General features: G+C 40.1%; 1 protein-coding gene and 2 long non-coding RNA genes across 3 annotated transcripts in view; 2 read left to right on the plus strand and 1 right to left on the minus strand.

Moving 5' to 3' along the window:
- Positions 1-4,482, plus strand: part of LOC124274528 — a 13,691-nt gene extending 9,209 nt beyond the window's left edge. The window contains exon 3 of the long non-coding RNA XR_006897970.1: positions 4,212-4,482. This is a non-coding gene — a long non-coding RNA (uncharacterized LOC124274528). The remainder of the gene's footprint in view (positions 1-4,211) is intronic.
- Positions 4,483-17,818: 13,336 nt separating this feature from the next.
- LOC124274526 lies at positions 17,819-25,066 on the minus strand. The gene is made up of 3 exons (XR_006897969.1): positions 24,760-25,066; positions 19,629-19,724; positions 17,819-17,947 (listed from the first exon to the last, which is right to left on the minus strand). It is a non-coding gene; the product is annotated as an uncharacterized LOC124274526 (long non-coding RNA).
- Positions 25,067-29,894: 4,828 nt separating this feature from the next.
- On the plus strand, positions 29,895-59,718 carry LOC124274529 (sacsin-like). Its single transcript, XM_046709892.1, has 6 exons — positions 29,895-29,982; positions 36,562-36,615; positions 42,084-42,190; positions 45,774-45,899; positions 47,288-47,435; positions 59,666-59,718. The coding sequence occupies exons 2-6, from the start codon at positions 36,606-36,608 to the stop codon at positions 59,716-59,718; spliced, it is 444 nt and encodes a 147-aa protein (XP_046565848.1). The 5' UTR covers positions 29,895-29,982; positions 36,562-36,605.
- Positions 59,719-72,089: the final 12,371 nt, after the last annotated feature.

Genomic DNA, 72,089 nt, shown 5'->3' on the forward strand with positions numbered 1-72,089 from the left:
AGGATGGTTCATTCTCGGCCAGGACATGCGGTAACACCTACCCAGTCGTCTTATTAGACATTCACAGAAGACACAGTTATATCAAGCTTTAATTACCCTTTAACATGTCATTAAAATTGCCTTACGCAGATAGACATTACCAGAGAGTAAATAGCCCTGCAATGTGTCGTGCTGTTCTTAGTGACTCGTAATATCAGTAAAGGTGCAACAACCTGGTTCCTTACCATTTGAACACTTAGGAACGCATTTATAGGCATCACAATGAAGGTCAAATCAACGTTCCGAACGAGTAGATTTGAATGATTACATTAGCTAACACATTCAGAATTGTATGTATCATATGATGTTCATTGCACTCAATAGTTCATGAAGGGTTTGATACAACCAGGGGTCGTATTTACAGACAAATGAAGTAATTAAAATAATCATCGTTTATTTGTGGTAAAACTTACAAGTCATATTTATCAATAGACTTTACTATTAAGACTGCCCTTGCCCGAGTTCATCAGCAAAAGAAACAAAATGGCTACCAGACGTAGTCCAAGAATATTTAATGAACAAAGAGACGTTTTACATCCATTGACAATGAACTTATACAGTGGTACAAATTTGACAGAAACAGTATTATCTATATATGTGACTTATAGCTAAATTTACTCGAGCAGGAACTAAGATGCACCTTGAGCTTCATTACCTAGGTGATTGTCTTTTTGGCCATTCACGATATACACACGAATACCTTGTATCAACCTTCAGTTATTGTTGATCTATGGACAGTTTTCATATTGCTTTGTCCTCAGTAGTAAATACATGTAGTTTCAGATTTACATGCCAGTTTTACATCTATATCTGTGACATTCTAGTCCTTTGTCGACTGGTTTTTATTATTATGTCATGACATGTTTAGTCACGATATGGCTTAAAGACTGCCGAGGTGACCAAAGATCTTCACTCATTCGCTCGCTGCTATGGGCATATCAGCATTTGCATTTACGTGTGTGTGTGTGCGTGTGCGTGTGCGCGTGCGTGCGTATGTATGTATGTATGCCAAGTTGAAGAATATTGACGTTTCACATTCATTTGATGACAATTAACTTAAACAGTGGTACAAATTTGACAGTATTTAGTGCAGGGGCTTATGTAGCACATATGCTTTCCGTGAAAAGTGCATGTTAAGTTTTTGGAACCACTGATAATTGTAATCAGTATTGCATATGGATTCAGAAAAAAACATGGTTCCATTTATATCGGATGATTATAAGTGTCATTCTTGGGTAATTGAACATCGGTACCCATAATCGAGCTGCAACACCAATGTGAGAAAAACATATTTTTATATACCTAGCACAACATAGGCATGTAGTTATCAAAATATACCATGTGATGGGTGTTTTACAACTACAATTATATATCATGAATCTCAATAATATATGTATGCATAATAATCACTATGATCATAATAGTTACCTCTGCCAAAACCGAAGGTTTGTAGCAAAGGGTATGTATTCATTGCTGTTTGTAAAGCAACTTTACTCAAAAACTACTCGATGGATTTCAATGAAACTTACTGGATCTCTTGGGTATGTCCCCAGGGCAAATCAGTTAGATGTTGAAGAAAGTAAACTCTTCAAAAAAGAAACGCAAAGGCAAAATATCATTGAAATATCATATTGAAATATCTTATTCAATTATATGTAAATCAACGAAAATAAACGGTACAGCATTGAAATTATGTAGAGCAATACATTGGTATCTCGTGCAAATTTCACAAGAATGACAGTCAACAGAGTCACTACTGCTGTCCACGAGGTGGCGTTGACATTACTGCCTTGTATGGCAACCTCTTACTGCTAGAACTGCATGGCACCCCCTTGACACAGATCGAATCAGTTGTGAATGTTTCGTTGTGGAATCATTCTCCATTCCTCCTGCAGCATGCTGAGCAACTGTTGAAGGGTCATTTGCGGATTACGACGTTGACGTACACGTTCATCGATCTGATCCCACAGATAATCAATTGGTTTCAGATCCGGGGATCTGGAGGGCCAGGGGAGAACACTTGTGTTGTTATTGGCCAGGTAGTTCACTGTAGCACGTGCTGTGTGATGTCTGGTGTTGTTCTGTTGGTACAGCTCCCTCTGGCGGTCGACAAGGCGATCCATGTGAGGACAGAGAATCTGGTCGATATATCGAGCGGTCGTTAGACTGCCTTGGACGAGCACCATTTCCGATCTGCAGGTGTATGAGATGGCTGCCCAAACCATGACACCATCTCCACCAAATCTGTCCACTTGCCTGATGCAGTTGGGTGCAAAACGTTCATTGCGTGCTCTGTAGACACATTGTCTTCCGCCACGTCGCTTGAGGGGATACCACTCTCTGAACCATATAATGTGCCTCAGTTTCCAAGGTTGCACAGTGTTACACCACCTGACTCGCGGACGTTGATGTCATCGTGTCAGAGTGGGTGCAACGTTTGGACGTCTGGCACCCAATACCTGCCTCTCGGAGACGGTTCCTGATTGTCTGGTTGGACATTCTCCGGGCTCCAAATCGTTCTTGTGCTGTGTTCCGGGCGGAACGATGGCAGTCACGTAGGTGGGTTACCCGAATGTAGCGATATTGGGCTAGTGTAGTGACTCGCAGTCTTCCTGGTCGTGGATGATCACTTGTCGAATTGGAATGCACAAAAAGATCCCACAAACGAGTTATTGTGCTGGGATGAACACTGAAGCTCTTCGCTACTCTTTGATTCGTCCAATGGCAATATTTCGGTCGGCACCATTGAGACGTCCCATTTTCTCATCCAGTGTTTGCAAGGGTCTTGGATGAATTTGCGAGATGCATTGTTTTTTTTATATAGTCATAGGTTGTACTCATGCTTTGCACGTGAAAAACAATAATTGCGGCTTTTGGTTATGTTCCATAACATTCAAGCTTATCATGACAATCATGACAGATAAAGCCATTCTAAATCGTTTATGGTTGCATTCGCTCACGCATGTTCTTTTAAACCATACCAACAATAATTTTCAACCCTAAAAACATACTTAATTTGACATATGCGTACAAACTTTCAATTATTTTCATATGTTATTTTGCGTTTCTTTTTCAAGAGTGTATGTTAAAGTACATTTACACAGAGGTACTTTGGAAATAATCGCAATGCTAGGTAAATGGGAAATATGAATAATATCTAAAAAAAAGTTATGGATGGACTTGAATGAATCTTGGTAGTTATGTTAGGTATGACAAAAGGGTTATTTGCGTATGTTGTGCCCTTAAACCTACAATGGTCTTAAGTGCACAGAAATTATAAATAAACATGAGTGGGCGGAGCTTATGTGACCACGTCATACGTGTTTCGTACGCACTATTTCTCTCTTGAACACGGAAGTGTCTTTACTTCTGCTGAGTCGTGTAAAGTTGAATTGCGTGTAATGAGAGTGCATTTTCCCATACAACAAAACAAAAACAGCATTTCCTTCCATACTACCATTTATAAATATTAAAGAAAATATAGCAATATTCAAATGTTTGTTAAAAGTTCGATCGAAAATTTGCAAGGGACCGTTCATAATGGATAGCTGGTCTGGGATCGAGTGATGATGATTTTTATGGAGAAGCACGTACAATGTGAATAACAGTCCCACCCCACCCCTCTTCCTTCATGAAAACACACCGTGAAGTGCATGTATACAAAATTGATGACACCTCTCTCTCTCTCTCCCTCCCTCCCTCTCTCTCTCTCTCTCCCCTCCCTCCCTCTCTCTCTCTCAGTTATGTATCATTGTCTTAAAGAGTTTGACAGAGGAAGGGATTGTTATGTGTCACCCACATTCTAGATGATTGTTGTTAATCTGTCAAGTCATAATTGCACTTTACTTTAATCAATCAATACATTCATAAACTGTAGAATAAATAAAATATAATACATCTTCGTGGTGACAGAGCCTGTTTTTTTACCACTATGCACACAGGGTGAGTGTGTAACTTTAGAAAATTTGAGAGAGTGTGAATTTTACTCTTTTAGGTAAAAGTGGTGTAAACCCATACTCAGTCTTTTAGCAGGGTGGAGGGTTGTCTGCAGGTCTTCCCTGTTGGAACTGAATTTGGTGTTTGGTAATCAATTCTTGGGTTATGTGCCATGTTCTTTATCAATAAGGCCAGACCAATGTATTTCTTGTTTTACATATTTTTGTCCTCAAAAGAATTTCTTGTAAGTTTCCATTTTTGACCAATAAAAACATAAGGATTTTGTTTTTTGAGCGGAGAAAATTCACTTTTATTTCTTTTCATATTCTTGAAAAAAATACAACCGGAGGATACGTAAAACAAGAAATAGAATTGGTCTGGTCTAAACTTGAAATATAGGTGTGCTTATACAGTATGCATGAGAAGCAATGTATACAGGACACCTTTAGCACAGTTTACTAAAGGTAAAACATGCAAATGTGTTATGTGATTTTTAAGATATCAGAAGTTTAAACATTTGGGACATCTTTGAAATAGTTTGAAATGACAAATAGTTGGTTATGATGCCTCTATCAGTATCATACCAGTCACATCCCAATCAAGGGCATCAACTTTATATATTTGCATTGGGGTAGGGAGTCAAACCAATGCCTGTGGCATCACATAAGTTTATGCAGCTGAACATAGGCAAGCATGTGCAAGGTGAACATGTCACAGTGGACATTTTCTGTCCATGTATAGACATCCATCAAATCCTGGTGTTAGTTGTTTGTGTATTCACAAATGTTGTAGAGCATCAGCTGACCAGATAAAACCTGACCATTGTCAGATTTCCCCATAAAATGACAAAAAGAAATGAGTTTTGTTAAAGATGTTTTATTACTAAAATACAGAGCAGCCTGTCTGAAACGGGACAGGCAAGAAGAATACTATGAAATGTAATTATATGTAGTAGCGAACTCATTAAGTTGGTTCACACACATATCTTTATGTCTGTTGAAAAGACTCTTACAAACAATTGAAGTAATGCCATTGGCTCACCAACTTGAAATGTGTCAATACGTGGAGGTTACATGTATATGGCATTGAACATTACACCCATCATATTTGTGAAAATATGAACTAGTAAACAAACCAAGGTAGCTATTTGAAAATATTTACATAAACAGAAGCATCCCCTACACCCCATTCCTTAAAGTATTTTCAAGTGTTACAAGAATAATTTAAAACCATACACCTGATTAAAATCCAACAATAACCAAGTCTATGATATAAATACAAGTATTACAGTCACATTTCACAATCATCTCGGGGGAGGGGGTGGTTTAGCCTATAGCTAGTGGTTAAAATGTTCGCTCATCACCCAGAAGACCCTGTTTTGATTCCCCACATGGGTACAGCCCATTTCTGGTGCTGGAATATTGCTAAAAGTGGTGTAAAACCATACAGTTTCAATGAGATAATAATAGCATTAGGAAGCTAATTTTCTTTTGGCAGTACAAACTTAAGTCCAACAAAAATCACAAGGGGGAGGGGGGAGAGGAGTTTGATGTTTTTTTATGGAGAAGCATGTACAATCTGAGTAACTTAAAATTTATGTACAAAGGAAGTGACCCCCCTCCCATGTACAAATACAATTATGCCCCCCCACTCCCCTCCCTCGCACTCACATTAATTTGTATATTTATAATTTAAATATAATTATGTACAAAATTGCTGCCCCGCCCGGGTACATGTGTACAAAATTCACGACTACCCCTACCTCCCAGAAGAAAGCGGGTGACCCCCCCTAAAATCATCACCACCCCCACCCCTCAAAAAGAGTGAAAAATCAATCAATCAATCAATCAATCAATCAATCAATCAATCAATCAAAATAAATAAATAAATAAATAAACAAACAAACATCTGTGCATAAAACAAGCACCACCCTCTATTTCTACCAATTAATTTTGTCTGAAATAACATTCTCAACTCTTTCCAAAAAATAACCTTTATGATTTGATAGAGCAAGCATTTAACATTTCAAAAACGAAAAATCATTGAATTTTGATTACGATAATTGCCAGTATTAAAAACAGGTTTTTTGAAAAGTGAAAGTAATAATTGATTGTTGTGTGGCCTATACATTCGTTATTTATTGTGAATGGATGAAAGTTTGTAAACTAAGATTTAGGAAAAGTTACAGTCAAACTAAAAAAAAGGCAAATTTTAAAATGCATTAAAAGTTGCTTTACAAACAAAACAAACAGATTTTAGCTGTAATTATCAGTATCGGGCAAGGGGAAGTGTTTATTCATTACAATAAACTCAAAATCATAAAACATTTATTCCAAAATCTTATTAATGGGGCCTTTTTCAGTTTTGTCAATTAGCAATCTGAATTGTTGGAAAAATGTCTGAATCTTTGACATTCGGGTTCTTCCTGATTATGCGTAATTAAAGCTTACTTGATGTGTAAATGTCATCTTGGTATATAACAGAATTGTTATTCTTAGTCAAAACGTAATTCAATTGTGTAGTTTGAGCAGGAGAGGAATAATTATTTTGGGTAAAATTTCAGTCCAATCACATTTTAATCAACATATTCTTTCATAAAGAATAGAAAAGGTTATGGTATCTGTAAAACTGTCAGTGGATAAAGCTTTATAAATAAATAAATAGATAGATAGATAGATAGATAGATAGATAGATAGATAGATAGATAGATAGATAGATAGATAGATAGATAGATAGATAGAGAGAGAGAGAGAGAGATAGATAGAGAGATAGATAGATAGATAGATAGATAGATAGATAGATAGATAGATAGATAGATAGATAGATAGATAGATAGATAGATAGATAGATAGATAAATAGATAAATAAAATGTAACAAAAGCCATAAATAATGAACGTTCCCTTAAACGGACATTATATTACCCTAATTTTTCTGAAGCATCACAATGAATAAAAATAAAAAATAAATAAAAATAAATAAAAAAATAAATAAATAATAAATAAAAAAATAAAATGTAACAAAAGCCATAAATAATGAGCGTTCCTTAAACGGACATTACATTACCCTAACTTTTCTGTGGCATCACAATGAATAAATAAATAAAAATGAATGAATGAATGAATGAATGAATGAATGAATGAATGAATGAATACACACACATACACACACACACACACACACACACACACACACACACACACACATAAATAAATAAATAAATAAATAAATAAATAAATAAATAAATAAATAAATAAATAAATAAATAAAAATAAAATTAAATAAAATAAATAAAAAAAACAATGTAACAAAAGCCATAAATAATGAACGTTCCCTTAAACGGACATTACATATCCACTTTTTTCTATTCTGCACCAAGATGTAACATGTTGCATCATTACACTGTTACAAAACAAAACATTAATGTTTCTTTTACAAATGTTTCAAGACTGATCTCATTTTGGTGGTTTTGAGACAGTGCAATAGATATGCAGTTACCTGCCCTTCTTGTTCAAAATTTCAAGATCACAAAATGAGGCCTATAGCTCCAGTTCTTTTACAATTTGTACCTTCTAGTATCCCCCCCACATACACATTTTCGTGAGTATCACAAATATTCTTCAATGTATGTACAAATGTAGCATTTATCAACTGAGACAATAAACCATTTCAGAAAAATGAATGACGTGAGAAAATGCCATATCTGAAGCCAAATGAGAAACTGACACAACCTCATACTTAGCATTTGCATACCAAATTATGATTCATCTTGAGTTTATTAGTCCCATATACTATACCCATCTTGGTGTCATCAGATCTACTCTTGTTTGGAGTCTGTTCTCCCCTTCCTGAAAAGTAAAACTATTTATCACCAAGTGGAAACATGTTCCTTTAGCATAAAGGAATGCTTACCATTATAATATTTGTTAAAAGTGTCTCAAATTGTAATAACCTTTTTGTCATGGGTTTCTCCTTCTTTTGCATCTGGCAATGAGTCTGTTAGGACAATACATGTGAAAAAATATGATATTTTGCCTACTTTGGTACAAATCCAGGCATCAGCAATGTTTTCATTTCAGGGTACATATAAGAGTGAGTAGGTGAGTTAAGTTTTACACCACACTCAGCACTATTCCAGCTATATGGCAGCGGTCTCTGAATAATCAAGTCTGTACAAGACAACCCAGTGATCAACAGCATGAGCATCGATCTACCCAATTGGGATAAGATGACGTGTCAACCAAGTCAGCAAACCTGACCACCTGATCCTGTTAGTCGCCTCTTACGACAAACATGGGTTACTGAAGATCAACTCTAACCCGTATCTTCATGGGTTCATATAAGAGTGGATCATTGTAAATGGTTAAAAATGTACTGTTTCTTTGTTGGTTCTAGAAATTGCTAAATATCAACAAATGCTTCATCACACACTCTAAACGAATTACCTCTTGCATTTAGGCACTATATACCATCCATACCTGTGCTGACCATGAACTTGTTTAAAAAGTGATGATTTTATTTATCACTAAGTTTACCATCAACCAATGTTCATCCAGTGACATAAAAATCAGTCGAGTGCAATTTTTTGTTATTAGAAATTTACCTAAGACTCTGACATAATTTTGTGGGTTTTTTGTGTGTGTGTGTGTGTGTGTGTGTGTGTGTGTGTGTGTGTGCGTGCGTGTGCGTGAGTGCGCGTGCGTGCGTGTGTATGTGTGAGTGTGAGTGAGATTCCTATTTGAAATCGATGGCAATAACACATTCTTTAAATAAAACAACTATTTGACACAATCCAGCTTGATCATATAACCTTGGGAACATTGATAAGAAAGGTTACTGTCATAAAAACATTAGCACTCTCAAAAGTAGTGCATATTTTAAGCTCATTGCCTAATCCTCCAGATGGCTTTAGCAAGTTTCTTGAAAAGATATTTTTCAAATTCATTTGGAATGGTAATAATGAAAAAATAAAATGAATCACAATGAAAAGATTAAAGGCTGAAGGGGGACTGGGTATGGTTGATATAAAAACATTTATTGAAGCTCTAAAATTATCCACTCTTAGACAATAATTACTGTAAAAAATCATCCGACAATAATCCTTTTAATATACCTTATAATGATATCTTCAAGTATGGAGCAAATATTCACAAAATACTTGACATTGAAAACCCTTATTGGAAAGATGTTTAAAAGCATGGAACAATTATTGCAAAAAGGTTAATGCTGATTCTGACAATACTGATCACATTCTTGCACAATCATAATCATAAAAACACTTATATTAGACACTGGGCGGATAAGGGTTTATTGACAGTAAAAGATGTATGTGATGAGCATGGATTTATGCCTTTTGATAAGTTAAAGATACAATACAAAATAAGAGGAACACTATTAGACTATAACTATCTACTTCAAATCTGACCTGATATTTGGAAAAATGTTATTAAAAATTCAGTTATCATTCCTTCCTACAATTCATACATCAATGTTTACCAAAGAATTGAAAATTATATAATAAATTGTATATTTATATACTTATCCTATCTCACGGTATGCACCATCTCTCTCTTCTACGACCATGTGTGGAAACATGCTGTCAGCTAAGTTGAGTCAAATCTAACTGGCCTCTGACCTGCCCTGACCTCTGCCTGCACCCCGACATCAATGCCTGTCAATCATCCATCAAAGCATGTGGCTCGCGTAAACGATCACATGACCACCTCTACTTGTCATTCTCGTCTTGGAGCTTCCAGTAATCTGTGCTGTGGGGCAGGTCGGGTGGGTCCTAACGCGTGAGATAAGACAAGTATATAAATATACAATTTATTATAAAATTTTCAAATTTTAAAACTTATCCTATCTCACGGTATGCATAATCCCACGGTTGGTAGGCAGGTCGCAGATTACCCGGTTACTACTACCACCGGGAAAATGCATAACTCAAGGAGGCCAGGAGAAAGCACCAACTCCCGATATACAAACTCCAAACTTGAGATGGTTTTTTTGTTGTTTTTTTATATAAAAATTTCAGGTAACCCTTTGGCTTACACAGCACAAAAACTCTAAGGATTGGGGGCTCCCGAGTTAATGTGGTTTTCAGCCACAACTTTTGACAAGCAAAAGGACGCCAGTTTGGCAAGTAGGCCCGCCCAGCGATTTATCAGGTGACCCCGGTGAATTAAAGTCGAGGACCTTAACCTTGACAGTCCCTGCTTCGAAACTATCCCCCACAGACATACGCTGGAAGGCGGTGAAAGAAGGAATAGCCCGGTTGCTCAACTAGTTTTAGTTCAGTACCAATCTCCCTAACTTACCAAAGGTGAGAAAGGACTTAGGAGCAGAATGCTTTGAAAACCATACAGGTAATCGGGATCAACACTTCACTGACGTGATTGCTCAAAGAGAAGAGGTCAGTAAGCGGAATGTCGACCTTCTCTACATGTAGTACAGGACTTGCCTCATACAGTACCAACACGTCCTAGTTCTCTAGGTGAGAAGGGTCTAGACCCAGGTCAAAAAGTACCAAGATAACGATAACATCGATATCTTTTATTATGTACAGATCAGAACCGACCGAAGAGGGATTGCTTTATCTGCGAGCGTGGGCCGAAGACAGTTGCTGTGCCAGAACCAAGGGGCCGAATTGATGTAGTCCTTCCACATCTGTCAGTGAGAGGTCCCGTAGGTAGTGTGAGGAGAACACAGTATCCGATCTCCAAAAACAGCCCTCCATGATGGACTGAAGGGAACAGTTCCTGTGAAGAGCCATGGTTGACGCAAGAGCTCGGGTCTCATGAGGCTTGGCCATTGCTGGCGGAGGTAGGTTAGCAAAGGTATAGGCACGCAGGATCGTAGTTCTCATCCAAAAAGCCAAGGTAGTGCGGAGACTTCGAAGTCGAGGCAGTAGATATAGGGATGAACAGTCTCTTACGTAGTCTTCGGCGATCCCGCGAGGCAGCTAGATAAATCCTCAATGCTCGAACTGGGCATAAGGAAAGATCTTCCGTGTCTTCTGGTCCCAAGATGGTAGACAATGGTGGGATCGTAAAGATGCGATCCAGTTGTCCTGGTAACTGATTCTTGGCCAGGAAATCCCACCGAAGACCAAGGAAAACTTTCGCATGTCTAGTCTTTTCAAATCGTACTCGAGACACATCCAGTGCATGCAACTCAGAGATACGGGCCGCTGTAGCCAAGGCCAAGAGAAAGAAGGTCTTGAAGGAGATATGTTCAAAGTCTTTATCCTTCAAAGGTTCATATTCAGCCGAACTGAGATGAGCAAGTACAACAGAGAGATCCCAAGCTGGAGGCTGGAACTTTCTGTGATTGATCAGCCAATTTGAAAGACCTTAGGAGAGACAGGAGTTCAGGAACAGTGGAAATCTTCACACCTGAGGCTGTAGCAATAACTGTGTTAAGAGCAGCCAGATAGGTAGATAAAGTTGATCCTTTAAGTTTCCGGAGGTCCGGAGACGTTGAAGATATTCTGCCACCATCTGCGGGGATGCCGTAGTAGGAGACAAGATGCCCTTCTTCCTGCAATAAGCTTCAAAACTTTTCCACTTGTCATCGTAGAGTGACCTGGTAGAAGAACGATGAGCTGTAGTGATGGCAGTGGCAACACGTAAAGAATAACCCTTAGCCGTTAATGATTGATGTAGATGCGTCAGTGGAGACCAATGGAGTTGATCTGAGTGTGGATGAACCAATAGATCGGGTCGATTGGGGAGCGGCACGGGATGTGGTTCGGCTAAGTCTCGAAGATTTACGAACCAACTTCTGGCCGGTCAGTAGGGCATGACCAAAAGCAGAGTTATCCTTTGAGTTGCACGCAATTTCACCAGAATGCGAGGAAGAAGGGCCAGATCTTCCCACGGAATGGCCAGAGCATCCAGGTCCCAAGCTAGAAGGTCCAGTATTGGTGACACAAACCGAGGTAACTGATGATTGAACCTCGTGGCGAAGAGATCTACTGTTGGAAACGTCATTGGAAGGCAAAGAGTCTGAAACACCTGGGGATGTCATTTCCATTCCGTTGGAGAGGGACGACTCGGTCGAGACAGAGCATCTGCGATGACATTCTTCACACCCGGAATGTGGTTGGCCCGCACCAAGAGTTTGAGAGAATCCACCAGGTTGAAGAATCGTTGTGTCCACTGTAGAAGCCATGGAGACCCAGTTGACCCCATTCTGTTGATATGCCACACCACCGCTGCGTTGTCTGATCTGACCATGAGAGAGGTTGATTGAAGAACATCCTGCCAGTGACTGATTGCTAGAATCACTGCCCTGAACTCCAGAATATTGATGTGAGAAGCGTGATCTTCGGAAAACCACAGCCCTGCCACTTGTAGATTGAGAAGGTGAGCTCCCCACCCGTGTTCCGACGCATCCACATACAGGTGGTGAGATGGAACAAACAGCTCTAAACAGACTCCGTTGCAGACATTCAATTCTATCATCCACCACTGTAGATAAGGATGAAGCTCCAGAGGTAGAGTGATCAAAGCACCGGGATTCCCCACTCTGATGTTAGGTGCTAGAAATAGCTGTAACGGACGAAGTTGTAGTTGACCCCTGAGGGTCAACGCCTGAGCCGACGTCAAGAGGTCTAGGAGTTCCTGCCTTTGACGGAGCGTCCTGGCTTGCGCTAGAGCTAGGGAGACCAACCGCTGTATCTGCAGAAACGATCCCTCGGGACAAACATTCTGTTGACCTGTGTGTCGAAAACAGCTCTGATGAATTGAAGTCGGAGCATTGGGACTAGTTCCGATTTCTGCAGATTGATTAACCATCCTAATTGGCGAAGAAGCTGTATCGCAAACTGCATTTGACGAACCAGAAGGGCATGATTGTTCTGTGCCTGAATGCAGTCGTCGATGTAGGCTTCGAACACTGTCCTCTTGCGATGAAAAAAATTTGGTGATAGGCTTCATTACCCGTGTAAACAGCCACGGGGCCGAAGAAATTCCAAACCGGAGAACACGCCATTGATAGTGGATGTCCTCCAAGATAAACCGAAGGAATTTGCAATGCGCCGGGAATATGTGGAGGTAGGCATCCTGAAGATCCAAACTGACCATGTAGTCTCCCGGCTTGATAATTGTCTTGAGGAGTGCCACCGATATCATGCGAAAATGAGGCGGGGGCTGCAGAAATTTCTCGTTGAAAGTCTTCATGTTGAAGATTAATCTCAGTTTGTCCAAATCCTTCTTGGGCACCAGAAAGATTGGAGAATAGATCCCTGGATTGGTCGGGGCCTGACCCAGGGATTCGATCGCAAGTTTCTTGAGTAAAGTGTCTATCATTGATCGCAGAACAGCCGATTGTTGTTTGGGATACGTTCTGCGATCCGGAAGTATTGTGAGCGGAGGTTTCCCGATGACTGGTAACTGGAATCCCTTGGTTAACATGGACAGGATGTAAGGGTCTCCCAAAATTGTCCAATTGGGAGCATAGGTCCCAAGTCGGCCTCCTACTGGGGAAATCTGAATGGGTACGACTGGAGGTGGAAGTTCCCAGTCGCCTTTCAATGTCAACAAGTCATTGCCTATCACGTCGCTGTGAGGTGGGCTGGTCGGTAGTGGAAGTTGATTGTGGAGCAGTGGTAGTTCTTGGTTGGCGACTCAATCGTCCTCTTCCGTAGGAACCCCTCCAACAAAAAGAAGCCGTAGAACCCGAGCGAAGGTCCGGATTAGGAGGGACATAGTGAGCTGGTGGTTGCTGTCTCATTGATTGCTCCACTTGTAGTTGCTTGAACCTCAACAATTCGACCGAGACTTGTAGATGGGCATCCTTCCCTACTCTTTCGGCTGCATCCCTAATCTCCCCGTTGAACAGAGAATTGCCCGACCAGGGTGGACGAAACAGGTCCGTTCTGAATCTGTCTTCCCAGGATGATAATTGTAACGGTCCTCTACGCCTCATAGCCGTGACATATGAGAAGAAATGAGCCAAGAGATCTAGGATGGTTTGGAATTGTTCCTGCAATAACACCATAGCCGCTCGGATGTATGCTTGCTGATGGGTTGTAGCATGTGCGACAGACATGGCCACCGCTTCAGTAGTTGTCAACATTAAGTTCAATGGAGCCATAATCTTACTTATGGACGCATCTAAATGTATCAGTTCACAGTCTTCGACCAGAAAGGGCGAATAAGCTCTCTGTTTCGTCCCCAACAGCGTGATATCATCATCTACTGGAGGAGAGGCAATCATAGATGACAATCCATGTACATGAGCCGATGCCAAGTTGAAGCGAGACGCAGCAAAACCATCTTTAATCTTCCTCAAACTAGCAAAAGCCTCATCCAGGGGCGCAGTCAGCTGAGTGATGCACGGTCGGGGAGGGAACATGATAGAACCAAAGTCTCCAGTTTTCATATCAAAACTGGATAAAATGTCATTCTTCGAAGTACTACGCTGTAACTTGAGGTTATCAGCAATCCAGATAAGTAGCTGAGGTGAGTCAACAGCATCCACACTCACATCCGAAGGAGACATACTTCCTGAAGACATAGATGGTGTTGTTGAACGTAGAATCTCTTGCACAGGCACCGCTGGCGTAGTCGAAATCCCTGATGACTGAGTAACAGGAGATGACACTGGCTCCTGATGCTGTATAGCTGATGCTACCGCCAACACAAAGGCATCAAAGTCCATAGGTTGAGACATTGCCCCCTCAGACACTGGATTCCAGGAAACCGGCAAAACAGATCTCGCCGTCGAAACTGTAGCAGAAGGAACTGATGAAATTGTAGCAGCCCCAGAGTGAAGATGAGGTATGTCACGCAGAGAGGATGAACATACAGCTGATTGAGTCACGTCCACATGAGATGATGGCACTTGTGTGGTAAACGCTGAAACCTGAGGAAGCGTTGAACCATGAACCACTCCAGCAGCTTGAGACCGTACCGCACCAGGAACACCATAAGTAAGCGTTGAGCCAGGTGGCCCATAAGTGAAACTTGCAATAGGAATCCCTGGAGTGAGCGTTGATCCAATAACGCTATGAGTAAGCGCCGAACCAGGACTGCCGTGAGCGAGTGCTGAATTAAAAGCAGCATGATGAAGCGTCGAACTTGTAGGGAGCGTCAAACCGGAAACGCCATGAGCAAACACCGAACCAGGAGGAAGCGCCGAACCCTGAACACCGAGCAAGCGCCGAACCGGGTGGAAGCGCCAAACCAGGATGAAGCGCCGGACGGAGTGAGTGCCACACCAGGAGTCCTAGGAAGGGGTGCCAAACCGTGAATACCATGAGCAAGCGCCGAGCCAAGACCAACATTAGTGAGTGCCAAACCGGGAATCCTGGGAGGAAGCGCCGAACTGGGAGCACCATAAGGAAGCGTTGAACCAGATGCAAGCGTCAAACCAGGACCACTGGGGGGAAACGCAAAACCATGAAGCGCCGAACCCGGAGTAAATACTGAACCCGGAATATCAGGGTTGAGCGCCGAACCAGGAGGAAGCGCCGAACCGGGAAAACAAGGGTTAAGCGCCAAACCAGGAGGAAGCGCCGAACCGGGAATACCAGGGGTAAGCGTCGCACCAGGAGGAAGCGCCGAACTGGTAGTAAGCGCCGAATCCATCCAAAGCGCCACACTGGAAAAAAGCGACGCTCTGAGTAGCCACGTGGGATCCGTGACAAGCGGCGCTCTGCCCGTATATAACTGTCCTAATGAGAGCGTCACTCCCGAGGTAAGCGCTGCTCTGGTTGAAAGCGCCGCACTGCCTGTAACCGTCACCTGTGATGTAATAGTATGAGTAGTCGCCACCTCCGACCCATTAGGGCATTGAGTCACATTTACCAACAAGGATGGTCGTGGTTGTATGTAAGATGTAGACAAAACAACAATATGTGGAGGTGACGAATCTTCCAAAGTAATAGAACTAGACGAAGCGGGTCAGAACAGTTGAAGCACAGAAAATCTTCTTTAGGAGATTTGGATTTAGAACGTATTGCAGATTTTATTCGGCGATCTAATTTAGAACACTTTGGCTCCGATGGACCTTCCAATGGATTCCTCCGATCTCTATCTGCCTTGTGCCTGCTAGCTACCCGACGATACTCTGAGAATGCATCGTCGTCCAGGTTAGCACATAAACTACAACGTTTAGACCAATCGCATCGTTCATGGCAATCCACGCAAGAGTTATGAGGGTCCGCTGCTAAATAGTTACTATTGCATCTATCACAATGTTTGCGTTTCTTTGAAGCGTGACGATTTGCTTTCCCAATAGTAGAAAACACAAACAAAAAACTCTGTTAACCACAATACACGTCCACACAGCGTGGCAACAAGAAAGAGAATGACAAGTAGAGGTGGTCATGTGATCGTTTAGGCGAGCCCCACGCTTTGATGGATGATTGACAGGCATTGATGTCGGGGTGAAGGCAGCGGTCAGGGCGGGTCAGAGGCCAGTTAGATTTGACTCAACTTAGCTGACAGCACGTTTCCCACACATGGTCATAGAAGAGAGAGATGGTGCATACCATGAGATAGGATAAGGTATAAAAAATATATTAAAGCTCTCAAAGGGTTCAAGATTACTTAATGACAAGTGTATTTATAAAAATGACAAACTTGAGATTTGTACTAAATGGGAACTGATATTCAATGATTGTGAATTTGATTGGCACAAAATTTTCAACTTCTATTGACATGTATTGAAAGATGTTAAACTTCTTTATATTCAATACACATTTCTGCAAATAGTTATTTATACTAAAATATAATTATTCAAAATGAACCTGACTGACAATGATTTGTCTACCGTTAGTTTGCAATGATGTTTCCGAGAGCATTTGTTGTGCTTATTAGGACTGTTGTGAAACAATAAAATTCTGGAATGATCTCGAAATCAATTAATAACTATTTACCATGCAAAATAAACATTACAAAATATTTGATTTGGTTTGGTACATTACATAATGATGTATTACTAAATCAAATCATTATCTCTGCCAAAAAACATATCAATTTATGTAAATTTAAAAAATCAATTCAAAAATTCATTAAATATAAAATGGCATCAAAAGAGATATTTTCTGTTCAATACTTTATTTTCAAGGGAAACAATGAAATTGATAAATTCAGTCTTAAGTCTTAAATGGAATTCACTTGTGCCAATATTCAGCAACAAATTATAATTACATCTTTACACCTTTTCTGTGTTTGTTGTTACTGTATACCTTTGACTATGGGAACAAATAAAAAAAATACATAAAAAAACATGGGAATGTTAAGATACAATATGAATACACTTTGTCAAACTGATTTTAAATCATAGCTTTTGTGCAAAGAGTAACAAGAGGGCACAGAAATCTACATCCTTTTCCCTTTCAATGGTGCATAAAATCACCAGAAGTGTAAACATAAGAGAACATACCATTAATCCTAAAGCATATGAGCACAAGTTACATAATAATGACTACACCAAAATCTTTCACTAACTCCCTACTCTTAAAGCTTTCAATACCTTGTAATGCCATGAATTAGAAATGGTACCCTGGTACTTTTCAGTGACTGAGTTTTGCATTTGACAGCAAAGACTCAAGTCATAAATTCATAATAATAATCATCATAATAATGTAGCATTCATCAGTCCTTTAATGTTTGTATGATGCTGTACCTTTCTTTTTAATTGACTCTGCATTATAATTACCATCCCAGACTACTCCAGCTGTACTATAAACTAGTTTTCCAAGACTGAATAGCTCCTGGTCACCTGACTCAACATAGGGATTTTTTCCTGGGGATCTATTTTCACCTATATAAATACAGAACTGTTGTATGACATGGGATAACAGATGTGCCCACTTGCCTAATTAAACAGTGCCCCTGCATACAGTTCAGATTGTTCCTCTTCACAGCAAGAATAGGCATCAACTGAATTCCAAGCTTTTCCTCAACAAACTGTTGATCTGGACTGGGGGGCAACCCAACATGGGATGGTATGGTGAACAAACTGTAAACATATGAAGTTATTTATACACACAAACATTTGTTTTTAATGCCATAATATAAATAATAACTGCATCCATGTGTTGATGTTTTCTGAGTAACCATGAAGGGATGCACAAAATAGACACAGATGTTGAGATTTAACTTAAAAATGCCTTTTTCACAATTGAGGTTAAAATGTAACATCAAAACAGAAAAGTCTAACTACAGTATATAACATTGCCAAAAAGGAGCATACCTGTTAAGGTGTCATGACAGAAAGATGTGAACTGTCAAATATATTGATTCACTCAATGGAAAAATAACAAATACATCTTCAGCCATGCATGTGCAAATGAAACTAGCAAAATATCTCTATAATCCTAACAAAAGTGGGGTCAATTGTCTGATTGTGACTATGGCATACAGTGTTCATGAATTACTGCCAGTTTGTGGTGGTACCAACGGTTCACAAAAAAAGCTGAGCATATATTGCCTGACCAGTGAGTGGGAACCTGCAAGTCCAATACATCTGTTCTGTGTTTGTGGCTCTGCCCTAATGTTGATATGTTCCAACTTACACCAACAATAATTTCCTTCATATCAAGCATCAGGAAGATGCCTTTACATCTGTGACCTTAACCATGGACATGACCTTTATAGATTACATATTATATTTCAGATCCCATATATATTATTTGTTATTTATCTCCTACTCTTCCCTGATATTAGGGATGGTGAGTTAAGACTTATGACAATTATTTTCCCATTTCAATGCATAATTGGTAGTGTTGGGAATTGGTTAAAATTGATCATTGGTCCATTACAACCGATCAATCATCGAAAATAATTGGTTAGGATCATTTATCAAATGTTCCTGTTACCTTTGTTAATGCACAAAATAATTTACAAAAAACCCCATGTAGTTATTTGGGTTTTGGGGTAAATTGCACAAAATGCATTTTCATGCTTCACATATTTAAAGGATGGCTAGTATGTGAGGAACATAAATTTCCAGGAGTCTTTAAGATAGATTCAATCATGACTTGGAACAAGCTTGTAGTGCTTATGAAATGTAAATATAATGACTCAGACAAACCAACCTTGTGAAAAAATATTGTTAATGCAAACAAGTGTTCCAAAACTGCTTGTGTTCGATTATGAGAAAACATTTTCGATTTCTTGGTCATTTAGTCACTGCGACCAATCTTCGATCAGACCACCACTAATAATTGGTTGACTGCTCACTTAAACTCAGAGCCTTGGTCACATTGTGGTATTCTTGGATTTCCCCATCCATACTCAAGGTAGATCCTATGTAGTTGATCCACAAAGTCAATGGTATGTTGCCCCACTGGTGTTTTCTATATCAGGTTTCAAATTTGCTCCATTAGGAAATTTGGGATAACAATTGCCTGTCACCCTGCTTATCAATAAACTCCTGTATGGATTCCTAAGAATTTTTCAGCATAATACCGGTTTATCAATGTTCTTATATTTTCGGAATTTCGGATCCTGAACCCAACAAACGCTGTGTAAATTTGTGGATATGACATTATGAAGTCCAGACTGAGGAATCACTATTTTCCTGTCCCCATCAAAAATTTCCAGTCTGTATTTTCCATGGACAGGGTTGTGGATTTCTTTCAAAGGTAAATCAAACTTGTTCATTTTCTTACAAAAATGATAAAACTTGACAATCTTACTTTTCTGGGAAATGTCACCTCCTTCAAGTTTTAATCTAAGGCAGTCGTGATGTCAATTGAAATAACACCAATGCTTCTATTTCTTGAAGGTTGTGCCTGAAATGCATCAAAATCCATCATTAGGTTCAATTGTACCTCATATGTTTGTTTCTATTTTATCTCACATTATGTGATTAATGTTAATAATGTTATATAATTTATTGAGTCATCTTACAAAAGTTATTAACAAATGTATACAATACAAAAGGTACACACAAGGACCCTCTTTATTCTATCTGGAGTGTTATTCCACAAAAAAAATGAAAAGAATAAGACAAATCAAACTGAGGTAAAACATATTTTAATGTGGTTGCCTCATCAGCATTAAGATTACTCTTTAGAGTTTATTTGGGTAAACATACTGACAGTATGGTACAATGAACATATCACTGCACAATAGATTATAACATAATAAACACATATGAAACACATAAACAGTCACTGAACACTATATTAATGCACACCATTATTAACATACCATATCAAGATGTAATCACACCCAAATAGTTCAGCTGCTGCCTATACTTAATATGTGGCTGATTATGAATTAGGGCAAATGAGACACTAACATGACTAACAATTATCTTCAAACTAAGAAACAAAGGCTAGGTTCTGTACGTACTGTTAGGATGGATTACTTGTTGAAGTGGTAGTACATCTCAGTGATGTATTAATGGTAATCATAATAATTATAAAGCCTTTTAAAATGGAAAAGAAACATATATTATCCAAGTCCTTCAAATCCATTAAATCCTTTCTTCAATATGCATAATAATTGTCAAAACATATCACATTTATACAAGTTGTACACGTGAAACCATGTTATATGCAAGATTACACTTTCTCAGTAAAATACACATGCTAGACATGTTTGGGGTTCAGTCCCATCCAGGATTTGAACCGACTCTCTCCACCAAATCGCCAACATACAAAGTCAGTGATCTAGCCAACTCAGCTGTGAACATAATTATATTGTCAGACTTTCACCACACCTAGTCAAATACATCCAAAATGGCCCTTGGTCCAAAATGTGTTTACATGCTCTAACATTGAACAGAGTAAATGACATGGCAACTAAATAATATTTCACATGTGGTAGTCTCCAAAGCAGTTTGCAAAAGAAAATTATTTAGGTGATAAACAGCTGGTGTTTCCTTTTCATATATTTTGCTGTAATCTTCAGGTTATTATAAATATGAAATGGATACTTACATGCACTTACATGTTGCATGAAATATCACTAAACTACTTAAGTCAATAATGCCTTGTCTTCCTATGTGATGTTTATATGTGTACTTATGACCCTTCTGCAGCTGCCCTTAAACGTACAGAAAGGTATTAATGTTGAAAAAAATGGAGACATCTGCACTAGGCAAATCTGTGATTTATGTACTGTATGTGTACATGTGAGTGAGAGAGAGAGTGAATTTAGTTTTATGCCGCATTTAGCAATATTCCAGCAATATCACGGCAGGGGACACCAGAAATGGGCTTCATCCATGTGGGGAATCGAACCTGGGAAGCGAACACTTTAACCAGTGGGCTACCCCATGCCCTGTATATGTGTACATGTCACTTAAATTTGTTTTAAAAGAATTGGATGAAGCTTCAATACTTTTCCCCTGTCCAACATGTCTATATGGCACAAAATACAGAGAGATTTGTTACACTGAAAGACCTGTAAGAGATAAATTATGTCTATTTCATTAATGTTTTGCAAAATGTATTTCTGCATTAATAAAGAATGTTTTATAATCATACAGATACCATGGGAGTTTATTCATTTGTCACAAAAAAGAGTGTCATGGGATAATTTCACGTAACATCATATTTCGAATGACAGAAAATCTTTAAACCTCAAAACTAGTAACTATGCAACTTCCTGTTCATTAATGGTCAGTTGTTTGCCTTCCTCTGCTGACATCATCAAATCATAGCAGAGTCTGCTACATTAATAGAATATGGTTTTGATACTCATAACCTGATGTAATTGAGATAGTTTAAAACTGTTTCAACACACACTCCTGCTTTGCTTATATTGTAAACAAACAACTGTCCAGGTTTGATAAACCATTTATGAGAGGGCTAACACCAGTGTCTGATCTTTAATTTATCACCAAAGTCATTTGTGTAAGCATCTTTGATGTAGGCTGGTGATCTAAGTGGAGAGGAATCAGAAACATTGTTCAAAGTTAGAAAGCACAGAATTCATGCCAGAAATTGGCCAGGGTCACATTAAACAGCTTTAAAGTCCTGACATATGTAAGGCTGAATAATGAATTTTGCCAGAAAGTATAAAGTAAGGGGTTGGAATATGCCTAGCAATGTGAAACACTGACCAAAGAACCCTACTGCCTGTTAAAGCCAGGAAATTGAAAGTTAAACAGATGAAAGCTCTTTGAGACGGGTTATAGCTGAAACGGCCCCACGGCAAAACGGCCCCAAGTCGAAACGGCCCCAAATTGGCTAAAACGGCCCCAAATGTTTCGCTGAAATGGCCCCATGACTAAACGGATCCAAGTGAAAACGGCCCCATATTTGCCAAAATGGCCCCAAAATAATCAGTTTTATTTCAATGTGTGTCCTTAGCCATAAATGATAGATCAAAACGCATATTTTTCAATTACTTATTACATTAATTAACTTTGACATTTTCATCATGATTTTATTCTGTTTAAATGGCCATAAGGCCATTAATACATGTGGAAGATATGAATCAAACTGAATATTGTACAGATCGTCTAACAATATTAAGCGCTAGAATTTAAGTTTAACAAATAAAACATTAGATTTCAGAATCAGAATTCAAATTGTTAAAAACACATCCATACCATGAAGTCACTCATACAGTCATTCAAACAACATTGAAGTAGCAGTTGCTCTGTCGAGTGAATCCTGACAGAGCTGGTGCTTTGACAAAAATTAGCACTCAAACAACAACTTTCATAAAACCTATGGAGCTAAAGTGTACTGGCTGTAGTGTCCGAATTCCACCACCACCTGTTCAGCCTCTGTCATTCAGACTGGTGAGAAGTTTAAAGATGGCATCCATCGGCACGGTCATCCTCCAACACCTGGTCAACTTACAACCATTAGGGACAGAGTGGAGGTGATTATGATCTGTTTGTTTAACTAATTGCATTGATTAGCTGCCGGTTTTGCCTAAGGGGATTAAATGGATTAACCTAATCATGATTTAATTACCGGTAGCAGCTCGTTGCTTTGATTAGCTACCTGTTTACTCATCTCATTGAGTAACTATGTAATCTTTTATGATTTTAAAAGGTGAAAGACCAAGCTGTTAAAGAACTGTATACATCAGGCAACACCATCATTGAGAGAGCTCAACAGAAATACTATGACCCAGAGGCGCCAGGTGGACGACAGAAACGGACATCACTCATCAGGATGGCAAACAGAATCTGAGAGAAACTCAGACCAAAGTTGGCGACCAGCCCCTTGGCTTATACAGACTAATCCCTGAATTGCACAGAGAAGCCAGTCTGTTGCCCTAGCAAGTTCGGATGATTCAAGAAGGCCGACTTCGAACCTACCTGCGCAACTCTGCCACAGCTACACAGGAAGATATCTTCGAGGCCTGGAGAGGTTACATGGATGGAGACCTATAGCTGGGTCAACATTTGACCAGATGCAGCAAAGCCCATGGACCCATCAGATGCTGACTTTATATCTAAGAACTGTTCCCTTGTTGGTATCATGCTAGAACCATTGGAAGTTTATTGTCAGTGTCGTTATTCTATTTAATATGTAACTTCAGATTACATTAAAAATGAAAACAAATACATGGTCAAGCACGTTAATGGTACTGCTGTGTGTGCCGCAAGGAGTGTATTGTTAGGACTTTTTTCTGTTCAATATCTGTTACATGTCAATTTAAATGCTCAAATATATTTCACGTCTTTTTTTGCAATTGTACAGGGTCATTTCAAGCAATCTCTGGTTGTTTTCACTTAGCAACATCGGGGCCGTTTTGCACTGGGGCTGTTTTAGCCAAGTTTGGGCCGTTTTAGCCAAGCAAAATTGGGGCCGTTTTGCCATGGGGCCGGTTTAGCCTGATCCCTTTGAGACCACAGCATGAAACGAAATTACACATGAGTCTATCAATTCATCAAGCTAAGACTTTGAAATACTTCCATGAAATAAAAAAAAATCACTGTTTGCTGTTTTGAGAATGCTAGACTTGCCAATTTCATATATGAAAAACAAAATGAAAAAAATCCAGATAACTTATGAAGTTTATTAGTTACCCTGCCCAAAAGTGATTATTATTCATCAGAAATATCTAATGGATGAGGTTGAGAGAGTTATGGAATTTGAGATACAGCATTCACTGGACTGGGGCACTTAAATGTACTGTATGTACCTACATGTTCAAGTACCACAAACTAAATAATTGTTTGAAAGTCATGAGAGAAAAAAGTTTATTCATATGCAAAAAGGGTGTAACAGAAAGAATGGATCATATGCAACACTGTTTACTTAAAATAAGAGGGTTTTGTGACATATTGTGCCATCAGCAGTGAACCCATTTCATACTCACAATACTCATATCATATGACTTTACACACAGACACCCAAATTGTGTCAGTGGTGACTTTATCCTAATTTGTTGTCAGTTCATCGGTTTCAAAAAATTTAGAAGCCAGGTAACCATTACCATGTGGGCTCTTGTCACTGTTAGACCACAAATCGAGGCTACATTCAAATCAAGGCCACTAAAACATTCCATTCAACTCAAGCAGCCCTAGCTTCACTCCCTTAAATTAGTCTCTATAACAATGCCAACTTGTATCCATGGTGAAACATAAATAGGAAAGCATATACATGTAATGTATGAATTACTAAAATGTGCACTAACCTTTACATGTTGCACAAAATCAAATGTTTTCCGATTAACTTCCAAAGCAACATTAAAAACAACCAGGCTGTTAACAGCCAATACATGTAGTACATATAGCCTCAGACCACTTTACTATCTACAGTGACATGCCATGGCCAGAGCACCATAATTAATATCTGTCCTAGGCTGTCCTCCTGTGGCATGCTGACCAACCTACTACTTCTCACTTACCCAGCAAAATATCGGTCTGGATCGAGAATTTCAATTTTGCTGTATCCACTGTCAACAACGGTCACCGGAATTTTCGAGCTGAAATACACTAAACAGCCTTGAACTTGGGGTCAAATCATGAAAGGCTGGAGTCAATAGCATGTGCAGATTGAGGACAAAAACAAATGGCAATAAAGTAAAATGTCTGATCTTTCATTTAAGCTGTCACAAGTCACCCTGAATAAATTAGCACAGACAAATCAGTGAATTTAAACAACGCACTACATTCTCCTATTTTCCTTCCGGGTCATGGTAAAACTTAGAGGAGTAATACAGGAGTGTGAAAAGTGCCGACCCCAGTTTCGCACCAAAATGTAACCTACTTGAAAATATCTCTGCACACATTCTGCAGAAGCAATCAGGTTAAAAAGAAGCAACTACACATTGAAAAAATATGGTTAGTTTTAATTACTGGATGAATACACATTTTACAACATAAAATCATCCAATCACTGCTGTCATTTGATTCAGTCAGCACTGAAGGCTCTCTATGATGCTTTAAAATAAAAAGGCACAGCAAAAACAACATGCATTTCATATCCTACCAGTCCCCTGGGGTGCTTGGGGCTGGATGAAGCTCTCCTGGGCAGCTGGCAGAACCTGTGTGGTGCACACTGACTGTCCGCCTTGACGCGCCGATGAAGTGGCACAGCTTGGCTGAAATGGGAGAGAGAGTGAATGAAATTTTCAGTCTAGAGGGGGTTGTACATGGTCAAAGGGATCAGGTGGGGCCTCTGCACCAGCCAAAAACCCCCAAGAGGGTCCAGGGAGGGGCCAAGACATCATTGTGCATTTAAGGTTTTCTGTGCACTTAAGGACTGCTATAGGAAACCTTAAGTGCACAGAAAACCTTAAATGCACAATGAACCTTTTTAAAAAAGGCACAGCAAAAACAACATGCATTTCATTTCCTACCAGTCCCCTGGGGTGCTTGGGGCTGGATGAAGCTCTCCTGGGCAGCTGGCAGAACCTCTGTGGTGCACACTGACTGTCCGCCTTGACGTGCCGAGGAAGCGGCCCAGCTTGGCTGAAATGGGAGAGAGAGTGAATGAAATTTTCAGTCTAGATGGGGGTTGTACATGGTCAAAGGGATCAGGTTCAAAGGGGTGTTGAAAATGCCATGAAAATGATTTTATATTAATTACTTTAGAGGGAAGTTAAGTTGAAAATAATTGAAAGTGATTTTAACTGCCAATCAGTAAACTCAGTAAGACTTGCCAAAGTACCAAAACACCCTGGCAGTATGGTATCTTTGGAGGGATATACTTTGCCAGACATTTAAACTGGCCGAGGTGTTGACATGGTGTTTCTTTTTTTATCCTTAATATATTTATCTGCACCTTCACACCAGAAACTAGTAATTTTACCATTTGGAGGGATTCCTCAGATACACGACCCAAATTCCAGAAATATTTGTTGCCATGCTAGGTTACCCTGGGATATAAATCTCAAATATTTATTTCAAAGTTTGTAGTGCTCTGATAGCCATGGAAAGGTAGCATTACTTTGGCCTGCCTGGGTAACCTTTCCTTCCTTCATTAGACGCCCTATTAGAGCTGACGCTATTGAAATACGTGGAGATAGTTTAATTAGATCTGGCAATATGTACCCTGTATTTAGTTGGTTGACAAGAGATGTTATTGTGTTTGGTTGGAGAGTTATGAAAAGTCAGGACTGAGCAATGACAATATTGACATGTGAATGTTTCCATCGCAACGCTAGGTACCGTAGTTGTTCTCGAGGAGGCTTTCTCGCTTGAACTCCTTCACCATGGGAGGTTGCGTCGCAACACTTCAATACAGCACATTATATTGAATAAACGGCACGTATACTTCATGTTTACATATACCTCATATGCATATTGTAGCTGTCACATTGTATAAGGAATTTAACAGACGAAGAAGCATAGGTCAACTCCCTCTACTAGTTCCGCGGAAGATACTGTGCCGTGTATGTGACGTAGTGACATAAGCTCCGTCAACTCATGAATATTCATGATTTCGGTGCACCTAAGACCATTGTGCGTTTAAAACACGCGTATAGCCACCTTGACCTCGCACGCAGGCTGTGCAACGTGGCCTCATTGAGTTCACTAGAGTCTGAAAGACTGCCTGAGGCAACTGGTTCCGCTCAAACACCAATCTGTATTCCAATTGTGCAAGTGTGAGTGGCTGTCTACCTGCCCCAATCCTCTGTCCAATTTCGTCCCAGAATGTTCAAAGGGAGCCATATCCGGGAAAGAGACGGCCATGGAAAAATGTTAACGCTGTTCTGAGCAAGATGATCCATCAAAACCCTTGCTGTGTGAGGGCTGCTAGCGTTGTTGACGGGTCAAAACTGGCCCCACATATGGCCGTCGGCAGTGGATTCCAGCAGCCCGAAGACGACGCCTAACCGTATCGCTGGACACTGTACCCCTTGACCCTAGAACTAAGGCTGCTGTTACTGTTTCTGCTTGAGTTCGGTTCTTTAGATGAGTGACCCGGATGAACCGATCTTGCGTATGAGTTGTCACTCGTTGCCGTCCGGTACGGGGACGATGAGCAGCAACTCCGATTTGCTGATGATGTTGAGCAAGCCGTGTAATGGTGGTAAGATGACAGCCCAGTTGTCTAGCTACAGCGGTTGCAGAGCTACCTCCGTGCAACTTTCCAATGGCCACTCCCCTCTGCTCAGTCGTTAGTCTAGGCATCGTTTGTGTGGCGTTTACACCTCCTAGCGTCAATACTGAACTGTTTTTTGACACAAACCTTTATAAAGAATACCTCAGAGTGAAATGCATGCTTTCCATCCAGAACCGTGTACGCACGTGCTACAATTATGGTTCTGCTGCACTGTTGGTGTATTTGTGCGAATGGTTCGTATGGACGTCAAATTGCATGACATCATCTCATCTGGGATCATTACGTCACTTTACCATGAACGTTCCATAAACATGAACGCTTACCTTCATGAGATTTCATTTTTTCAAAACATGCGTTTCTTTTGCTGTTCAGTATATTATGAAATGGGAGAATATATTAATTGAATTTGGTTTCCATTAATGTAGGCCAATACTTACAATGTTGGTGTCCTTTGAAGGAAAGACAATATTTGATTAATTCATATGATTATGTTATATTTATGTCACCAAATTGAAATTAGAAGCATATTATATTGTTATTTCTATATCATGCATCATAAGCTGCCTTTTGATATGCTACATGATTATGTTGGAATAAGTTTAGGAAAATATGTTTGCCTCGAAATGATGCAATTTTGGGGAACTCATTTTCAATTACCCCACAATGTATGACACTTATTGTAGCAAACAGAAAAAAATGGAACCATGTATTTTTTTCTGAATCCATACACAATAGTGATTACAATTAGTATTGGTTCCAACAATTAACATGTAATTCCCACGGAATTACACAAGCCCCTGCACTAATTGTGTATATTTGTGACGTATGGCTAATTTGCTCGAGCAGGAACTAAGATGCACCTTTACCTTCGTTACCTAGGTGATTGTCACTTTGCGATATCTTGCTACTGGCGAATTTCAGATGAGTAATGGGGATGACCATAGTCTGAGATCCCACCATGTCAGGAATTACAAACACTTGATTCACTCACAATTCAGAGTATTGTCCGCAGATTTGTCACCTTCTCCGTGCAAGCCCAGGCAATAGACGACGTATGTTGTGACCTCAAATGTAGAATGGGCTTAAGTGTAGAATAATCATGAATATTCATCAGTGGGCGGAGCGTATCAACGTGCATGTTTAAAGACCCATGCAGCCGTCTGTAAACACAGATAAGGCGCAGCGCTTCCCTTTGGGAGGTATTGAAATATTTTGCAGTTGGTTCGAATTACATCTTGAATTAGCATGAAATAAGAATGTCAACAGTCTTCAGCTTATCGGCACTTGCTAAATAGCACTTGGCTTCAAAATCATATGTAGCTCTGGACACCTGCTTTAATTTGAAACACCTCTCTCTTCTTACTCGTAGCGACCGCCTCTGTGGTGTAGTGGTTAGAGCGTCCGCCCGGAGAGCGGAAGGTCGCGGGTTCGATCCCCGACCGTGTCATACCAAAAGACGTTAAAATATGGTACTTGTTGGTCCCTGCCTGTCGCTCGGCATTAATGGGTACAACAAGGACTGGTCGGCTCGGAGTCAGTATAATGTGTCTGAGTGGGGTATTCATGCTTCAAAGCGGCGGGTATCTCAGTGGGCTAGCACTATAAAACCAGCTTAAGTCTGGCCTAGTACAAGCAGCCGCACATACACATACACACGCATGCACGTCGTCATATGAGCGAAATATTCGCAAGCACCTCTTACTCGTAGCGTCGCCGCCATGGATAGCAAGAAATTGGGGAAAGTTAGGTTTCAACCACAGGGGCTTGTATTGCGCTGAAAATAATACGTCCTGGGTCCTACAAGCGTACACTGATATCCATATACATATAAAGAAGGACTCTTTATATGTATATGGATATCAGTGTACGCTTGTAGGACCCAGGACGTATTATTTTCAGCAATACAAGCCCCTGTGGTTTCAACAAGGGGTAAATGTTACCAGTCAGTTGCCCTCTGCTTGGCGACAGTGGTTACCCATGTCGGAAGTGGACTTTAACACCATTTTAGTCACGTTAGTGTCCTTCTCGGGACCATACACACACTACAACAGGTGTAATGCATTATTACCTTCGGCGAAATCGATTTTGTTCCCCTGGGCGAACCTAGCTAAATTTCAGACTCAAAGGCTTATGCAAATTTGCCGTACAGCCTTGATAAGAAGCCCCTAACAAATTGTCACCCACCTCTCGCTAACTCTCTCTCTCTCATAAAATACGCTGCTGGACACGTAGCAAGTCATGCATGAATACAGTTGAAAACTTTAGGCCTACATTAGCAAATGCTATCACTGTTAATCTTTTGATCGAAAGGTGTTTCCAATATCACACTACATACGCCTATGCCCGAACAAGGTGTTTTCAACGTATTTCTAAGTACAAAGGGCGCCTTCCATGAACCATGGGCGGCGTTCTGAGAAATCCAGAGTTAGATTATATCACGTGATAGCTGGGGTACATAACGATTGCTGGAGATGAACATAACTCAAAACCCGTTCCAAACGAAGCCTGTATCATGCATGCAGTTATCAGTAACGCTCCGAAACGATTGCGTGAACAGACGGTGAGTACATGAACGAATCTGAAATTCAGTTACTGTTGCTAAATGCGTAACTTTCGTTGTCACTGTCTTTCAAACAGCGCCTATTAATAATTATATTGATGTCAGTCTCCATGTCCCTGTTCGTGGTACAATACCGTATAATGACACAAAATATTCTGTCGTCCCGTAGATCATTCCATATTCTGAGCTCAAACAAACTGCTACTCCGGACCACTGCTGTCCCGACGGAAGATTTGAAGGCGTACATTTCAATGACCAACTGTAATTACTGTTTGCATTGTAGACATGCGCACAGGGGCTTGTATTGCTGAAAATAATACGTCCTGGGTCCTACAAGCGTACACTGATATCCATATACATATAAAGAAGGACCTTCTTTATATGACTATGGATATCAGTGTACGCTTGTAGGACCCAGGACGTATTATTTTCAGCAATACAAGCCCCTGTGGACATGCGTATAAAGAAAGGTGACGTTTTAACGTACTTCCTAGCCGAAACCTTTGATTTGATAATAAGTGACATCTTAAATTGACAATATGAGACTGAAGGACTATACAGAACTATAGATCTACCTTCCGAATTCAGGGGCGAGACTATACGCTGTGGTGGACAGAATCGATTATGTCACAACACGGGCTAAATATAGCAAACACTTCTGATTGGTTGAAGTAGTGGATCGGAATCTGAGTGACGCTTTGCACAGAGAACGCCCTCATAATGTTGTAGGGTATCAGTGTACTTTTGAAGACCGGCTAGGGAGCGACTCCTTTTACTTTATCTGATGGCTAAATGGATAAGGAAGAAGAAATATATATTTCAAACCCGTATTTTCAAGTATTTCGATACGAAAAATACCAGGCTCCCGAAGGCGCCGTCCATATTTCAAGACTATTTCTACAGTGACGCTTTGCATAGAGAACCCCTTATGTTGTAGAGTACCTATATACTTTTAACGAGGGTCTAGAGAGGGACCCTTTTTACTTTACTTGATGAACTGAGACTATTTCGATATGGGCTCGTCCAAATCTGCTACTCATTAGTCATTATTTCGTTTAACTTTTAAGGAGGGAAAGGGAGCGGCTCTTTATATGTTAATTCAGAGAATAAAGGTAATAAAGATGGATTTGAAAAATATTTATGAATTGAGAACTACAGCCACCAACAGCTCCATTTACTCGCGCGCACACACATCTGGTATATGAGAATGTATTTGTTTCTTTCAGTAATCAATAGTTAATAAATGTGTTACCTTTCTAAAGTACGTAGACCGCTTCCGTGGTGTAGTTGTTAGAGCGTCCGCCCGGAGAGCGGATGGTCGTGGGTTCGATCCCCGACCGTGTCATACCAAAAGACGTTAAAATATGGTATTAATGGTCCCTGCCTGGCCCTCGGCATTAACAATGGGTACGACAAGGACTGGTCGGCTCGGAGTTAGTATAATGTGTCTGAGTGGGGTATTCATGCTTCACTGCGACATGGTATCTCAGTGGGCTAGCACTATAAAACCAGCTTCAGTCTGAGCTAGTACAAGCAGCCGCACATACACATACACACGCATGCACGTCGTCATATGAACTCAATATTCTCAAGTACGACGTAAAACCCAATTTCACCTCACCTCACCTCTAAAGTACGTCGTTAACTCGTTTGTAACTTGCTTAATTTATGCCTGTCCCTCTCAATAAATAGCCGGACAGCAACTGGAGTTTATTTGGTGATTTGGTTTTGAACAGATTACAGAAGAACACGAAGAAGTGTCATCATTAGGCTTTGAGGCGTTGACGGGGCAGTGTGTATGGTTTACTCGCACATGCAGTGCGCGTTGGCTTGGGAAGGTTATCTCCCATGACAGACACTGAACTAGAAGGTTAATTAGGGTAACACCTACGGGTATAATGGAACAGTCCACTGTCCAGTGAGTAGAGTAGGGTGAGCCTGAAACAGGTTCGTTACTGAGAAGTTTGATTGTGTGTAAACATAACTTTGTTGTGATTAAATGATAATGTGTCTTCTCTTCGCAAAATGGTTTTTACTATCAGTTACTATCGAATATAAAAACAGATTTGTCACCGAGAGGTTTGATTGTGTTTATTGATGAAAACATAGTTTAATCATTCAAGAAAAGGTTTGGACACAGGTTATACAACTTAGAAAAGCCTTCTCCCAATAATTACAGAATCGATCTTACAACATTGTACACCAGTGACAGACATACACAAGGCAAGGATATGTAAAGCAGACGTTAACTGAGCAAACGTTTTGTCTGAGAGATAACATATGTACATATTTGAAAACATTCCGGTCTTCAGTAACTGAGAGACCTGCATTGCCATGTAAGATAAGATTACTATTTTTAACAATATTTTCTAAAGATTTAACAGTTAATATCTTTGAATAGTACACAGTGGACATTCGAGGAAGTAATGAAAAACATTCTCACATCCATGGTCACATTGACATGATGCGTCTTGTGTGCAAAACATAACTTCCTTATTCCATATGAATAATATTTAGGTGCACATTTTTCTTTCACGTGGCTATAAGATTTAAATGATGCAACAGGGTCGCAATTTCTAATAGCTAAGGGAATATTATTTCACATTGTAACTGCTATGCAATAAAATATGATGTTGAGTACCTCAGTCTTGAACATGGTTGGCTAAATTTATCTGAGTTTCTTAACTCATAACTTGTCCGGTTGCCTATACTACAGGCGGGAGTGAATCCTGAAAGAAAACTGGTGTTGTTCAATTTAGTAGAAAGTTTAATTTTTGAAATGCTCCAATCATTCTATATGTCAATTTGACAGTGCTTTCAATATGATGATGTCAACTCCCGTCAGACGAGAAGGTTAAACCCAGTTGTTTATGAAAATCAACTGTTTTTATATTGCAGGAATCAAATTTAAACTTAATGTCTTTTCGGCCATCTTTCAAAGTAAATAATATAGCCGACAGACAGACAGATAGACAGATAGATGAGGGATGCTACTTGATAAGGGAAGTTACTTAATAACAGTGTTAGGATCTGCACCAAACGTCGCATCTATTGCAATCTGGAAGCTGTCTATCCATAGATAAGTGTTCCTCTTCATCATATCATTTTCTAAATGAAAGCCATGGCTATTGCAGGTGACCATCATGCATTTAGTGATTCACTGTAATTGGTCGTTTGGACATCATTTATTGTATTTTTATGTGTTTCACGTAGCCACCAAATTCTGAACATGGGTAGGTCGGTCGGGAAAGAAAAACAAAACAAAACAAAAACAACACAACAACAAAAAAAAAAAAATAAAGACAAACTTATCTGAAGAGTGTTCTTGATTCTCATTTATTATATTTTTTAATACAACTTCTCGTGGACTTTGGACTTATGGCAGCGACTGATTTAGGTTCGAGTCAACGGTGTTGGAATGTAAAAAAAGACGTTTTTTTGCGGGGGTCGACAATACAAATAAGAAGGGTCGGTCGGGCGATGAGAAACACAGAAAATAAAAGTGCTCCCCTTTTTAAATAGCTGTAATTTCCACTGAAGTTATGGAAAATTGAAACAGAATTATTTCATATTTAAGTGATCCACAGCATATGATACGCGCCTCTTCAATGGAAATTTCTGCCTGAGATAAGGCTTGCCAATACTCAGGTTTACAAGTCCTATTTTACATGTGAATATCCTGTTTATTCAGGAGAACAGAAACAGTTTCCCATATGTATGTCATAATATATATGCATGATATCTAATCATGTTTGATGCCCGATTTAATCATGCACGACATGATATGAAGTTTAACATATGTTACATGTGACCACTTTCTAAATGACATTGTGTAATCATGATAGGAAAGAGCATGAATACAGTTACCCTCAGAGAAGCATGCGATATTGACATGGCTCGACCGATTCACTAAAGTTCTCTTTCTTTATGTTAGTTGGATTGTATTGGCTTATTACTTTTATGCTATTGAAGTTAATCAATGTTATATGACAAAGATATGTGTATTTTTTTATTGCATGTCTTTTTGTATGCAGGTTTACATCTTGCAAACAGGGTTCATATTTCTTTTCACAGTTGGTGTTTCTAACTTTATCAGTCGTTTTTCTTTTCTCATAAAGTCTATAAATGTTCTTTTTTTCTTTCCTACCGGCAGATCATGGTTGTAATCTGCCTTGTTATCTTATCCTTCTTTGTTCCTAACAACAATGACTTTTCCCCTTCATGTATCACAACTGAGTCACGGCTCCAGATAATAATTTTGACTCAAGAGTATTTCACTCCTCAAAATTAAAATTGAGGAGTAAAATACCATATGGAAATAAAAGGAGGAGTATTTCACAGGTTGCGTGGTTTATTACTTTTCCTTGCTAATTGAAACAGTTTTCCTTTAAAACAACTCGACGAGTTTCTTTTGGTTACTCATTCTTACTGCAGACGACAGGAAATAAATTACAGTGCGCGTTGACATAAATGTTTTCCTACGCTCGTTTAAGGCCATCACGTAATATACAGCAGCCCTAAAGCTGTATTATTACTGATACGGGCCGGAAACGTTGTGATAGTAACGCTCTTTAAGGGCAGGCTTTTAAACAAATTGTGAACCGAACGTGGATTAGAAATATTAACGGATATCAAACGGAAAAACTCGACAATCTTCGCTTCAATACAGACAACATCACTATTCGAGATGTGTGGGACTGAAACAATATTTTGACAGGTATGGTTCACGCATGTAAACAAAATCTGACTCGTATTCTGAGAAAGTTATACGTATCTTTCACTCATTGATTTGATTTTTTTATGCGTATATCTGAATTATCCGTAATTTACGCAGATACGCATCTTATCTGAAGCCCAGCTATTAGCTACGATACATAGCGTTCTCTAGTGAACATGACGCTGTTCATGTTAGTGAACGCTATCGAGATGTGCTAAATGGCAATAACTCAGTATCACATCACACGAATATGGATATTCTAAGTCAGTGCATCAATTCATTATTACATCAAAACGATTTGATTCATAGAAGCCTTGTAGATTCTAATAATAAATTTCTATTATTTTCTTATTTGTATCAACTGGCCACGAAACTAAACTAAGGTAATTTGTTAATATCCGAGATGGTTATCATTCAGAGATAGCTTGTTCTTATATTCACAACTTGTTACAATTATTAAGTACAACATTATGTATATATGTAAACTTATACATGTATTATGGAGCGGCTTGTTTGCCAATCCTTTGCTTTTTGTTTCCAAATAAAATATGTTTAAACCATATGCATGGCATATTTTTAACGGGGGACCGGCCAAAAAGCACCTTGGTTCAAAAGCCTCTCTTGACGAAAGCCCCTCCCTAATTTGAGCACCCCTGTGAAAAGACCCTTGATTCATGCATTTCATAAAAGAATGAACCTTTCTTATGGCTCTTATATTTATACTGTATTTTAAGTGGGAAAAAGTATTTTATATTTTATAAAGTATGAGGAACTTCTGTCATTACATATGTTATATAAAGTATATTAAGTATTTTATCATACCAATGTAAAGGAAATGGAGAAATGTGATAATTTCTTATTTGGAAAGTCTGCAACCTGGAAAGGAAACACAGCCAAACCCAGGCTTTCCCAAGGAGGAAATGGGTATATTGCCAAACAAACACATCATACCTATTCACTTTCGCATTCTCAGTAATATTAAACTATTTTAATAGCTGTTAGTAATTTATTCATTATTTTTAACCTTTGTGTCTAAATGCAATATAGTGTCTTGTAGGCCATATTGGCTGGATGTTGTACTCAATTTTATGTCTATATTCTATGATGCCTTTTATGATGTACATCATGTGACACTTTAGTAAATAATTTTCTTCCTATTACACTGGGATCAATGTATCTTGCAAAACTTAACTCTAACTGAGCTAATTTGCACAAGTATGAACCAGGTGTATATATTTTGGTGAAAAACATTTCACTAAAACTTGATCATGGAGTTAAAGACTACAAACAAACAAGAATTATTTGCTTATTACATATTAATTTATATAGTATTTAGGGTCATTAAATTATAAAGCAATTAAACGTTTCATGTCATTAATCATTTCTTGTCTTTAATCTTATTTTCCCAATTAATACATAGAGTGACGGGCTTTTCTCCAAGGGGCTTTTGGTCGAGGGGCTTTTGTACTGAGGGCCCTTTGACCTAGACCCTTTTTAACAATGCCAAAGTAAAATCACAATTTGCTAATTATTCCCTTCTTCCTTTTCAACATTCTTGACAAATCTTCACTTAATGCAGAAATACAGGAATCACACATATGTGAACCTGAGCCGTGAATAATGCATAAACTTTGGGCAGCACATATGGATACAAAATAAACATTTAAGCAGGAATATTTCAAACAATGTCCTCCCAATATATCCTACAAACTGGACTCAAGAATGTACATATAATAATATATGAACAAAAGCAAAGAAACTATCAGTGCCCAATGTGATAGTTGACTTGTGTGTAAAATTCACTGACTCAAAAAAGGTTTCTCGCCCAGGAGGTGATCCTTGCCCTCTTTTCAATATTTCAGTGGTGAGAAGTAAGCTGTGTTCCAGGTGAGAGGGAGGCGGCACCATGAGTCGGGGTAAGTTGACATCAGAGACCATATATGTATGGCTTCTGCTGACATATTCCATGTTGTGTATGGGATTATTAAGGCTGTACACTGATTCCAAGAGGTGTACATATTCTTCAAAGCTGTGTACAGTTTAAATGCTGCATGTGTGGTTATTTGAAGTCATGCTGATGTTTGGCTTCAACATGGCCGGCTAACACTGTCACCAAGGTGTCATTAGATGTCACGAGACGATATGCCAGCTGACACAACTGAGCGTGACGTGAGAGGGAGCTACAATCTTTAATGGTACCAAAGGATTTGGATTCCATTTCTGCATGTCAGGTAAAATTGTCACGTCAGTTGACCTTAAACGCACATTTCATTTATTTGAACCCGTAAACAGAATCAACCCCATTTGCCGTTGCTACATTTTAAAAACTCACTACGGTAATTATGTGTATACTATTATTAACTTTTGTACACAGAAATGTAAGAGCAGATTTTTTAAGCAACAACTTAGTTCCGTTCATATCCTAAAAACAACATGGAACCTACAGTTCTTTAGGCAACCAAACTGCATGCAATACAACAATTATTACTCCCTTGTTGTAATCCATGTTTTTTTATATAAACCTACACCTGTATGCCATCAGTCACTTTATGCTCAGTTGATGAATTTGTAACCGGCATAACAGGCATAGTGGTAACACCACTCTGACATTACCTGACAAAGGTTCCCATTTGACATTTCTCATGCCAGGGTAATTACACAAGTACATGTAGTCAGGTCTGATGTGGCAAATGTATTACGTGTTGTGTAATCTGCAGATGGAAACGCAACAAGAGAGGAATTATCAGATGAGATAAAAAAACAGTGATCCGAGGATTAACTGGTAATACACTGTGTTATTTTACACAGTGGATTTGTCACAACTTAGTATTTATATCTGCATATTTCTTACGCAGACCGAATACACCCATCTCCTTTGGTTCACTCCCATTATGACTACTCCCAGTTTGACTACCCATCCAAGACACAACCTGTTCCAGTCAAATGTTTATTAATTACTAGCTCTCTCCCCTCCATCAAGTAGACTGTTCCACCATAATAATATACAAAAACAAAACAATCATAGCTGTACTAGGTTCATACAATATGTATTCAGCTAATTATATAGGTCATTGCTGTGGAAGAGTTCAAGGGAATTTACAAAAACTGTTTTGCCACCCAGCCTGCAGCACGAACAAAGTCAATAGTCAAAGTCTGTCTTCTCTGGAGCTGATCCTGTAGATGGCAGACCGAGCATATAACTCTCTGTACTTCCTTTTCCTGGGTGGTGCATTTCACATTTCATAACGTGTCATAATGTCGTTTGATTGATTTAAACATATTTTATTCACAAATGTGAAAGGGATTGGGGACAAGTAATCCAACTTAAAATACCCGCTCCCCTAATATTTACATACAAACATTTTCAATTATATACATATTAGGAAAGAATAGAGAGAAGAGATAGGAAAGTTAAGTAGAGGAAGGGATACAACTCATGTGATCACACAAAACGTTTCGATTGATGAATAAAAGTTTGCACACCTTTAAAAACGTATTTATTCTGTTGAATGGTCATATCAGGACTTCCAAATAACATCAATGACAATGTGATTGGAGAGTCTCGATTTACAATACTTTTTAAATTTAACATTAATATTTCCCTTTGGATGTTGTACAGTTTACATTCTAATAGGAAGTGATGTACATTTTCACAAGTATTGTCACAGTAACAAGAAGCTGAATCTTTTATGTTGAAACGATACAGATCATAATTTAGCTGACTGGTCATATATCTCAACTTTGTGTGTATAATATTTAATTTTCTAATTCCAAACGAAAGTAATATGATGGAGCTACAGGTTGCTCGCACTTTAAGCAACGACTTGAAACTTTGTAATGAAGGTCGATTTCTTTCGGTATCAGAAATATTATTCCACATTCTTACAGTTGATGGAAAAAGGAATCATATGAAAGTCTTAACCTTGCAGAAGGTAGAATAATATTGCTAGCATTCCTAAGGTTATAATTAGATCTTGATCCAACACTATCTGGAGTATTATCTTTAAGTATACAGGGGCTAAATCATTTTGAATTTTGTAGAATAGACAAAGTTTTCTTCTTTTTCTTCGTTCATCCAGCCTTTCCCAGCCTGTCTCATAATATAGAATTTGACGTGAAGTATATCTAGGTAGACCATTATCTATTCTGGCAGCTTCTAACTGAAGTTCTCTAAGTTTTCTTTTCTGTTTTACAGTACAGCCATCCCATAATTCACAAGCATATTCAAAGTGTGGTCTGATAAATATCTTATAAATAGTATTGATTGTATTTCTGTTAAGTAAGTATAACAATTTCCGCATTGATGATATCATTTTGGAGCACGACTTGATAATTTGATTAGTATGACAAGACCATTTGCCTTTTGCTTCAAATGTTATTCCCGAGATGTTTATGATTGTTTACCAAATTGATTTGCTTTCCGTCAAAAAATAATTTCAATTCTTCAGTTTCATCAATCATGGAAAACAACACTGCTTCTGTTTTTTCAGGATTATATGAGACCAGCCAGTTTTTGCTCCAGCTATATAATATGTCTAAGTTGGTATTAAGAGAATTTTCGATTTCTTTAGTATTTTTCGATGATTTTCCAAGCGAGGTATCCTCAGCAAAAAGTCTTGTTACACAATCTAATTTATCAGCAATATCGTTAACATAGACCACGAACAAAAAGGGTCCCAATACTGATCCCTGGGGGGACGCCAGCTGTTAAGTACCTGGGCTTGGATATAGCTCCGTTTACAAAGACGTGTTGACTGCGATCACTTATGTAACTCGATATCCATTGCAAAAGCTGGCCTCTAATACCATACATCTCTAATTTACGTACAAGCCCTTTGTGCCACACACCACGATCAAAAGCTTTGGATACATCGCAAAATACCATACAATATTTTTTCTTTGTTGTCGAGAGATGTACAAATATGATGGTAAAGTTCAATTAATTGATGGACAGTTGAATGACCTGCTTGAAAGCCTGATTGGTACTTATATAAAAGTTTGTTAACAAGGAAATAGTTATACAAGTGTTTGTATACCACTCTTTCAAACAGTTTTCCTATGCAACTTATAAGAGAAATAGGTCTATAATTGGAAACAATAGAGTGATCACCTTTCTTAAACAGAGGCATGACATATGCACTTTTCCACATATTTGGATACACACTATATTGCAATGATAAGTTGAACAGTAAACACAGGGGCTTGGATATGGAATAAACGGTATTCTTTAATAATTTATGACTTATTCTATCCGGCCCTGAAGCTTTGTTTAACTGTAAACATTTTATAACATCAGATACTTCCTTCTCAGAAATTACTATTTTATCTAACTGCATATTGGTCCTTGAGGGAAAATGTGGTAATGGTACATCTTTATCATTCAAACGGAATTTGATTTGAAATATGTATTAAGTTTTCAGCTTTTTCCAAATCAGAAAATAGCGTTGGAAATTCATCAACAACATTCTGCTTGAGAGGAGGAATATGCGAAGTAGAGCCCGAGTTTTTAACAATATAACGTAATAATTTCCAATATGAAGATTTATTTTCAGAGTATAATTCCAAAAGTAGGCCATTAATATTAGAGTAGAAGTTTTCTTTCGCATAACATTTCATGTTGTTTACTCTATTTCTCTGATGTTTATAAGCTTTTTTGTCGCTCTCTTTTTTTGTTTTCTTGGCCTTTCTCCGTAATCGGTCTCTTTTACGGTATTCCCTCCTCAAATTAGAGTCATACCATGGTTTGTCATTTGGACGAATAGTTACTATTTTTGAAGGAATACAAATGTATTTGAAGGAATACAGCTGGTTAAACAACCAGCTGTTGTGGATTGCTCATTGTTGTCTTACTGGATGATTGTTTTCAAAGATTCGTGGACATTATGAAAATACTATCTCAGCTGACCAATGAGACTTCATGCCAATGCTAAAAAACTGTAACAAAGTTACGAGACCAGTTGAGAAACTATCACAAGTTATACATATTGTACAATATTACGATAGATTGTTAGAGGGCATGTGATATGGAACACATTTCTTTGTCAACTGTAGGTGGATGGGATATTGTTCCTTTATGTCAGAGATATATGAGTTGTAATTTACTATATTTGCATTTTGTTTTCATTCATTTGTTATAACATGGAACAGAATTAGGTTATGTTACATTATCTTTGGGAATTTCCTCAATGCAAGACAGATAACACTAAATTGTTGTTTCACAAGCCTTTTTGTTGTAGGCCTGTATGTCTACAATATTCACTGAGGTAATTTATGAAATGCTTGGATATTACAGTCATTTCACAGATTCATAGGGACGGTGGGGTAGCCAAGTGGTTAAAGCCTTCGCTCGTCACACCGAAGGCCCAGGTTCGATTCTCCACATGGGTACAATGTGTGAAACCCATTTCCGGTGTCCATTGCTGTGATATTGCTGTAATATTGCTAAAAGCAGCCTAAAATCATACTCAGTCAGTCTCAAATTCACTGAAAAAAGAAATCTGCTTACAACTTTTATGAAGTTCAAAAGTGCATAAAAGCAATATAATGGATTAATTATGCTAGGATTATATGCCTAAAATATCAAGTACACTGAATTCTGTTTACTTTCAAACCTAACACTTTTAATCACTTGAGGATGAAATTAAACTTCAAAATAGTTTATATTGTTATGAAAATACACACTTGATGGCCTCGTTTTACAACCAGTTAGTAAAATAACTGAAACATTAATTGGTCACAAGCATGACCACATTTTCCAATCAATTTCAAGATGGAACTGTATTTTATCTTTGTTGATCAATGTGAGGATATGCCCTTAAGCCATGAATTGTGGTTACACAGGGTTTTGGAGCAGAGGTCGTGAACCAGTCAAGATTTCTGCGATATCATTCGGGTACCCACTGGAAAAAAAATTAACAAAAGCAACAACCAGCTCTGGGGAATTGCTGTAGATTCCCCTTTTAAGCTGTGCACAGATTCCCAGAGGCATTCATGTTCATCTTGGTTGTGCACAGATTCCCAGTGGCAGACATGTTAATTGGGCTGTGCACAGATATGCCGACAGAAGACATGTTCATCTGGACTGTGCACAGATTGCCAACAACAGACATGTTAATTTGGGCAAAGCACAGATTACCAACAACAGACATATTGATCTGGGTTGTGCACAGTTTGCCAACAGCAGACATGTTAATTTGGGCAAAGCACAGATTGCCAACAGCAGACATATTGATCTGGGCTGTGCACAGTTTGCCAACAGCAGACATATTGATCTGGGCCGGGCACAGATTACCGACAGCAGACATGTTCATCTGGGCTGTGCACAGATTCCCAGGGGCAGACATATTGAAAAGCTTCACTGTCACAACACTTTCACTCTGTTTAGATTCTGACTCAGAGGATGATGGCTACACCTGCATGGAGCTACCAACCCTCATCAGGCAGCTTAAATCTGTGCTGGACCAGTACCCTGATGATGGACAGATACTCAAGGTAGGTCTATGCTGGACTACCACCCTGATAATGGACAGATACTCAAGGTGAGTCTGTGCTGGACCAGTACCCTGATGATGGACAGATACTCAAGGTGAGTCTGTGCTGGACCAGTACCCTGATGATGGACAGATACTCAAGGTGAGTCTATGTTGGACCAGTGCCCTGATGATGGACAGATACTCAAGGTGAGTCTATGTTGGACCAGTGCCCTGATGATGGACAGATACTCAAGGTGAGTCTATGTTGGACTAGTGCCCTGATGATGGACAGATACTCAAGGTGAGTCTATGTTGGACTAGTGCCCTGATGATGGACAGATACTCAAGGTGAGTCTATGTTGGACTAGTGCCCTGATGATGGACAGACACTCAAGGTGAGTCTATGTTGGACTAGTGCCCTGATGATGGACAGATACTCAAGGTGAGTCTATGTTGGACTAGTGCCCTGATGATGGACAGACACTCAAGGTGAGTCTGTGCTGGACCAGTACCCTGATGATGGACAGATACTCAAGGTGAGTCTGTGCTGGACCAGTACCCTGATGATGGACAGATACTCAAGGTGAGTCTGTGCTGGACCAGTACCCTGATGATGGACAGATACTCAAGGTGAGTCTGTGCTGGACCAGTACCCTGATGATGAACAGACACTCAAGGTGAGTCTCCGTGGACCAGTACCCTGATGATGGACAGATACTAAAGGTGAGTCTGTGTTGGACCAGTACTCTGATGATGGACAGACACTCAAGGTGAGTCTGTGTTGGACCAGTACCCTGATGATGGACAGATACTCAAGGTGAGTCTGTGCTGGACCAGTACCCTGATGATGGACAGATACTCAAGGTGAGTCTGTGCTGGACCAGTACCCTGATGATGGACAGATACTCAAGGTGAGTCTGTGCTGGACCAGTACCCTGATGATGAACAGACACTCAAGGTGAGTCTGTGCTGGACCAGTACCCTGATGATGAACAGATACTAAAGGTGAGTCTGTGTTGGACCAGTACCCTGATGATGGACAGATACTCAAGGTGAGTCTGTGTTGGACCAGTACTCTGATGATGGACAGATACTCAAGGTGAGTCTGTGTTGGACCAGTACTCTGATGATGGACAGACACTCAAGGTGAGTCTGTGTTGGACCAGTACCCTGATGATGGACTGATACTCAAGGTGAGTCTGTGCTGGACCAGTACCCTGATGATGGACAGATACTCAAGGTGAGTCTGTGCTGGACCAGTACCCTGATGATGAACAGACACTCAACGTGAGTCTCCGTGGACCAGTACCCTGATGATGGACAGATACTAAAGGTGAGTCTGTGTTGGACCAGTACTCTGATGATGGACAGACACTCAAGGTGAGTCTGTGTTGGACCAGTACCCTGATGATGGACAGATACTCAAGGTGAGTCTGTGCTGGACCAGTACCCTGATGATGGACAGATACTCAAGGTGAGTCTGTGCTGGACCAGTACCCTGATGATGGACAGATACTCAAGGTGAGTCTGTGCTGGACCAGTACCCTGATGATGAACAGACACTCAAGGTGAGTCTGTGCTGGACCAGTACCCTGATGCTGAACAGACACTCAAGGTGAGTCTCCGTGGACCAGTACCCTAATGATGGACAGATACTAAAGGTGAGTCTGTGTTGGACCAGTACTCTGATGATGGACAGATACTCAAGGTGAGTCTGTGTTGGACCAGTACCCTGATGATGGACAGACACTCAAGGTGAGTCTGTGCTGGACCAGTACTCTGATGATGGACAGATACTCAAGGTGAGTCTGTGTTGGACCAGTACTCTGATGATGGACAGACACTCAAGGTGAGTCTGTGTTGGACCAGTACCCTGATGATGGACAGATACTCAAGGTGAGTCTCCGTGGACCAGTACCCTGATGATGGACAGATACTAAAGGTGAGTCTCTGTTGGACCAGTACTCTGATGATGGACAGACACTCAAGGTGAGTCTGTGTTGGACCAGTACCCTGATGATGGACAGATACTCAAGGTGAGTCTGTGCTGGACCAGTACCCTGATGATGGACAGATACTCAAGGTGAGTCTGTGCTGGACCAGTACCCTGATGATGGACAGATACTCAAGGTGAGTCTGTGCTGGACCAGTACCCTGATGATGAACAGACACTCAAGGTGAGTCTGTGCTGGACCAGTACCCTGATGATGAACAGACACTCAAGGTGAGTCTCCGTGGACCAGTACCCTGATGATGGACAGATACTAAAGGTGAGTCTGTGTTGGACCAGTACTCTGATGATGGACAGATACTCAAGGTGAGTCTGTGTTGGACCAGTACTCTGATGATGGACAGATACTCAAGGTGAGTCTGTGTTGGACCAGTACTCTGATGATGGACAGACACTCAAGGTGAGTCTGTGTTGGACCAGTACTCTGATGATGGACTGATACTCAAGGTGAGTCTGTGCTGGACCAGTACCCTGATGATGGACAGATACTCAAGGTGAGTCTGTGCTGGACCAGTACCCTGATGATGGACAGATACTCAAGGTGAGTCTGTGCTGGACCAGTACCCTGATGATGGATTTATACTTAAGGTGAGTCTGTGCTGGACCAGTACCCTGATGATGAACAGACACTCAAGGTGAGTCTCCGTGGACCAGTACCCTGATGATGGACAGATACTAAAGGTGAGTCTGTGTTGGACCAGTACTCTGATGATGGACAGACACTCAAGGTGAGTCTGTCTTGGACCAGTACCCTGATGATGGACAGATACTCAAGGTGAGTCTGTGCTGGACCAGTACCCTGATGATGGACAGATACTCAAGGTGAGTCTGTGCTGGACCAGTACCCTGATGATGGACAGATACTCAAGGTGAGTCTGTGCTGGACCAGTACCCTGATGATGAACAGACACTCAAGGTGAGTCTGTGCTGGACCAGTACCCTGATGATGAACAGACACTCAAGGTGAGTCTCCGTGGACCAGTACCCTGATGATGGACAGATACTAAAGGTGATTCTGTGTTGGACCAGTACTCTGATGATGGACAGATACTCAAGGTGAGTCTGTGTTGGACCAGTACGCTGATGATGGACAGACACTCAAGGTGAGTCTGTGTTGGACCAGTACTCTGATGATGGACAGATACTCAAGGTGAGTCTGTGTTGGACCAGTACTCTGATGATGGACAGACACTCAAGGTGAGTCTGTGTTGGACCAGTACCCTGATGATGGACAGATACTCAAGGTGAGTCTGTGCTGGACCAGTACCCTGATGATGGACAGATACTCAAGGTGAGTCTGTGCTGGACCAGGACCCTCAAGGTAGGTGCGTGTTGGACCAGCTGGACCAGTGGCTAGATCTTGTAGGAAAAAGAGTCAATGACTGCCCTGTTTTAAGTTGATTTTGAATTCCATACCATTATTAATTAAATGTGACAAGAATCATATTATGACAATCAGTAAAGTGAAACAAGTTGATCAACAAACATATATAGAATCAAATTCAATACCTTGATATGGTGTGTCTGATCATAGTTTTTTATCAATGGCCATTGTTTAAATTCACATACCTGAAGCTTTTGTCTTCAACAGGAGCTGATCCAGAATGCTGAAGATGCAGATGCCACTGAGATGCGAATTCTGTATGACGCACGAGATATCCAGCCTGATGTTGATCCAAGGCTCCGCAAGAAGAGGCAGTACCTGGCCTCATTACAGGTTTCTATAGGCCATTATCTTAACAAACAAAATGTCTGACCCCATTATTTTTACACATAAACTGATAGATCAAGTGAGCTAATGTTGTGTGTAACAGAATATATCAGAATATATCAGAATATATCTGCTAACATGTCAGCTTATTAAGCATGATGAAATCTATTTCAGAGTGTACCTAATGCAGGAAAACTCATGCTGACCCATCGGTTAGCCAAGCCAAGCTCTACAGTAGTTCTACTGGCAATGAAGTCGTGCCAGCATATTTTTTAGTCATTAAAATGTCATCTGAGTATTGAGTATGCTTGGTTCATTTGTAAAAAGTAACTGTTTCTTAAAAGTGTCATGCCAAAGGCCCAAATTTGATTCCCCACATGGGTACAATGTGTGAAACCTATTTCTGGTGTCCATGGATGATATATTGCTGGGACATGGCAAAAAGTGGCATAAAAACTGTGTATGTGAACTGCTGCCTAATGTTCACAAGCAATGTACGATGCTACGTTTCAGGCCCCAGACGTATGTATGTACTATGCCTCGTTTCAGGCCCCAGCCGTGTATATTATCTATGCCTTGTTTCAGGCCCCAGCCGTGTATAGGATCTGTGTCTTGTTTCAGGCCCTAGCCGTGTATATGATCTATGCCTTGTTTCAGGCCCAAATGTTCACAAGTAATCTACTGTACTTTGTTTTAAGCCCGAAATGTTCACAAGTACTGTACTGTGCTGTGTTTCAGGCCCCAAATGTTCACAAGTACTGTACTGTGCTGTGTTTCAGGCCCCAAATGTTCACAAGTACTGTACTGTATTGTGTTTCAGGCCCCAAATGTTCACAAGTACTGTACTGTGCTGTGTTTCAGGCCCCAAATGTTCACAAGTACTGTACTGTGCTGTGTTTTAGGCCCCAAATGTTCATAAGTACTGTACTGTATTGTGTTTCAGGCCCCAAATGTTCACAAGTACTGTACTGTGCTGTGTTTCAGGCCCCAAATGTTCACAAGTACTGTACTGTATTGTGTTTCAGGCCCCAAATGTTCATAAGTACTGTACTGTGCTGTGTTTCAGGCCCCAAATGTTCACAAGTACTGTCCTGTGCTGTGTTTCAGGCCCCAAATGTTCACAAGTACTGTACTGTGCTGTGTTTCAGGCCCCAAATGTTCACAAGTACTGTCCTGTGCTGTGTTTCAGGCCCCAAATGTTCACAAGTACTGTCCTGTGCTGTGTTTCAGGCCCCAAATGTTCACAAGTACTGTACTGTGCTGTGTTTCAGGCTCCAAATGTTCACAAGTACTGTACTGTGCTGTGTTTCAGGCCCCAAATGTTCACAAGTACTGTACTGTGCTGTGTTTCAGGCCCCAAATGTTCACAAGTACTGTCCTGTGCTGTGTTTCAGGCTCCAGCCCTATGTGTGTACAACAATGCCTTGTTCACAGAAAAGGACTGGTGTGGAATCAAGATGTTACACAACAGTGTAAAGGAGGAGGAACCACTCAAAGTTGGACGCTTTGGGTTAGGGTTTAAGTCCGTGTTCCATGTAACAGGTGAGTCTGCCATATGTAGCTCCTTGTCTTCATAAACTAATGAAGGTAATATGAGCAATAACAACTGATAGAAGTATACACAATATGTGTTTGTGATGTGTCATGTATGAGCAATAACAACTGATAGAAGTATACACAATATGTGTTTGTGATGTGTCATGCATGAGCTATAACAACTGATAGAAGTATACACAATATGTGTTTGTGATGTGTCATGTATGACCAATAACAACTGATAGAAGTATAAACAAAATGTGTTTGTGATGTGTCATGTATGAGCAATAACAACTGATAGATGCACAATATGTGTTTGTGATGTGTCATGTATGAGCAATAACAACTGATAGAAGTATACACAAAATGTGTTTGTGATGTGTCATGTATGACCAATAACAACTGATAGAAGTATACACAATATATGTTTGTGATGTGTCATGTATGAGCTATAACAACTGATAGAAGTATACACAATATGTGTTTGTGATGTGTCATGCATGAGCTATAACAACTGATAGAAGTATACACAATATGTGTTTGTGATGTGTCATGTATGAGCAATAACAACTGATAGAAGTATACACAATATGTGTTTGTGATGTGTCATGCATGAGCTATAACAACTGATAGAAGTATACACAATATGTGTTTGTGATGTGTCATGTATGAGCAATAACAACTGATAGAAGCATGCACAATATGTGTTTGTGATGTGTCATGTATGAGCAATAACAACTGATAGAAGTATACACAATATGTGTTTGTGATGTGTCATGTATGAGCAATAACAACTGATAGAAGTATACACAATATATGTTTGTGATGTGTCATGTATGAGCTATAACAACTGATAGAAGTATACACAATATGTGTTTGTGATGTGTCATGCATGAGCTATAACAACTGATAGAAGTATACACAATATGTGTTTGTGATGTGTCATGTATGAGCAATAACAACTGATAGAAGTATACACAATATATGTTTGTGATGTGTCATGTATGAGCTATAACAACTGATAGAAGTATACACAATATGTGTTTGTGATGTGTCATGCATGAGCTATAACAACTGATAGAAGTATACACAATATGTGTTTGTGATGTGTCATGTATGAGCAATAACAACTGATAGAAGTATACACAATATGTGTTTGTGATGTGTCATGCATGAGCTATAACAACTGATAGAAGTATACACAATATGTGTTTGTGATGTGTCATGTATGAGCAATAACAACTGATAGAAGCATGCACAATATGTGTTTGTGATGTGTCATGTATGAGCAATAACAACTGATAGAAGTATACACAATATGTGTTTGTGATGTGTCATGCATGAGCTATAACAACTGATAGAAGTATACACAATATGTGTTTGTGATGTGTCATGTATGAGCAATAACAACTGATAGAAGTATACACAATATATGTTTGTGATGTGTCATGTATGACCAATAACAACTGATAGAAGTATACACAATATCTGTTTGTGATGTGTCATGTATGAGCAATAACAACTGATAGAAGTATACACAATATATGTTTGTGATGTGTCATGCATGAGCTATAACAACTGATAGAAGCATGCACAATATCTGTTTGTGATGTGTCATGTATGAGCAATAACAACTGATAGAAGTATACACAATATCTGTTTGTGATGTGTCATGTATGAGCTATAACAACTGATAGAAGCATGCACAATATGTGTTTGTGATGTGTCATGTATGAGCAATAACAACTGATAGAAGTATACACAATATGTGTTTGTGATGTGTCATGTATGAGCAATAACAACTGATAGAAGTATACACAATATGTGTTTGTGATGTGTCATGTATGACCAATAACAACTGATAGATGCACAATATGTGTTTGTGATGTGAGTGTCATGTAGCTATTATGATAAGGGGTCCAAGTGATTGTTCCGGTGAAACACCTTATCTAACTGGCGTGCTGGTCTGCTTGGGGGAATTAACTCAGCAAAAGAGTCCGAAGTCACAAGAAGCTAATCACACTTTTATTTACAAGAACGGAGTAACATGGGGTGGCCACAGAGAGTCGGTACAACCCTCTGGGCTGAGGGCTAGAGCTGACCTGTGTTGGGAGTCTAAACCCTACTGATGGACAAATGAACATAGAGACATTTTATCTACAATTAAAACAATAAAGAGATTATGATTGGTTGACTGATACAAAAAATGGGTGTAACCTACATTAGCCTATCAAATACAGAATATACTAAATGGGGTGGGTCCTTCAATGACCAGACAGGGCAATCACTCTTAATCCTTGTTAATCCTAGTTTAACTGGCACTAATCTCGATGGCACTTTTACTGGATGCTTGGATGCTTACCCTGGGCTACAGATCTCAATGAGCCTAATCTGATGTGTCAATTACAGGTGCTTGGATTACAATAGATGCATTTAATCGTCTGGTCATAACTCTGAATTATGAAAGGGTTGCTAACAGCTTGAGTCCTCAATACCTTAGGCTAGGATTTTATCTTGGATATCTGTGAAATTGTGTAGCCGTAATTTATACCTTTTTCAATAGTATGTCTGTGAGATGAGTTTTACAACTTTTGACTGGAGTCTTTCTCTAAGCTATTACTAATATTCTATATTTATATTTTCCTAATATCTGAATCCTAATATATTGCTTGTAGTGGTAATAATGAATAATGAATTTTGTATGAATTGTTATCCCATGATATAGCAGCCTACGAACTTCTGATGAAATCAGCTTCAACTTGTGGCAGACATTCCTACTCCATTTTGTTAAAGTGAGTTTGAGTTTGTTCACATCAAACATCACCTTGTGCAATCACTATAATCTAGCAAAAATACCAATAATAATAACAGTCACATTAGAAACATACAGTAAACTATTGAAATCTACTAAACCTTGGATGCCTGTGCCTATAAGAACAACACAATATTAGAACAGATAAAAATGGTGAGTAGGTACTAGAGGGCTACTTACCTGCTGGTTAATTTCAAGAAAAAACTACAGTTGCCATTCAGTGATTAGCCTAAGGCAAACTTCAGTGCTCGGCAAGAGAAAACGACTTTGTCAGTGGAGACCTCAAATTTGCAATTAAATATCACTAGACAAGATTATTTACCTTTTTAGTTTAATTTTGTTTTGCTAGGCATAGTATTATATGCAGGGATTAAGATTACTGTATATTTGTTTGTCCCCTAATGCGGAAATCATAAGCAATCAGCTGTGGACACATTCCCCCGATCTACCTGTGATTCAGTTAAAACCAATGATATACCGAAATGAATTCTGAAGCAGTGATTGGAAAAAATATAGTATCTGAAACTATTATTTTACCAAGAGAAACATTACAGAATTGTGTAATTTTAATTGCAGGTTTCCTTCTATAAATGTAAAATATTTATAATCATAACTAAGCTTGTGCGGTGTATTACCGGATAGTTTATATGCATGGGACAGTCTGACCTGTCAACAGTATGTTGACATGTTTGATCGTCCAGCTACAACAAATATCACAATTAGTGAAAACAAATATATATGTACACATCTATTTTCTATCAACTACACTTCATTCCGAGGCATGTGTAGATGCTATATGATTGCGACTGCTGTGAATAATTCGGACCGAGTTATAGGTATCAGTGGACCACATGATTTCACCACAGTTATTATTGAATGACATTTTGGGTAAAATTAATAAACTACATTTAAAAAAAGTCCAAATATGCAAAGAACATGTTTTATTACAAGATAGTGTTATCCCAATTCTGATTTGTTGACACTTTATAGACCGCACAGGACACACAGAGCTTACAGATCACAGGAGCACTCATTTCAACTCAGACCATAGAGTCTGTTCTCAGTGCGGCTGACCAGTCAGCAGGATGCACAGCTCAGATTGTACACTGACTTCTACTGATATCTTGACTTAAGATGCTGCCGCCATCATATTGTATGATAGAATTGGAGCTGTCATTAGGCTATCCGCTTAAACCCTCGAAATTCAACTCAGCCAGGTACAGTCCTTCGCCAATAAGGTCGCGAGCCCCTGGAGTTTGTTTCCTGACTCCATACCACCAATGACAGATCATGAAGAATATGCGATTCCAAGTTCTGAAGCTCCATTATTTAAGACCATGCATGGAAACTTAAGTTAGCAGTCTTCATTTACAGCCCATGATACTTATGGATCGTGAACCATGTAAAGTATCAACTCTTTGAAGTATCCGGTCATCTGGGATGCTCACATTACATGTGAAGACTCATATACAGATGACAACCAAGAGAGTTACTGTTTGAAATCTCCGTTACTGGACAGGCATTTCCAGTGATTTGCTGTAAAAGTTTGTATGATTGATAAACATCATTCAAGGGCTCAACTATTTGTATATTTCTGATGTGAGAAAGATGCTTCACAGAGGTTGATGCTGCTGAAGACCTGTCTTCTGTGAAGTTGGAGATTGCCGGCAACACATCCCAAATGGTACACGGGTAGTTAGATAGGGACCCCCCAAAATATGTATGCCCATTTCCTATTACATGCTTTTTAAATATAGGGTAGGTGGGTCGGTTTTATCTTTTTGTTTTTACTTTTTTTTAGTAGTACCAGGTGGGCACCTGAGAATGTCTTCAAGGATACCATCATCATGTTGTCAGAATGTATTTGTGATGAGTTCATTTGGTAGTTTCTATACCAACTATCATTATTTATGTTATATTATTTGTCGGTTTGTCGGTGAGAGCCCATTTAATTACGTCCATTTTAGCCCTACATGCACGAAAAACGCTGAAATACTGGGTTTGGTTTAGAAATATTCGAGAGTTGAAATGCATGATTTTTGACTTACTTGGTTAAAAATAGATTTAGAGATTGGTGCTGGGTTAGGATTAGGGTGATGGGGTTACCGAGGAAGTGATGACTTTGTACGGGGGGTTGCCTAGCATGAGCGAATGTTGACTCACCAGACCGTTGGTGGAGTTGGGATATTAATACCGCCCGTGCGGCGAATATATACCAGCGGTCGAACGTTGAAGATCGAGAACGGCGGAACGCGCCGGGGACTTTAGAACGGAAATTCACCAAAAGACACCGGAACAGGAGTAGATCGCTGAAGGACACTAGGAAGTAAGCCAAAGATGTCAACCCAGGACAGCCCGGCAAGATAGCTTCCGGACTTAAGTCAGATGGTTCCACAGTCATCACGGCAACAATAACTAGGACACATACGCCTGTTGAAGATGAATACCAGTCTGGTAGGTATTCAGGGGAATGGTGGGCATCGTTTTGCCCTACTTTACGAAAATTTGGGAACTATCATGGCGACAGCCAGTGGATTCTCTAGGTGTCAAGAGACCATCAGAGACCACCCTTGATGCCATGGAAGATCATGGCGATAACCAACAGTGAGTTCTAGGTAGTGTCAGAATGCGGGTCCATGGGGATCAAAGAGACCCCAGCGATGCCATGGAAGATCCGCGATGATAACCAGTGGATTCTTTCTGAAATGCTCAAAGAGAGCTCACGTCAAGAAACCTTGCTGATGTCATAGCCAGTGGGGCATTATTAACCGGGGATCCCAGGTTTTCAGCGATGATGATATAGATATAAGAAGCTCTTAGACAAAGCTATTGTCGTTCTTCAAGAAGGTTTCTTCTCTGTTTTCCGTGACTGAAGGTTAAGCAGAACTCAAAGATGATCCCCTCATCAATCTGAAGGTCTCTTCCGGGGCTCACCCCACCAAGAGATGTACATCCAAGTTTCAGATGGGTCCATGGAATCTGGGCAGAGGTGCTGCGGGGACCTCTGATCTTCACTGAATTTTTGGTCCTCTTCTATGCCTATCATGGACTATCATTAGAGGACTGTCAGTGCAGAGTTCTATCAGTTGCTCTATGGCTAATAATTATGGTGGCATCCGGTTGCTAGCATGCAGAGATCATGCATATTGTGACCATTTCCTGTTTAAATTTGTCAGCATGGCGTTCTTTGGACAGCACACTTTATCTGAAGTTTCTGTAGTCAGGTTTCTAAGAGCATCCAAAGGTGGGCTGTGGAAAGGTACAGAATTACAGAGGGCCATATCCTGGCACTCTATCAGGTATCATTATTCCCTCAGGCCCCAGAGATGCTGTGGGGTCATCTATACCAGGGATGCAGTTCCCAGAATCACCTGCCTCCTGGAGCAATGATTCATGGCCTAATGGGGTGCTCTGTCCAAATTCTGGATCAACATTTCAGATGTCATCTACATCTCAGTTCCTTCAGACGGGTCGTCCACATCCGAAACATTCAAGCTGTCTGCCTAGGTCTATTGTAACACATGGTGGTGGGCCCTGACAATGTCCACGGTCTTCGTCAGGGTTCTGTCCTATCCATGCTTCTCCACCAGATGAGAACAGTATGAACAAGAGAGCAGTGGGTTCCTAGGAGATTTAGAATGCCGTCATATCAAAGCATATACTCTCTGGGAATAAGAAGCTGATCTTATTAGCCATCCTGGTTTTGTGATTTGTAGGACTGTTGCACTCTGCAATATTCCCAACTCAGTATAGGTGTATAGAAATAAAATTTGCGTCCAACAGTTAAGCCAACCCTATGGTCTGGTAAAATTTAAATTCACCAAGTCTTAAAATCTATTTTTCAAACTGAGCATTACATTTTAGATTTCTGACAATTTACTGTTTGAACATTGAACTATCATATCGCAAGCTCAAAGTTGACATACTCAAGCAGAGGTACCTATCAATGCGAGGAGTAAATACATGTCTGAGGGTCATTAAATTATTCTATTGTAACAGATTGTATTTTCCAACTTGTATTGTCACCAGGTCTGGTTCAATAAAACCATTTGGGGCTGATAGGTAGCGTTTTGAAGTCCACCGAAAGCCGGATGTGCTGTGTTTTTGAGCTTATTTACATACTGCTGCCATTTATCTAAACTGTATACTCACACCGAAATCAAGAACTTCTCATGGTACTATGGACAATGCCTACGGTACGTTGCCTATAATAAGCGTTGGAAGAACCCACCTCAAGAATGTATTGGGCCTATGATGAAACTTAGGGACGCCGTTCATAATTTATGTCTGAGGAATAAGATGATGGTGTAAAAGGAGGAAGCATGTACAATGTGAATGATACCCACTTAGAAGTTTATTTCTGCACAAAGATAAGTGACCCCCTACATGTCATGTACAAAATCATGTCACTATGCTGAAGTTTGCATGTATCAAGTCAAAAACTGGATTTGGAAAGAAACATGAATCTTTCCAAGCATTCAACAAATTGGTTTCAATCTAACAGGTAAACAGAACATATTTTGTCCAACTTACAGTTAATCAAATGTAGGTGCCAAATCATTTGGACAGAAATGGAAAGAGTTCCTACTGAACATGATCAATGTGTCTCATGTTTTGATTATTTGATAAGAGCTTCCTTTTAGTAAGCGTGAGGACAGACTACTGATTAGTAGCAATCGTTAGGAGGCAGTTGCTTGGAATTACAAAACTGCAGATTATAGTAGCAATTGTTAGAGCCGGTTGCTTGAAGGACAAAACTGCAGATGGCCAGGGACAACCAACAGCATAGGTGATTGAACTTCTCTTTAAACAGGCTATACACACCATGACTTTTATTTCCTTGAACAGTGAATAAAAAGTACAATGTATATATATTAAATTTCCCTAAGACTGCAATGTACTATAACCAGGATATTTAGAGTTGAAAACATTATATATATTTTATAAATATTTAAGGAAGAATTTGAAGTTAATTCTAAGAAGGGTGTCAGATGTACTGGAGATGCATTGACCAAGCTAACATGAACTATTGATGATTTACTTTTCTTGGGGGTAGCAGATTCTCTGAATTGACATCAACGAGAAGTTAAGCGCTTCAAACTGCAGTTTCGGTTGGACTGGGTGGACAGACATTTGCGATTTAGATGGTCAGGTTGTGTCATTTAAAGGGGGCAAGAAGCATAGGATCTGGAAATGAAAGTTTGATTAAGTATGTTTACAGTGATCTACCAGTCTGAGATACTCGAGTTAGATATGTAGTTTAAGGTTGATGTACGGAAGCCGGATAGCTAGTAATGTCATTTTTATCACTGGAGAGAAATTGATGGTGCCAAATAAAGTCTCGAAAGGGACTAATGAAAGTAACTAATTGTGAGTTATTGGCTTTTGAGTCATTGCTGTAGAGGTAGACGTCATTTCGGGGAGGAATTTAAGAATTAGAAGAAAACTAAAACTTAGCTGACTGAGAGAGAGCGAGAAACATTTGCCCCACTACTGACTTGAGAGGTTCTCTACATATTAGAGAATACAGCTCAAGATGAAATTGTAGCAACTTTAGGGTTGTGAAAAGAAACCAACAAGTTCTTCCAGGAGATGTGTGAATCTGTGTTTGCATGAAAACCGAGGAAATCTAAAGAATGTTGAGGACCTTTGTGAGAAGAATTCATGCTAAAATAAATGGACTTGAACACCATGCGAGGACTTATCTTTCACTATCCATCTTAGCTACATCATCCCGGGAACCAGAGAGTGGTAAGACAGATTGCCTAGGAATAAAGATTTTTTCCAACTTACCCGACACCCTCAGGTAATAGTATACACTGAGATAAGATACTGTTGACACGGGGAGGAATGAGGAAGGCGAGTAATGGCACAATGCTGACAAGCGGGGATTCGGTGGTAGCCTTAGCGAAGTGAGGTAACTCACACCATTATCCATCGCGGGTAGTGTGATGACATAGCAACTGATGACATCGTATGTTGTACGTAATGTTTGCAGCCGCGCTGCAAGCAAAGTCAAGTTTATAAACAAAGGCATGCGTGTATGACGCCAACCTTACATTTGAGTTCGCTAACAAATGGGTAGGACATAATTAGCGAATAAGACAGATCGAAGATATTTTGGTAGTAGTGCCCAATGATTTGGCTACGGTGCGAGAAGTAGCAGCGAGAGCATATTACACAATCCCACTTCTCACTTTGACCAAGCAGGCGAGAGGTGAGCATATGCGGCGTATGATTCTATCACCTACAGTAAGGCACAAATTATGATTATGGGGTTTTCGCTGTTTCCCAAACATTACGCCAGCGATACAAATTGCCGACCCATCCACACAGCACGAGCATATATAGGTATTAGAAACAGTGGATATCGAACAGCAGAAACAACCCCAAATCAGCGGAAAATTATATGGAATGTGGTATTATACTTATTGCCGTTATTTTAGCATTATCAAGTTAGTTGGCAGTTAAAGCATTGATAATATTATTGCGGAAGGAGTCCATTGCACTGATTATTGGAGTGCACCCCGTCAGCCAAATAATGTTCCGAGCTACATTTGACTTAATCAATCTGATGCATTGGACGCTGACCCCATGGAGTTTTCAATTCTGTTAGCCAGTCTTGATTGAGCTTTGGCAGAGAAAGTTCAAGCTTTTAATGTTCACAGCTGCGAGGACCGCTAACCGCGTGGCAACATTAAGGACCACACCAACCTGGTGTGTACGTATGCATTAACTTGGCATACAACAAATGCGTACTTCGAGGATGTTGTCGTACACATGCACCTGGCGGACATTTGGCACATGTCGTTTGAACCTAAGTGGATCATTTAGCCCATTTAGAATTAGTGTTACCACAGAAACCAAGGAATTGTTAAGGAAGATCCGGAGGTGAAGCGCCATTGCCTCCCCGCCTCAGACTTGCCATCGTGGTTGTGCCAAGGCGTTGCAAATGTTGCTCCAAGCTTCTCTGCGGCTCTGGCCATGTAGCGCTGTAAGCCAATTACTCCAGGCCACATCTGTAACATATAGATCGGACAGCAGAAAATTTGCTACAACAACGCATAATTAATAGAGAGCCAAGCTAGTAAATATTAACTAGATTAAAGTTAATTTATTTGTGGGTATTTTAATGAAGACCTCAATATAGCCTTGGTATGTCTTGAGATGACCATCTACCATGATAACAGAATTATGCTTTCATCCAGGCTTCATTAATCGCCAGAGTTGCATGGCAATCCTATTCACGAAAGATGTGAAGGGTATGCTGGGTCGATCATAACCGACATGTAATTAGCTTACTTATTGAGAATGGCCTGAAGAGGAATTGATAGACGCGCTACTGGCTGAGCCATCAAAGATGGGATGTCAGCTGTGAGGTGGTGCATGGTCTGGTGTGAAGCGATACCCAACAAGCGCCTAACAGGGCATGGATTCTGAGACAATAGGAGAAATTAGAAAGGACTGTTGCTCTAACAAACTGGTCGCTTTCGAAAACCTTATGTGCAATATTACTCCCCGGTCGGAAGAGTGACATAAGTGATTTGCAGTGAAGTTTTTGAATTATCGGCCTGTGAACTGCAAACCACCTGCTGACCCTAAGAGGCCGAAAGGCTAATGTAAATGCTGATTTAAGCATCTGAGCTTCGTAAGAAGAGCTGCAGATAGCTAGACAAAACATTGGCGATTCGCTGAAGAATTGGAAAAATGATGAGCTACCGGTATGTCGAACTTAGCTTTAATCTTGGCGCATTCCCGATTCGGCGATGATGGCTTTCCTAGCCAAGAATGTGATTGATAGAGTTATTTAGTTTATGCCAGATGGAGGCGAAATCAAGGCCCTTACGAATACGAAAGGTTTACCTTGAATTCGACATATAGCCTATGAATTGCAAAAGTTGGTCTAGGCAAGGGGGCCGCCTAGTTGTAGGCTATTCATGGCGGCTAAATGTTGGAGACATTACTTAGTGCTGTGTTATATGTAATGCTTAATGTGTATTGAGATAAAGAGGATGGACCAGTAGTCTACGAGGATTCTGTCGCTACAATCTCCCAAATTACTTTTGGTAAGCTGGTTCGCGTGGGTTTGGCGTCTGGAATACTTGTTGAAATCTGCCACTGAAAACGCCGCTATAAGGCGTCAGCTATAGCGCTATAATGTGTGCTAATGTACTTGGAGCAGAATATTATGTTGTGCTGTCAAGGAAACATGTGTGTCCTGGCCTCAAACATGGAAACAAAAGGGCTATACCAAGGATATGACGCTCCTTGAATTATTTCCCATTGTGGTAGTGTTAAAAATGTGGGGAAATAGTTTGAGCAACAAAAAAGTTAAGTTCACATGTGACAACCAAGCAGTCGTACATATCATCAACAAGCAATCATCCAAAAACAAAAATGTCATGGTGATAGTTAGGTGCTCACGTGGTATGGCGACGCCAACAATAACACAATTTAGCGGTTAACGCTAAATGCGATTATGTGGCAATTGTTAGAACTTGGTTGCTTGAAGGACAAACTGCATAATTATGTTGCAATTGTTAGAACTTTGTTGCTTGAAGGACAAACTGCAGATTATGTAGCAATTGTTAGAACTTGGTTGCTTGAAGGACAAACTGCATAATTATGTTGCAATTGTTAGAACATGGTTGCTTGAAGGACAAACTGCATAATTATGTTGCAATTGTTAGAACTCTGTTGCTTGAAGGACAAACTGCAGATTATGTAGCAATTGTTAGAACTTTGTTGCTTGAAGGACAAACTGCATAATTATGTTGCAATTGTTAGAACTCTGTTGCTTGAAGGACAAACTGCATAATTATGTTGCAATTGTTAGAACTCTGTTGCTTGAAAGACAAACTGCATAATTATGTTGCAATTGTTAGAACTCTGTTGCTTGAAGGACAAACTGCAGATTATGTAGCAATTGTTAGAACATGGTTGCTTGAAGGACAAACTGCATAATTATGTTGCAATTAGAACTCTGTTGTTAGAACTCTGTTGCTTGGAAAGACAAACTGCAGATTATGTAGCAATTGTTAGAACTCTGTTGCTTGAAGGACAAACTGCATAATTATGTAGCAATTGTTAGAACTCTGTTGCTTGAAGGACAAACTGCAGATTATGTAGCAATTGTTAGAACTCTGTTGCTTGAAGGACAAACAAATGTTTGAATTGCATAATTTTTGGTAGTTTTGAGAACGTAAACGTTTCAAGTGGTAGTAAGAATGCATCACTGGTGGATCTTGGCTGACTGAAATTGTGTTATCATTCCTAAATTCATTGTTATTAAAATATAAAACATCTTTTACCAAAATAATTGACCTAATGTTCCAGTGTTAGTTGACATTTTTGTTTGTTTGGTTACAAAATGAAAGCTACATTGCCATGACCATTCTACAAATTTGTGGCTGCTTTTCTTCAGATTTCCCTTGTGTTGTAAGTGGAGACACTGTGGTATTCATCAACCCCATGTGAGGAATCTTGACAAAATTCCTACTATGTGAGAAGAAACTCAGCTCTCTTCCTATAGAGACCAGGCAGGACCTCAGCCTTCAGGTCCTCCACATGCGGGACATTTGGCTTCACAGATGATGTAGCAGAAGGAGGATTATATGGAAGGAGACTATCTTGTGGTTTCCCCTCAGAAAAATTAGAGGCTGTCAGACAATTGTTACAATGAGAAGAAGGTATTCGGATCTGCTTTCTCAGAAGAAGCATTCCAAGGCTGAAGCTTCCATTACCCTCTTATTCCTACAGATCCATTTAGAAGATACAGCCCAGTTGTACCGCGCAGGCTATCTGGAAGCAACACTGAACATTAATTTGACTGCAGTAGCTTTCTACTGCCTGTAAGCCAGCTGGGTCAGAAACAGAAAACAGGTTTCATCAGTAAAGTAAAACCCAGTTAAATGGAGGGATACCGCCATCATCAATAGAAGTCCAGTTACCTTGACTGGAAATACAGGAAAGAGACATGTCTGCCCAGGGCCGGATTGTTGCCAAGCTTTTACAAAGGAGGACAGATGAGTGAAAGTTCGAACAACTGTGCAGTGATTGTCTTCCCCTACTCCTATAATGAGTGGCCGGGTGCCCCATTGATTAACAGTGTCCAAGTCATGTGTTCTTGCTCCCTTCCTCACGCAGAGTCCCACAGTCCCACAGGTCTGCAGTTCCGTGTCAATGGCTTCTGCGCGCAGGGTCAGAGATAAGGGGCATGTCAAGTGGCCCACAGCAGATCAACTGCAGAAGTGGTTCACTGGAGACCAGCTATTAGAATTGGAACAAGTGTCACGTGAAGTGAAGTGCTACCAGAGGTTTATTGTAACATTCTCAAATATATCATTCAGTACTCCTAGAGAGCCAAAGCAAGTTCAGAACCAAAATGAAGCAGCAGGAACATAGGGCCATACCAGCAGTTGCTGAAGTTGATGTAGAACTGGAGGCCAGTGCCCTTTCACTGTTTCATGACCAGCTGTACCACACCATGCTATTCTCAGAACACTCCAGCCAAGAGGGATTTGGATAAGACTGGAGGGAAGGGTGTTCCTAGTGGATAGAGACCAATGGAGCTGCGGTCCATTGGTTGGTAGTATCATTGCCAGCCCCTCCCAGCAGAGAACATTGTGCGTGCACCATCAGCCCACTATTAAAGACACGGTGCAGTTCATTCAGCAGGGTAAACATTGTGACGTAAAAGCTATCTGCTTAAGCTTGCTGAGATCCCGGGTACGTCAGAAATACCCACATTCTTCCAAGACACACCACGAAGCTCACCGCTCTTGTGCAACCTCCACGAGGTCCAGATCATTATCCGAAGCTTACAGGATACTGTATCACACGTTTGCTGGTGTTGCTCAGTTTGGGAAATGTGATGTTTGTGTTTGACGAAGCCTGACAGATGTTCAACTCTTCCAGGTCTTAATCATCCAGTTTGCTGAAACAAGGCCGCTAGAGTTTACATACTCTCAAAAGCCACCTGATGGTGGGTTTGGCTGAGTTTATAATTTCAAGCCACTATGTCTTATGTTCGACTGCTACAATGTGGTTTCAGCCATACCCAGTTCCTAGTAAAACTTGGTAAAAGTGTTGAGCTTGAGTGTTAAAGAGTTGTGTAATTAGGGATAAGTTTGTAAGCAAACGATTGTGTATTATTATTGCAAATGAATGGTGATAATCCTTTCATTCCTCGGTTTCTCGATCAAATAAAGGGTCCCTGTAAATAACTGGAATCTACTGACTTGGTAAAGGCAGCACTCCCTCACTCATATCATATGTGTACCTCAGTGTGCTTTAATGAACCCGTATTCGTGCTTAGGCTCAATCAAGGCCTGGTTAGTCCCAGGGAGTGTCTCTGGTGGGTTCATTATTCACCCTGAGAGTATTCAGATCCCGTGTACAGTGTGATCAACATGCTCCTCAGCCACTGGGCCAACTTCCTCCCATGAAACATTTGTCCTATCACATGTAGCAAAGAATGTTGAGACCAAACAGTAGAATATTTTGCTGCAACAAAGCACATTTACAATCTTCAGAACATACAACATTATCTATATGGGTTGTTATTTGTTCTTGTATTGTGTTTCATACCAACAAGATTATGCCACTGGATAGTCTACCAGTTTTAGCCAGCTTATCACCTTACCTATACAGTGTTCTGATGTTTTTTCAAGATGACAGGGCATCAGTCTCACCTGTAATGTTCAGATGTCTATCCTGACCCACTGAAAATTCCTGGGACTAGAGAATAAAAATGGAACACACATTTCAGATTTAGCGTTTCTTTTAATTGACATTGGAAATTATTGAGCTAAACACAATTTAATAAGAGCTGCAAAGAGATTAGTCGTAATGTCCGGCTGGTTGTCGAGGTCCAACACTATTAAGTAGACACTGGCTATAATGTCATAGAAAGAGAGCTGATATGATGACTCATTGTTGTTGGTCAGAGTGAAAGTTTCTACTTCAAAGGCATAACATGTAAAACATTTTACTGTATTCTATATTTGTATTTTGGAGTTGCACAACCTTCAATGTTTGAAGCTTAAAGGACTGCAAGATCGAGAAAGGAACAGAGGAAGATTTTCAGGCCCTGTTTATATTCATTGTCAGATTCATGGGCCAGACCATCTTCGCTAGCTATCATTCATTTGTTTCCTTGGATATCAAAACAACTTAGAATTACAGTGAACATTTCAACTTTATGGTTGTATTGTGGTGAAGGAGAAACACAATGAAGAATAACATGTTAGAGAGGTGGAATAGTTACCACTTGTCATTGTTTCTTTCTTACAGGAGTCCTTGGGCTGTCTGGCAGTGATGACCCCTGCCATATTTCCAAGGGCTACTACATGAATGTCTGCCACTCATGCACACTTTCCTGGAGGTAATGCTGAACTTCCTTCTCAGTATTTGAACCCTGGGCTGGCTGGATTAAGTGTGGGCCACCACATTAAAGATCAGGAGATAAATGCCCAGTCCACATTCAGAGAACTGAAGATCTTGCCCTGATATTTAGCAAAGCTCTGGGAGAACAAATACACGGCTTTGATAATGTGTCCTTGGCCAGTCAGTCCTGTCAAACCCATGGGATCCTGCCACCAAATGTGGGCAGTGCACTGCAAAGTTAGATATTATCCATCTGAGTATGTGCTAACTTTGTTCTTCAGAATCCCACATGTCTTTGGGAAGAGTTATCCATACCTGGCACAAGCTGAGAATTGTTATGAGTGCTGGAGAAACTTTTCAGAACACTTACTGCAGGCCTAAAGCACAGCTGCATGCAGTTCAACTCCATGGCTCAAGAAACAGGAGAGAAAGGCCTTGGTGGGATTACATATGAGCCATTTACATCCAAGATGTCTACTAAGACCAATATTTTGGTGGTGGTTTTGAGGAAGTTGGCAATGTCACAGTTACAGGCGGCAGTTACTGTAGGTGTGAGAATCTCAGTTGACCACCTAGCACCTGATGAAGAGAAAATACCAGTACCATACCCTACAAGGCAAATACATGCAGTGTTCCCATCCCATACACAGTTAGAAGCTGAAACTCTGAAACTTGAGGTGTAACACAGAGTTCCTTTCTTAATGTCTGTCAGCAGATCCTTAACACGGGATACTTCACAAATTATACACAAATGATCAAATCACAGATTTTTGTAGTAGGAGTTACTTATGGAAAGGAAGTCATCAACAGATCATAGAAAAAAACAAAAAGAGGTTGTTTCACAGATAGAATATTTATTCATCTAGAAATGGAAGAGATGGCTTGAGAGCATGTGATCATCTTTAAATTACAACCGAAAATGATTTCCCTTAGTAAGCTGTTTTTGTATGGAGGACAAGTTCCCAGCCAAAGGGGACAGACAGCCTGGGACAGACACACTGAAGGTCTAAAACATATATGGTCTTGAAAACAAGAGGGAAGGTGTTTACAAGATGATGACATTGTGACAACTGCAAGGAAAATTGAAGAGTTGGTTCACTGGCAGGCGAGTTTCTGATGCAGAAGTGAAAGCATCAGCATGACAAGTGCTTACAGAAGAAACATGGAAAAGATACTCTCTACATTTGCTTTACAGAACTCAGAAAGTGAGGAAATGCATTCCATGTTTTGCAGCAAAAACCGATTACATATCCTCGCTTCTTTGACATGGAAAGGGACATTTTAAATTGGTCCTCTTTTGTATTGTCCAGAGGATGTCTACAGTTCCAAATATTCATCCAGTTATTGGATCTGTTTCGAGTTGTTTACTAGATTACCATACCCCTAAGTATTGAGCCTATTTGCCCCAGGACTGAACCCACATCCAAAACTACATCAAGTAATAGAGCATCTGAAAAATGTAAGGAAGTGTCTACAAGAGTAAAAGAACATTACCTACCTCACTGGACTTTTTGGAGAACATTCACGGCTTCCTGCAATCCAGTGTTTGTCAGGAACGAACAACGAGATGTTGGCATGTACCTGATGTGTCTAGGTGGGAGTCGGAGATGGATTCCAGTATCCTAGAATCAGTCTACATACCAAAGTCCAGTGGCTTGGATCTGAAACCCGATACAAATTTCCTCTACCACCTCTGCTGAGTAGCTGGAGTTCATTACTCAAGGCTGTGGGTATCACCAGAGTCAAACACCTCACATGTTCACTCTGAATTGTCCCTGGAAGGAAATAAAAAAGAAAAACATGATGGTTTTAAAACTTCTGAACAAAGGGACCAATTGATGTACAGAATGACCTGAAACTTATTCTGCAAGATTCTTAACAGAACTAGAAAAATTTTCAGCCACGACCTGACAGAGTTTACCTTCCAGTCCATCAGAAAGAGTAGTGAGTTTCTTATCCTGCTTCCAACTGAACAGTGCTTTCTACTGCAATACAGAGTGGCTCAAGGATCAGACCTCTGATGGCGTAGATATGGTAGGGATGATGAAATATGGTTTGTCCCATTCGAACATATCTGAAGATACAGCTTTATTAACTTGGTGTTTGTTCCTTGACTGAAGCGTGTAATGGATGACACTGATGACTTTAATATGGAGTATCATCAGTCAAGAACCCTTGACCGCACTTGGGCTTAAGAATTTGCCCGTGAATACGGATGGATTTTCCGTCCCAAAGAACTGATACTACAGAATGCAGATGATGCAGGGGCTACAGAAGTTTGCTTCATGTATGATGATGAGAGACAGAATCAAGATGCAAGAACATCACTTATGAATGAGAATATACGGCTGTACTCCAGGGTCCTGCATTTTGGGCTTATAATGAATTCAAGCTTCAAGGATGATGACTTTAAAGAATACAGAAACTCACAGTGGAGCAACAAAGGAAGAGGACAACCAAACTAAAGTGGGCAAGTTTGGATTAGGATTCAATTCTGTCTACAATCTAACAGATGTTCCAAGTTTCATAAGCTTGAACAATATGGTGATTTACGACCCACATGAGAAGCATTTGGGAAGCCAGGATTGAGAGCCACAACTTGAGAGAGTGTTAAAAATAGCAAAATGTTAGAAAAATGAGTGGCCAATTCAAGCCTTTTGAGGGAATATTTGGTTGTCGGTTCAGAAAGAAAAGCTCCTAGTGAGCCAATATGTGATGGCACTCTTTTTAGGTTCCTTTGAGAGCTTCAAGATCAAGCATCCGAGAAGTTGAAATAAAGGACATGTCCTATAATGGCATATGAAATGGGGGAGTTTTTAAAAGTTTGCAGAAAGCTCTGGAAATCTTCTCCTTTTCACACAGAAGGTCTTGTGTGTTAAGTTTTATTATCTACCCACTCCACGGAGACCCTGAATCATCCCTGAACTACTTCTCCATGTAGAGAAAACAAATCAAAACCAAACAATCCTGTACCCTGCTGGATCATCATTGACTGGACTGACAGTGTCCTTGTCATATGCAGCAGAGGAAGTGGAGAAATCAACCAAGTGAGGGTCTCAAGATAAGAGAGAGAACTGATATCCATCTCCAAATATTCAATGCTGGTATGTGTAAAGGAAGCTGAAGCTTGTGGTTGGTATAAACACTATTAGCTGGCTCATTGTGTTAATGGGCTACAGGTCAGAGGGAGTCTGGAAACTTTGCTTGTTCAGTGAAAGCTGAGAAGGATTTGCTCCATTAGCAGCTGTTTGCCCTGCCACTGGAGGATGGAAGATGGATGAGAATAGAATGAGCAGGAAATGAATGAATGCTCCAACAGAGTTCTACAAAGAAGGACACTATTTCTGTTTTTACCATTACCAGTGCATGTTCCATTTCCAGTTCACATCAATGCCATTTGCTTTCCATCTGACAGAAGACAGCTGTGTACTCAGACTGAAGAGCAGACAAAGAGCTCTATGAAGCTGTTTGGAACCAAGTGTTGAAACAAGATGCAGTTTGCAGATTCCAGTGTATCTGCACTTGTTGAGATGTCAGTTGACCTTCAATCCCTGATATATCCTCTTTCTATCAGCTATGGCCACATACATATCAAACTGAGGATCCCATGGTGAAAGTTTCTATCAAGTAGTTGCTCAGGAAGATGCACAAGTGTTCCTTTCCCTCATGATGGAACAGTCAGGAGAACAAGTTTTCAAAGAATCAGATTTCTTAGCATTACTTCACTCTGATGAAGTTGTAGGAAACATAGTATTCAAAGCAGCATGTACTTCTGGGAAACAATACAGACAAAGATATTGTTTGATGTCCTAGCAGAATTTTTAGATAGCTTCAAAGCTGCAGAGATCTCTCAAATGAATTAGAATCGAGAGATGTATGTCAACCTTTGAATTTTTTTCAACTGTTTTCTTCACAATATGTGCAGTGCATATTGGACAACAGAAGACAGGGATAAGCTAACAATATATGCCTGGAACTTTGCGAGATTCTGATATCCATCACCTGATCAAAGCAGCAGCATGTGTTTCCTTGCGTCCCTCATGGTGTGGGCATGCTGTTGCTTTGATCGAGTAGATATCGAAGATATAAAGTTTCAAACATTGATGACAACATCTGTCTTCTATTAATCCAATATATCTATGTGAGAAAGAAAAACTGGTGAAAAATTCGAATTGACGTATCTCGATTATTCGTTGAAGAAGATGCAGCTACATCTAAAATTCTGCTGAAGATTGTATTGTTCAGAAGTGCACAGCTGCTACAGTATTTCTAACTTGCGTCGGAGAATAGTAACGAATGCTCCCCTGACTTTATTCCATCATGTTTCATTTGATAATATTATTACGCTAACTGATGAAAAAGGATATATCGAATCCTTGTTATCGCTGAATGCAGATATAAGATCTGAAACTACATCTTATTTCAGTTCAATGACTAACAATCTCAATCTGAAAGTACAACTTCTGTCGAATAATGATAAATGACATTGATAATGAACGTGGAATTGCGCTGTGTGAAATGATAGCTTCTTCTGTTGAACGTCGTCGACATAAACTTCCATTTCGGCGAGAACGGCGCTTTAATGAAGGCTTGTCCTTCTGAACAACGAACAGCAATACATGGCCAGCATTTGCACCAACCTGGCTTTCGCGGTAATATTTGAAGATGAATTATCGGTTATATATAACGCTCTTGGACCTCGCGGTGACCCGATGAACATATGTCGATCGTGATCAACGAAGCCGAAGTGTTTGGTTTTGACTTGTTTTCTTCACGTAGTGGTTAAAGTTCCGACCAGTGTTAGATCAATAAAACTTAACACAGGCCTTTCTGCTGGCGAGATTTCCGTGTTTCATGCGTCGCTTCACTTTTGAATCAAAGGTACAAAGGCCGCATGTATTGGCTCACTGAATTTCTTCTGAACCGACAACCAAATATTCCCTCAAAAGAGCGCTTGAGTAAACCGCCGCGCAACATTACCGGCCTTTCAATTAATCTGATATAAATATTAGTCAAAAAACGCCGTATTGTTCAAAACTATGAACGGAACATCTGGGTATTGAACAGTCGTTAAACACGGTCAATGATCTCTTTACTGTGCTCGAAGTCATCATCGCTGGCTTGAATTATTATAAGGACCTGGAAATACGGCATACCGTTCACCGAAATGTTCTTTGCGTCTTTGAACTACTGTCGCTGCGTAACGGAAGCGGCCTGCGTCGTCATTCTGCCGGGTATCATCGTCGCGGCTGAAACCTTAAGCCTGCGATCCTTTGACGTCGATACTCCATATTAAAGTCGTCGGTCGTCGTCCGTACGCTTCGGTCGGGGAACAAACGCAATTGACCCGGCATGATTCTCGGGCTATTGACTTCTATTTCATCGTCCTCGTCCCCTGCGTCATCCAGTGACCGATGACTGTTCTGCTGGAGCAGGATACTCATCATTTCTGATGGTTTGGAAGGTAAACTGTCGAGTATTTTCGGTCGTCTGCGGAATGGTTTCAGGTCTTCTACGCTCGACGAACTCTCTTTATGTTTGCAGTTTGAAAACCATCATCCTTTTCTTTATTTCTTCGGGACGTCGGCGTAGTGTTTGACGGTGACACCCACGGCAATGATCAACTATCGGCGAAATTGACGCTAATAGATCGGTTTTCGGCAGCAACTTACTGGAATCCAGCTGCGTTGATACGACTGAGCACTGGTTGCCGGAAGGCTTTAAAAATGTTGAAATCATATTGAAGATGAATAACGCTAACAGCCGAACTTCCCTGACTTTTCGGATGCTCTATTACTGATGGCCGGTTTTGGATGTCTTAACTTTCGGTCGAAATAGGCAGGCGTAACTTATTGAATATATCTGGTGAAAGGACGCTTAATGTTTCATGTCGAAGGATAACAATAATAGTCATTTCACTTGTTCGAAGCGATAACGGTTTCTTGATGATAACTGCTTCATCGAACGCCAGATGAACCAACTCTTCATTTTCGCAGACCGTATCATCTTCTGTTTTGTTTCAATATGTTTTGGATTTCTTCTTCGAACGATGATCTCAATCGCTAATCCACGAGAATCATTGTCGAGAGACTGAGGATATGTAACTCTCAGCGTTTCTGGGTGATAAATATTCTATCATGACCGACACCTCTTTGTTTTTTTCTATGATCTGATGACTTTTCCATAAACTCTGCAAAATCTTTAACCAGTTGTCGTTGTGCTATTTGGCATCACAGAATCTGATGACGAAAGGACTTACAATGATGCCAGTGGAATGACTTTTCTTGATGAAGGTATGTCGAGTGCTGAATAATCGGCTGAATTTCGCGGCGCAACGTTCTGTAACTGGCAATATTAACTTTCAAAACCACCATCTGGAATAATGGTATCTGACCAATATTATCCGCCGAACTATATCGTTTCTGAACCATGGAGATTGAACTTCTGTACGGCTATTGATGTTACGGTTTCTTGCTTGTTGGTGACGGATAACTTTCCCCAGATTATTGAATTACGGAACGAAATTGAACTTTTCCTTTCAGATGGATGATATCTGGCACTATTACGTTGACTTTGACATATCCCCGGTATTAACATTTCGAGGCAAGACTTCGGTTCGGGTATGAGTCACGCTGAACGCCGACTCGGTTCAATAAACTCATTTCGTATTGTATGGCGAAGTCTGACAGGACTCACCAACGAAAGAGCAATGACATGCAAAATATTATTCTTCATTAATGAAGCGCGATGGCTCTAACTATAAAGAATGATATTCACTATTGTTGAAGTTGTTTGATCGAAACAACTGGCGATACGGCGAATCTGACGATGAACGAACAAATCCTGTTCTAACAAACTGAGGTTTTGATATTTTAACGAAAAATACAATATGGAGATACGATGAAATGTTAATGCGCGGTGAAAACTTTCGCTGATAACACAATAGTCATATATCGGCTTTCTACTAACGACGATATAGCCGGTGTTCGCGGTGGTGGACCGGACAAATCGACTTCACTTCTTGCGGTTTATTGTAACATCTAATTTCAATGTCGATGAAAGAAAGCGTTGAAATGCAATCAATGTCATTTGCATTTTATTCTCTGGGTCTATTGAATTTCGAATGAACTTTCGGCGTGCAGTGCCATCTGTATGGGCAAGGTGAACATCAGTGGTATAATGGTGGAAAACACGATCTTTGACTGCTGTGAATTAATGTTGTGTTTGAAGATTGTAGTGTGCTTTGTTGCGGCAACCGGCGTTCTTTGCTTGCATGTGATAAGGATGGCGGCGGTTGGCCGGTAATGTTCCTTGTTTCATCTGCGGATCACAATACTGGCTGTAATTGATAATACACCGGAAACGCGATGGCGGGCGCGACGATGGCATCATCAATAATGAACATTAAAGGTACGCTGGTACACATATGATTGACTTTGTTCACGGGGACGCGGAAAACGACGATTGAAAGTTGTCGCATTCGTACCAAATGGCATTTATCCTTCTGGTACGTGTAATGAAGTCGACGCTTCAGAGGTTTTCAAAGGAACTTTAATGACTGAAAATCACGTTGCGTAATTGACATGGTTTATGGTGGCGAAGTATATGGCTTTTATAATGACTGGAGGTTGTGTGAAGGCCTGTTTCTTGAACACCGGAAGGACGGTACTTCAGGCTGTCTGGCAACGGCTGAAGCTGGCAAGCTTTCCGTCTTGTTTGCAAATTTGGCTTTAGACCATTGACAGCTTCTACTTTCGTCTGGTATTTCGCTTTGCTGTCGCAATGTTCGCTGGTGTTACGGCTGATATTGGCTTCAATTGTTGATGCTGGCACGGCTACTGTTGACACTGAAACAGTAGCATCGATTCCTTTGTTTTCCTCCGATGTTATCCCATGGCTGAACATGATATTTGCGGCTTCGGTCGTGAAACGGTGGTTTGACTGCTCGAGTACGGCGGCAACTGCTGGTATCATTCTGCTCGTAACAGCTATTTGTCGCAATTCTTTATTCTCGAGAATGTTACAATCTCTGTGGTAACGTTCTCAATGTATTATTATTGACTGCTGTGTGACTGATTCGACTTCAGGCAAGTGACGGCCATTTAACCTGATATGAGTTATTGTTTAGAATGGAGAAGCAGAACGCATGAACCGCGACACTGACGACCAATGAGAACATGCGCTCCGCCAGGGGTAGGCTAGAATTCACTGCGGTGTCGCGAACTTTCGCTCGGCTGGTTATGAAGACTTCTGTTTCGGTCAAAGCAGTTCATCAACTGTTATTTCTGGAAACTGGCGACGAGCGGCTGTGCTGGTTGTGTTCGGTGTTGTCGGCGTTGTCAATGGCTGAAGGGTAATGGGCTTCGGCTTGAATGCTGAGAAAGAGATCATCTCTTCTCATTAACGGCACGGTGTCACTGACGGCTCGACTTTCCGACTTCCACAGACTAGTTCATATCAACGCTTTACGTATCGACAAATGTCGGAATTACAATTATCAGGGGAAGAGAGCTGATTTCAACTCACGCTGGCGAATTTCGAATTCATCGAAGGTTGATGAATAACGTGTCGCTGCAACACCGAAGTCTGAGAGAAGGCAACAACCATGGGGCTCGGTAAATGACGTCGAAAACTGACGGCAACAGTATTATTTAATTGGGTATGTTTTAATAATGAATTTGGGGGCTCCGCAATCGATCCGTCGGCTGCATTCGCAAATCATCGGCTGTGCTTTACATATTTCGAAGCAACCAGTACAACGGTGCTGCATAATTGTAGGACATCTTCAAACATATTCGCTGTTGCTTCCATATCCGTTTATAACCGGCTGATTTAACAACATCATTCGCGGTTTGTCAACAAACCGAAGTTCAACAATTATGCATAATCTTGCGGTTAACTCAACGCTGTTACGGCATGATATGCGGTTTCATTCTCAACGGCAAATGTTCTGGCTGTTGCTGCATAATCTTGCGGTTTGTCGGCGGTGGTAACGGCATGGTGGTTTACTTCCGGTAACCATCGTTCTGGCAATTACTGACATATTCAGCTTTCGAGCAACCGAGACTACAACGGTAACACGATTCGGCGCAATTAAACATCGGTGATTTCAGCGGATTCTATTGCCGCATATTGATTGGTTGTCGCGTAATTTGTTGTATTTCTGCATTTAACGCTACCACAATGAAATGAACTTCACGGGAATGCGTAATGATTGTAATGCCCCTTTTGTTTCCATGTTTTATGGGACGCGACTGCCATGACGGCTTGTCTTCGCCAGGCGCGTTAGCTATATTGAAACAACTTTTAGTTTTCAGTGGCAATTTCGGCAATTGGCTCGGGCGCGAACCGGAACCGGCACCAGAAACGATTTGGAGATTGGCATGACGATCTGGGCGTAATCGTCATCAAAGACGTGCATACTAACGCAACTTTACTGTCGGCATTTTAGCGGCGTTCAC

The sequence above is a fragment of the Haliotis rubra genome, unplaced genomic scaffold (genome assembly GCF_003918875.1).
Source record: "Haliotis rubra isolate DU_JTF1 unplaced genomic scaffold, ASM391887v1 Scf1911, whole genome shotgun sequence".
Lineage (NCBI taxonomy): Eukaryota > Metazoa > Mollusca > Gastropoda > Lepetellida > Haliotidae > Haliotis > Haliotis rubra.

Coding starts and splice junctions, on each gene's coding strand:
- LOC124274529 (XM_046709892.1), top strand. Junction 42,191..45,773: donor ATGATGGACAGATACTCAAG/GTAGGTCTATGC, acceptor TGTCTTCAACAG/GAGCTGATCCAGAATGCTGA. Junction 45,900..47,287: donor AGTACCTGGCCTCATTACAG/GTTTCTATAGGC, acceptor GCTGTGTTTCAG/GCTCCAGCCCTATGTGTGTA.